Genomic DNA, 70,903 nt, shown 5'->3' with positions numbered 1-70,903 from the left:
TTAGATCCCACCCCAAAATTTTTCACCAGGTCACATCGAACGTTTGAACACTTGCATGAAGTATTAAATATATGCTAAAAATAACTAATTGAACATATTGCGACTAATTTGCGAGACGAATCTTTCAAGCATAATTGCTCGATGATTTGACAATGTGGTGTTACATTAAACATTTACTAATGATGAATTAATTAGGCTTAATAAATTAGTCTTGTGGTTTACTGACAGATTTTGTAATTATTTTTTTATTAGTGCCCGAACACCCCATGTGACACCCTATATAATACCCGATGTGACACGCTAAAACTTTACACCCCTGAATCTAAACACTCCCTTAGTGAGGACTTACATAATGGATTGGTAGAACTAGCTAGCTGATGATCATAATCATTTTGTTAACTGATTTCTCTTATGAAAAAGGATATCTTTTTCACGAACGCGTAAAAGGATTGCACGTCAATATATTAGGAAAAAAAAATCCAAAATAGACTTTTGGATTGGTCCATCATATCGTTTTATCCCCTCTGAAAACGATTGTTTTTTTCCCCAGTTTACTTTGGTTTTGGGAGAGCTTATCTGTTACGAGGATAGAAAAGTTATCAGTTTTCTAGAGAGGATCTTTATCCGCGAAGGTGAGCTGATATAATGGGTTTTGTTTTAGTTTCGCTGAAACATGCCAAACTTTGTTTGGTATTATATGCTTACATGGCATAGTTAGACATAACAATATATGCAATGTCTATGCTACTTTATCAGTGTCAAATTGAAAAAACCACGATACAAATTCACTGTATGGTATAGACACATACTCCTTCCGTTTAGGTGGTGGTTGAATGTACTGAAGATAAAAATTAAGTTTTTCACGCAAAACGAGGTGGTAATAACTTGTGATTAATTGAGTTTTGATTAGAGCAATGCTACACGTACTAAATTTTTCTTACTAAACTTTTACTAACAATCATCTCAACCGTTTGATTTAAGTAGATGGAAGTTACAACAAATCTAGATGCACTCATAGCATGACACATCAATGTTAGTAAGAATTTAGTAAGAAAAAGTTAGTACGTATAGCCTTTTCCTTTTGATTATTATAAACTTGAAAAATGGATTAATCTGATATTTTAGAACAACTTTCATATAGAAAGTTTTAGCACGAAACACACCGTTTTGCAGTTTGAAAAGCGTGCCACGAGTATCCAAAAGTTAATATTATAAGATGTTTTGTTTTTTTCTATGCAAACTTCTTTGAGTTTAACCAATGCAAGTTTATCGGAAAAAATATAGTATTGTTTCCACGCGAACAAACATATTATCAAAATATATTTAATGTATGTCAGATTTAATGAAACTAGTTTAATGTTGTAGATGTTGCAAACTTAAAAATATTTGACCAGAAAAAAATTAAAGCGACTTATAATATGAAACGATAGATTATTTGTTTTACTCGTGAGTTAATGTACATTATTATATTGTTACTTGTTGAGTAGTAACTAACAAAATATATCAATAAATAGTTTGACAAAAACCTTGTTCCAAAATGGAAAAAGGGACCCGGTGGTTTTCTGAATTGATCTCAGATTTCACTTTGGCATTTGTATAGCTAGACATAGTTAATTAAGGGGCTACCCAAATAGGATTTTATAGCTAGACAGTGGTGGCGCTCGCCTCAACGGTGATAGTGCCGTCGCCTTCTTCTCTCCCTCTCCCCTCTCCCTCTCGCCGCCGCCGTTCGCCTCTCCCTCCCCTCTCTCTCTCCCTCTCCCTTTCCCTCTCTCTCCCATCGCCGACGGTGATTAGGGTTTGCGCCATTGGCGCCGGCGGTAGCGGCGCGGCATATGAGGGCGAGGAGCCGGCGGCCGCCGGCTATGGGGGGATTTTGAATCGCTAGGGTGAGAGTTACGAGGGGAAATTTCGGGATAGGGCGCCGTGTATACAAGCTCCCCACGCACTCAACACGATGCCTGGCTCCAACTCTTCACGAAAAAGTAGACGAGGCGCGGAGAGAGCCGCGTCCCCCAGCGATGCGCCGCGCTCCCCTGCTGGACGACGACGCCGGCTCAAAAAGCAACGAAGCCAAACTGCGCGAGCCGGGGGAACGACCACGGACACGGATTATACATGCTCTAAGAATTTTCCAGGTTCCAAAGTAGGTCTGACGCTTTTGGGAGTTTTTTGTTTGAAGACATGCATGGCCCATTTGTGGCTTTGTCCAGTAGAGGCATTTCAGTTTTTTGGCCAACCATTTTGTTGTGTAGATATTTAGACTACTGTGGCAAAGACAAAATGAACTTGATTCGAATGTTTTTTTTGTCCCTACATACTGAAAAATCATTGCTTATCCCAATAATGTCGTTGTCGCTTGACTCAAACTAGATCAATTAGATAGGAACAGAGATCGGATATTTCAACAATAATAATAAAAAAAGAGTTCAAAAAAAAAAGAGGGAAGATTAGCAACTTGACATACAGGAAGCATTAAGCCCCCTCCCCCCCTCTCCTTTTGTGGGGAAGCATTAAGTGTTTTAAATTTCCAGAAAGTATGTTCTGCAAATTAACTAAACACAAAAAATTTACTGGCTGTACATGTATATTGTTCCGCCTAGTTAGCTGGAGTCACCTACGATTCATCTGTGCACATGGAAGTGCCTTTAATTAATTGATTAAGGGTGTGTTTGGTTCCTGCTCAAGGTTGGATGGGATATAGCGGTCCATATTTTGCTGGATATGGCGGTCCAGTTTTTTGTTTGGTGGAGTGAATATGGCGATCCAGTTTTTTGTTTGGTGGAGTGAATATGGCGATCCAGTTTTTTGTTTGGTTGTAGGGATGAAAGTGGATATGGTGATCCATTTTTTTTTGGTTGGGGGAGTGGGATGGATGAGTGGCTGCAATCACCCTTTCATTAGAGGTGGTGAGTATACCCCTCCAAATTCTCACCCAAAAATTATCAATCTACTAAAAAAAATCTAAATAGAAATAAGAAGCAGAAAGAAATAAAAGGGGAAGGAGAAAAACAAAAAAAAAGAAAAAAAAAGCCTTCTCGAAAGCGCCGGCCGCCGCTCGCCTTCTCGAAATCGCCGGTCGCCGCCGCCTCATACCCTCTCTCCCCGGCCGCCGCCACTCGCCCTCTCTCCCCGGACGCCGCCGAGCTCGCCTCCTCTCTCGCCGCCGAGCTCGCCTCCTCTCTCGTCGCCGGCTCGCCCTAGCCGTCGCTACCGAGCTCGCCTCCACGGTCGTCGCCTTGCCTAGTCACCGAGCTTGCCTCGTGGTGAGAGGGGTGACGCGACCCACATGTCGCTCGCCCCTGCTCGCCCGAGCGCTCGGACGGCTGCATCCGGTCGAATCCCCCCATCCGGCATCTGGGGGAAATATTCCTCCCCGGGCCGCCCCATCCCACCCTGCCCAGGAACCAAAAACCTAAAAAAAAATGGGCCACCATGTCCTATCCACCTATATCCCTCCATCCAAACACACCCTAAATGTTTTTCAGGTGAGGATCTGGAAACGTTAAAACATTTCTACATGTAACCGTTTGCAAACAAGTACCAATACAAGTACAGCATGTGGAACAAAATGGCTGGCCTTACTGCAATTCAATTCGCCAAGTGCAGAGTGCATGCAGGCATGCAGCTAGCAAGCTACTCCCTCCTTACCATTTTAAGTGCAACAAATTTTCGTGTCTAATTTTGACCATCCGTCTTATTTAAAAATTTTGTATAATTAGTATTTTTATTGTTATGAGATAATAAAACATGAATATTACTTTATACGTAACTTATGTTTAAAATTTTTGAAATTTTTTTTAAATAAAACGAATGGTTAAAGTTGTGTACGGAAAATCATGGCTGCATTTAAAATGGGACGGGGAGGGATTACTAGCTGCCATATGAAAGGCTGCAAAAAGAAACGCCAGTCCATTTGTAACAAAACAGCTACAAGTACTCATCATAGTAATTTTCAATTAATACCCCTACTACGGTAAATTTGGTGATGCAAACATTTTGTCTTCGAAAATGTTAAAAACATTATGTACCTGTAGCAAACGCATATTCTTTCTAATTAGGAAAAAATATACGAATTACCCCCTAACTATTACGCACGTCATTCAATTTACTCTCCTAAATTACAATACCATGCATTTTTAACATTAAACTTTTCAAACCGGATAAATTGTCCACCTAACTCAATTCAAAACTATTTTTGATCCTACTTAATACACACGTGGCAGTCTAGTCAACCAAAAAATAATAAAAAAAAGAGCCCCACTTGTCATCATCGTTTCCTCTCTTCCCCTCCCATCCATCACTCTTTCTCTCTCTCTCTCTTGGCCGGCTAACACATTTGTCCCTATGGCGATGCTGACGGAGGAAGGAGCAGGGGCAGTGCCAATGGCGGTTTCGGCTTCAGCAGCCATGCTATGGCGGGTCTTCATCATGGGAGGAGAGGACAAGCAGACGGTGCACATGACGAGAGGGGTGAGACGGGACGCCGTCGGAGGTCTGCGGGACGACGCGACAGCAGGGGACACTGGCGTCGCCCCCTCTTGCTAATGCAGTGCTCCTTCTCGGCGATGGAGACGATGACCAGCGGAGGTTTGCGCGGAGGCGACTACAGCGGTGGCTGAGCCTGAGGTCGCGGGAAGGAAGTGACGAGCCCACCACCGTCTCGAGCTCCCTCGCGACATTTTCTCGACCTTGTCCTCCACCCCAACCACCGCTGCCCCTTGCATCCTCCCCTGAGGCCGGCAGCCATCGCATGTCTCGTCCTCAACCTCTGCCACTTCTCCTCGTCCTCCCTGACCTCAGCGGCCATGGCGTCGCCCCACCTTGCCTCGTCGGCCATGGCAGACAAGGGAGGCCACCCGGCTGGCTGCAATGTTGAACGGAGAGGGCTACACGAAGGCCAATCGGTGGCCGGTGGGGGCGATAGATAGATAACAAACCTGGACACACGTGTATCCCTAAACTGGACACACGTGTATCCAGATTCGTAGGTAGGATTGGTCTTTTTTTTATTTTGGGACGGAGGGGTAGAGAGAGAGAGGGGGGGAGGGAAAGGATATGGAAAGAGGTAGAGAGAGGAGACATGTAAAACTAAAACCAATTTTTTTTAAAGGATTGCTGACTGGACTGCCGTGCGTATGCCACATAGATACAAAACCACTCCGGATTGAGTGGGGTGGGGGGGTTATTTGTTCTATTTCAATAGTTAAGGGTGAGAATGTCTAGTATTTGAGTTAAAGGGTGTTATTCGGTCAACCACGATAGTTGAGGGGGTAATTTAGACTTCTTTTCCTTTCAATTAAGAGAAAATTCCCTGTGTACCCTTGAAAGTTTGCTCAATCTTTTCTATGCCCCTGAGATTCGCTCATTCCCTTCCATACCCTAAATCTCAGTTTGGCTCCCTTCTATACCCCTTCCAATAGTTGACCGTTAAATTCCTATCATAAAGTCCATTTACCCTTTGGTATCAAGAAAATATAAATGTGTGAAGTATATTATAGAGTGTATAAATTTATTGTATGTGACTATTATATTTATGAGTTTATTTTTGTGAGATATTATTTAACAAAAATAATTTTTATCTTGAATAACAAAAATAAATTATCGTAAATAATATTTTGCATAGCAAAGTCATAAATAATATTTATAATAATTTATTTTAATATATGAAAAAATACAATTTATTTATTAATTATTAAAACTTAATTTAATTAGCACATAAATAGATTCATCTTATAAAAAGCGTCATACTACTATAGCAAAATACACTATATATGCAGTTTTTAATGGTAAAATATATTATTTTTTTGTTATATCTATTTTTTTATCATAGATAAAAAAATATTTTTGTTTTGCCTTCACGGAGGCGAAAATAAAATATTGTTTTTGTTAAATAATATCTCACAAAATAAACTTATAAATATAATAGCCACATATAATAAATTTATACGCTCCATCAATATACTTCATAAATTTACATTTTCATGATAGCAAAGGGCAAAATGAATTTTATGATAGGAATTTAATGAATGAATTTTATGATAGGAATTTAATAGTCAACTAACGGTCAACTAACAGAATGTGTATAGAAGGGATCCAAACTGAAATTTAAGAGTGTGGAAGGGAATGAGCAATTCTCAAGGGTATAGAAGGAATTGGGTGAACTTTTTGGGGGCACACAAGAAATTTTCTCTTCAATTAATCCCTATACTAGGGTAAAATTGGTAATGCGAACATTTTCTCTATGAAAACGTGGAAAACGCATATTCTCCTTTCAGAAGAATAAAAAGGGAAGAAGGGGCATATTGAGGCATTGACACTTGCTGAAATAATATGAACACCTACTTTGGTCCCGATCGAGGACTGAACTCAAGTGGATGGGCCACCAAGCTATATTGACATGTCCACAATATATTTTTATAAATATAATACATTTTTTCTATTATACAACACCTAAAGGAGTATACATATTTTTGTAGTCAGGAAACATATTACTCTTGCAAGAGAGATTATTATGCCTTACAATGAAGGCTATGATATCCCTCTCAGAGCTTTTCAAGGATCCAAAAATCCTATGATTTTTTTATTTCTCAACAAGAGAAAAAAAAGTATATGTGAAAAAGAAAAGTTTGGGTCACGTGGCTCTATAAGAGCATGCCAATTTGAGCGGGTTAGAGTAGTCTGTAGCAGATAGGGTGCGAAGTAATTAAACGGCAGGAGCGGCATGATCGCGCCGTCATTCTCACCGGCCCATTCCTCCCTGCCCTGTCTCCGTTACGATTTAATGCAAGACATGATGCGCTAAAAAAACTCACTGTTATCCTTCTAATCACTGTATTAGTCTTAGTCACATCATTAGACCAAGTTATATACTCCTTTTGTCTAAGGCCTATATATTTTTCTTGTACGGTTTCCAATAACCTTTGACCAATATTTTATTCCATTCTATGATCCCAACAAATATAAAATTAACATCACATGAAAGTACTTCAAAATATAAATCTAGTGATATAATATGCATAATACTTAGTATAGATATAGTTAGTATGGTTATTAGTCGAAAGCTACCGAGTTTGATTTTTATTAAAAAGAGGATGTCCTATAATTTAGGATGGAGGGAGTATATTTTTTAAAGAGTCTTCCATATCCTTAGTGCTAGTAACTGAACTGTGATGTCCATGCAAATTACAAAGTGGCCATCAGTCATCACACCACTGGCATCCACAGCCAGCAGCCAGCCACATCAGGATATAGTGATGAAAGCAAATATGCTGGTCTTATAGCTTCTACGCACAGGGACACTCTGGCACAATTGTATTGCAGTTTTCTCTGCAAACTTAATGTGGATTTAATTAGCAACTAGTAACGGTTTGCCACTAGTATCTGAGTACATGGAGAGCATTGCTTGGTTCAGAGACAGGCCCCTTTCTTGAGTATGACATGACAGTGATTGATACTGGATAGTGGTGTAATCTCATAAATCCCCGTTTTGTCCCTGTTCATATGATGGAACTCCTACATGAGATGAGATTGACCTGTGATGCAGTGGCGCCATGGATTGCTTCAAGTGCAACTAGCTCTACCTGCTTGTGTACTCGATCTTTAATTATCTGTGGCTGCGTAGATATATACATAAACATAAATAATGGATTAAATAACGACATTATCTTAAAACTTATGGCAAATACATCTCCTCTGGCTACGGTTTTGTTGGTATTTTCCCATTTTATTTTGTCCTAGTACTAAGAACTAGCTAGAGTTGTACATATATATACGTAGATGCTTTCCTTATCTAGTGGTCATGTACGAGAGGCGCTTTGGCTTTGGCAATCATTGCCGTCTCTTTCGCTCACTTCTACACGTAAGCTTTTGTGATCTCTCAAAGGGGAGGGTGCGGTTTCGATTTGGATTTGTGGAGAGGAATGGATAGAAGGGTCACTGGTTGCTAGATAGGAGTAAGATTTCACTTTGTCCAGTATCAATTTTTCATGTCCTCAAGGAAAACAAGGAAAATGCTAGTGTGTGTGTATATATATATTCAGGTGCGTTAATTTCAAGCATCTAAAGAATTGTGCTCAATTCTTCATCAAGTACAGATAATATCCCTATGGAGTTTGGAGTGTAGTGCTAAATTGGTACGTCAGTGAAAGGGGTACGTCGTGCTCGCGCAATAATTTATGTTCTTGCTGATATTATTATTTTTTATACAGTACAATAATTTCTTTACGCAATGGAAATGTTTAGCTTATGAGCCTTGAAAGTACAAAAAAATAATCAAGATTGGAATCATGTTAATTAGACATGTGCACAAATCTCAGAGCTAAATATTCAAAACCAAAAAACATATTAACAGAGAGTTGAACGATAGTTATGCAGTAAATTAACTTATTAATAAGGTAAAAAAATAATGTCGAACATATATTATGCGCAAATAATGGCCTACTAAATTAAACTCCAACTATCAAAATAACTACCTTATATAGTCATGAATTAGCATGACTTTAACCACCCCGTTTACATGTTATTTATGTTAATAAACTATATTGTCTATTGTCACTACTGGAAAACTTATCTTTGCTGGGTGGTGCAAAATCCATAATAGTCCTAATTTGAATAAGAACTGAGACTAAAAATCATTTTTAGCCCCGATTCAAAAGCGGCACGACACTTTATGATATTAGTCCCGGTTGGTAACACCAGCCAGGACTAAAGATCATTTTTAGTCCTGGTTCGAACACGTTGTCAAGCCGTGTTAGGTCCCCCAATATTTTTAGTCCCGGTTGTTTATACCAACCGGGACCAAAGATTAAAAAAAAAAAAACCACTACCGCACGCGCCTCCTCTCCTCTTTCGTCTTTATCCCCTCGCTCTCCTGTCCTTAGTTTTATCTTTTCGTCCTCCTCCTTCCCTCCCCTAGATCCCAGCCTCCTCCCCTTCCCGGCCTTCTCCGAGGCGACATCCCCCTCCCCTCTCCTCGGATCCCTCCTCCCCTTACCAGCCTTCTCCATCAACGGGCGGCGGCGGCGGCTGGCGGTGGTAGGCGGCGAGCGGAGGCGCGTCGGCGGCGTCGTGCGGAGCTAGCACAGCTGGCGGGAGGAGGCAAGCCACGGGCAGCGGCGGGTGGAGGCTGGCCGCCACGTCGGCGGCGGCGGCGGGCGGAGGTGCATCGCCGGCCGCGGGTGGTGGCGGGCGGAGGAGGAGGCAGGCCGCGGGCAGTGGGCCGCGCGAGATTCGGTGGTGGGTGCTGGCGATCTGATCTGTAAATTTGTGTTGTGAGACATTCGATCAATAAATTTGTGATGTCAAATTGATTTGTGATGTCCATTCGATCTGTGAATTTGTGATGTCAATTTGTGTATGTTCGAATTTGTGATTTGATGTTGAATTTGTGTATGTCAATTTGATTTGTGATGTCCATTCGACCTGTGAAATAGCACGAAATCAATATGCAGACCGCAAAAACAATGAAAAAAAAAGGAATTTTAGTCCCAGTTGGTAACACCAACCGGGGTTACCAACCAGGACTATAAATCATCTTTAGTGCCGCATGGGGCGTCTCGGTTCCATGCCCGGGATTAATGGGGGTTGCGAACCGGGAGTGAAGATGGTTTCTCCAGCAGTGTGCTTTGCTCATCCGTGAAGGTGGATTTGTGGTTTATAAATACAATAGGCATTATTATATGATAGTAGCAAATTATTTACTATAATTTATCACAAACTTTACATATGTAAAACAAAATTAACATAATTTTATTATTTGTGTTTCCATCTTCCCACCATTTCCGTCGCTAGCCTTATTTTCCATTGGCATGCATGTTTTATAGCTGTGCATGTACATTTTATATGTTTCTTAAAGTTGGTAACAATATAATATTATAATTAGTAGATATGGATCTAATGATACATTTTGCACATTTACTAAATCGATGTGTAATTAATTAAGTTCCTTTCTAACTATTTATTTTAATATTTTTCCTATTTCTATGCTTATGTCATAGTAGTAAATTTTAATATGCTTAAGTCAATGCAAATGTTAGCACTTAAGCTAATCTTCTTGATTTGTAGATAAGTTTTCAAAAAGAGATTATTAAGTCATACATTCCTACCACCGTGACATAGATTTTCTATGTGTAATATCATAATATGCCATTTATAATAACTGATAGTATAAAATTTTAATTGGGCTAATTATTGATATGATTTGTATAGCTAAACTTTTTAGAAGAAATTAAATTCTTATAATCTCCACAAAGGCCCATCAGTAGATTGATTGGCCGAAGGACTATTCGTATATTTGCTTAGTATATGTAGTATTTACGACTCCCTCTGTACTCATAAAGAAAGTTGTTTAGGAAAATGTTTAAGTCAAACCTTGGAAATATAAATCATGAATAACTCTCAAATTATTGAGTCTGAAAATGTAAAAACTATATGAATAGATTTGTCTTGAAAAATACTTTCATAAAAGTATACATATATCATTTTTCAATAAATATTTTTAAAGAAACAAGAAGTCAAAGTTATGTTTTGGAGACCGTGTCACTATCCTAAACGACTTCCTTTACGAGTACGGAGGGAGTATATGTCCATCTTCCCAGTACCTACAATTTGCTTCACGCACGTTGACATAATCCATCCAACATCTATTCGCATCAATCTTATTCTTATCCAGTCCTCCCAAATATATCCCCATCTCTCAAATATCTATTCGCGCCGATCTTTTTTTTTTTTTGTTGATGTGGGGTTTACAGATCAGATCCAACGGTTTTTATCCCTACTTTAGCTCAATCGGATGGTTCAGTGTTTTTTGATTACGTGCACTACTATAAAAATAATTTATCGCCATGAAAAAATCATAGCATCAATGCTAAAATTGTGGCAATAGATACATGTTGTCACAATCTTAAAATCGTTGCTAGCCGTGGTAATAGGTTATTGCAACGATTTTTGTTTAGTTGTAATAAATTTTGATATTGCCATAAAATAGATGTGGCAAAAAATATATATTGCAACACTTCACATCATTGCAATAAATAACTATTGCCATCACTCCATGTGTGGCATTAGTTCTACGTACCAAATTAAATGTTTCAATATTAATTTATCATCCTATCTATTTTCTTCTGATATCTTGTCATGGCCAGGATTCGAACCCAAGATCTCTCCCTCACGCGCACTCTCCATGACCAACTCACATACGCATCAATTTTGTTTAAAAATGCATACAATTCCATTTGAGACAACCTAACTGAGATTTGAATCATAAATTTGAGTATTTAAAATATTTCAAATGAAAAATTTAAGTTGTAGATCTCATCGAGAGCTATAAATTTCATATAAAATTTGTCCTAATCCGTGTCCATATGAAAAGAATAAGTTAAATTATGAGATGATAGATTTTTTATTGCAACGAATTTATTGATTATGGCAATAAAAATAGTGAAAAGTACCATGTACTATGCAAATTACCACAAAAATTAAATGTGTGGCGATAGAACATGTTTTTTGCGATAGTAATGTTTTTTTGGCGATCGCTCATTTTCTATTGCAACAAAAATATTGAATAAAACAATGATTGTAAATCATTGCAACAAAGTATAATTATTTGCCACAAAAAATATCATTGCAATAGTACAATATACTGCCACAAATTATTTTTCGTTGTAATAAATTGGTGGCGATAGCTCAATTATCTTGTAGTGGTGGATCACTCACTGGTGGAGAAACCATCTTTAGTCGGTCGACCGAAATTCACAATAGTCCCGGTTCCAATAAAAACCGGGACTAAATATAGTCTTTAGTCCCGGTTCAAAAGGTTAGAGCTACTTTTTAATCTTTAGTCCCGGTTGGTAACATCAACCAGGACTAAAGATCATTTTTAGTCCCGGTTCAAAAGACGGCAGGTGGTGCCAGACCCCTCCTTTATCTTTAGTCCCGGTTGGTGATACCAACCGGAACTAAAGATCTATTTTTAGTCCCGGTTGGTGTTACCAACCGGGAAAAAAGATCAACATGTGCCGCGTGAGATCGAGAGGACCGAGGCGCACGGGAGGATCAGTTAAAAAGTTCTGACCTTTATCTCCTCCTCTCCTCACTCACCCCGTTTCTTCCTCTTCCTTCTCCCATCTCTTCCTCTACCTCCTCTGGATCCGCCCCCTCCCCTCTCCTCCCCACTTCTTAGGCACTCTCCTCCCCACTTCTCAGGCGGCGGCGGCCGGGCGGCCGCGGAGGCGGCCTCATGCGCCCTCATGCAGTAGCTGGGCGGCGAGGCACAACGCGCGGTGGGCGGCGGGGCAGCGCGTGGCGTGGTCGGTGGGGCCGCGCACGGGGCGGCAGCGCGCCGGCTCTCCTCTCTTTTTTTTAAATAATTTGTGATTGAGATATGTATAATTTTTTTTTAGAATTTGTGATTCATTGCATGGATCTGAGTTGTATAATTGTGATGCATTTGATTTGTGTGTAATTTTTTTAAGATTTGTGATCTATTTGATTTGTGTGTAAGTAACTTAGGATTTGTATTATGATGTGAATGATTTGTGATGCTACTTTGATTTGGGGATTTTGGGTTTGATTTAGGTATATGCATGACACTTGATTTGGGATTTGTTGTTTGATTGAGGTATATACATCCTACTCGATTTGGGAGAAAATAAAAAGAAAATGGACCAACCGGGACTGCCCCTATCCTCTCTTTAGTCCCGGTTGGTAGCATTAACCGGGACTAAAGATCCCTCTCTTTAGTCCCGGTTGGTGTTAGATCGATTTTTACTCCCGATTATTTCACCCGAGACTAAAGATAACGATTTTTAGTCCCGGATTCGTAGTCCCGGTTGGAAAACCGGGACTACAAAGCAGTGGCGGAGCCAAGAATTGATCACGCCTAGGGCCGAGTAGGGCTGAGTTGATGTGTTCTTAGCAAAACTCTTTATATCTTCAACTTTTTACAGTATTTTGCATAAGACTTTAATGGGATTTTGGTCCTAAGCCTAGGGCCCAAGCCCTAATTGCCCCACCCTTATCTCCGCCCCTGCTACAAAGGGTTATAAACCGGGAGTAAAGATGGTTTCTCCACCAGTGACTCATGCGTTGTTTTGCGTTTTACTACCTTTCAATTATAGAGACTATGGCTATCGATCTCATTTGGCGAGCAAAGAATTGAATAACCTAAAACCCTAGCTAGGGCATATAATGAAATCATTTGGTAAGATCTTTGGCAATTCCAGAAAATTAGATCTAGCTAGTATCAACTGTCTATTCTAATCAACATATAGCGAACTACGACTTCTAGAAGAGAAAGTAGTTGGACAGTGCTGTGGCACATGTACTGGATCAATACTAGATACTGTACGTAGCAGCCATATTAAGGACAAGCTCAGGACAACTGCCTCGGTTGGTTCATCTCTAATCGCTAGATTCTGCTTGTTTCTTTTGTCATACTCTCCACGAAACCGTTAGTGAGTTACCAGACACGAGGGAGGGAACGGACATCGTTGTCGTGCCGGAAATGGAGCTCCTCCCTCAAAGCCTCACACATGGACCATATATGCACACATGGCCTTTCTTCTCCAGCTCCGAGATCAATCCCATTATTAAAGCCTCGAGGATGAAACGCCAGTAGGCAGACAGGGAAGCAGGGTCGCGCTAATCTGGGATTAGTGTCCTGATAATCTCGCGGTGTACGGGATTAGCACAGGCCAAATCCACATTAATTGACCAGTGATGCCATTGTCTCGACCGTGTGCGTTCGATCGAAAGGCGTGATGAAATATTGAAGGTTTGACTCCACAGTACGTAGTGCTAGCTAAGCTAGTGGCATGTATGGAGAGTTGGGCAGAGAGCTAGCTAGGTTTACCTTTTAAGTGGCTCGAGGTGTGCATGGATTTGGTTAATCCACCGATCAATAATCGGGGTGGTACGTATTAATGGGGGGCCCAAGATTGGAGTAGTTAATTAGACTATCGTAGGTACTCGGTGTTTTAAAAGAAAGAACTATCTATATATCAATAAATAATTATTCAAAAGTGTTTTCACGATAAAATCGCTCCTAATATCATTTCCATGTATCAAGTTATGATATATATATATATATATATATATATATATATATATATATATATATATATATATATATATATCTTAGTACTTCCTCAGTTAATTTTTTTTCGTAGCCAAACTTCTTTATGTTTGATTAGATTTATAGAAAAATTTAGTTACATTGATCGCACCAAATTAGTTTAAATTAATGCAACATTAAATATATTTTTTATATTTGATAGTATGTTTGTTTTGTATTAGAAATATTACTATATTTTTTTATAAATTCGATCAAACTAAAAAATTTTTGATTAAAAAAAAACTTAAAAATATTTAATTAGAAGAAAGTTAAAATGACTTATAATACGAAACAGATGGAGTATCTATTATTGATTTAAGATTTTTAGTTTTGCATACGCACATTATAGGACATCATCTATCTATCCGAAAACGGACAGATGTATATATTGGGTCGAAGCAAACTAAAATCGTGGAGTACGTACCGTGGCCCAATAAGTGCATGTACTCCTGGACCATTGCCAACGCTGCAACTGTCTACCCGATCGATCGAATTGATCATCATATCGTGCATGGACGGACGCATGCATCGAGACCATCGAATAGAATTGACATGGCAGCTGATCGCGTCCATCCGATGGATATCGCCACTTGCACATATTGGCCTGCAAGTCCCTTTTCATATTAAGTGTGAGGCCAAGTTAATGACGGCCATATCTCGTGGGCTTGGTCGGTCGGAACCGACACACGATGGTCAGTGCCCTGCAGTTACACGTTTCTTTAGTAGGAGTTGAAGTTATACCACTAGTACTGTACTACTGTCCCTCCTTTGATTAATTGCTTGCAAAACCCTAGGCTAATAATAAGCGGCCGCGGTAGTGTGTGAGTGTGTTAATTACTCGTATAGGCGCATACTACAGCACAGATCAGCATAGCATATTGGCATTGGCACACACCCATCCATGCATGAGTGAATATATGATTCTTCGTTGCGTTTAATTGTACTATTATAAGCCTGGTAAGTTGATATGATCCGATTTGTCCCGGGACAGGAGTGTCACATGGTGCCGGACGATCCTCGGACAGCATCACGGACGGCGCATTTTGGCAGATGGCCTGCAGCCCCGTGCAGGAGCACCGGACGCAAAGCCAGCGTCGTCGTTCGATTCCTGGCCGGTTCGTGTTCATGCGTACTGTTCATGCTGGGATCACAGGAACGACACGGCTAGTTGGCGTGGCACATCGATCGATCGATCGATCTCCATATATTGCTCGGTCGATCGAGCTGGAAATTCGGTTTGTTTCCTGCTCCGGCGACGACGGCCGAATTTAATCATGTTATGCCGGCCGGCAGCTGGCCGGGGCTGGAGCTAGCAAGCGTGCTAATCGATTATTAGTCAAAGCACGTAATGGTTATATTAGCGGGACATGGTACTACCTAGTGGATGCTATTCGATCTCATGGTACTAGCTATCGAGATCTGACAACAGTGCAGTGGTAGAGTACAAGAAAGCACGAATTTTAGTGCTACTCGGATTAGGCTGTCTTTTTTTTTTCTTTTTGAGACGTGGTTAGCTTTGTCTTAATGTGAGATGGACTCTAATCGGCTAGATTAGATGGCCTGTTACGATCAGAGCAATGAACCGTACGTACAACCAAACAGTAGCAGGAGCTAGCTAGCTATAGTTAGCCAGCATCAGGCGCACGTCCTAGTGTCACGCATGCATGGTTAGCACACAGTGGCCCTAGGCGCTCTCTAGTTAGCTACTCCGTGCGACAAGAAGATGTGCATGACGCGTAGTACTCTCTCCCCCGAACGATGGATAGATGGAGATGGCCAGAGATGGGCTGGGCACGTACACACGCGCCGGCCGGGCGACTCTAACCCCGCTCGTACGTGGCCTCCATACCCCATATCGGTCGCGCGCCGGCCGCAGCGTACGGCCGGCATGGCGCGCGGTACAGCTAGCATGGACCCGGCCCCGAGCCCCCCGACCACCTGCTGCTGCCTCTCCTCGCGCGTGCGAATGAATCCGGAATCCCTCGTCGCATGGGCCGGCGCGGGTGCATGCGCGGCTATCCATTCCCCTCCTCCCCAGCTGCCGAGCGCGCGCACGTACTTCCGCGCGGTTTCACACGCCGACGCCGCAACACCGATCGCACCGGTGGGGGATGGCGGGTGTACGTGGTTTTGGGGGGTTTTGGCGTGTGCCGCGCGGGCGACCTGCGGGTGGGGGGCGCGGGCGGCGCGGTGGCCGTGGCCGATCGGGTAAGCCGGGCGTTGACGTTCCGAATTAAGCGAGCGTACGTGCAGTGTGCCGTGTGCTGCTGGCACGTTGCACGTATGATGATTAGTACGGTCGCGAGGTCGGGCCCGGCCGGGGGACGGGACGTACGTGGTCTCGCGGTGGACCGACACTTGGTTTCCGCTGATCGCTCGCTCGGTTCAGTCGGCCGGGTTAGCGGCACATGCATCGTGCACGCGGGCATCGGCGCATGCGGCGTTTTGTCGGGGCTGAGTTAACGCGGGAGAGAGAGAGAGATAGAGAGAGGGGGGAGTACTGTGCATAAGACAATATTGAGTTTATCCCTTCGGCTCTGTTTGATACTTCTCGGATGTGGTAGGCAATTTCCACTGTTAGCGTTCATGTCATTTTCTTTTTTAAATCACATTGGACAAACCAACGCGGATACTTATATATATACATATTTATCTCGGATATTGATAAAATTTGTTCACTACTACAGAAATCATTTTTTATAAGGGGCCCATTAATTAGGTTGCAAGTGGGCCATAAGTGGCCGTGCTTGCAAAAACTGGCCTTACCCCGGATATTGCATGCGACAACATATAAGTTATAAATAACTCCTATTTCAAATTACTTATGACTTTACTTTTATACGAAATAAAAATATCTATCTTTGACTATCACTTTTATTAAATAAAAAATGTTAGTACTTTAAAGTGTAATTTAAAATATATTATCTCCGTTAAAAAAATCATTTTTCGTGCATCCCATACATACCAATAAGAAAAAAAAACTAAAATACCATTCATTTTGGAACAGATAACTGATAAAAAACTAAAAAAACTAAAATACCATTCATTTACAAACATCTTAGGACAAACAAGATGGGATAAAGATGAACTTATTTTGAAACAGATAACATAAATCTCATGATGTTTGCTATACTTTTTTTTAAAAAAATAATGGTCAAAGGTATAAATGTTTGACTTATGAAAAAGCTAAAATGATAAATAATTTAAAACAATCAATGTAGTGTAGGGGTCAACGTGATGTTTGTAACACAAAATTAGAGGAAAATGGTCGTTGAATAAAGAAATGAGGCAAATTAAATGAGCAAATGGATCGGCCGGGAAGAGATCAGGGAATTTAAAATATTATGAGATAATGTCTATTAGTCTATAGTCTATAGTCTATACAAAGGTTAAATTAATACGCTACATGCAATTGCATGCTAGGGCGCCTTTCGGTATTTGTGAATGTTCGTTTCTGTTCTTTAGATCGTCAGTATTGGATATTGTTCCATGTGAAGTTGCTACCCGCACTGCAAATGGCCTTAGGCCAATCCCAACCCAATGACTAGGATAGTATCTACAGTATTAAATAGGCTGCCACCTAGAATGAAAAATGATGTGGCAAGTGAATAAATGAGGAAAGAGAAGGAAACCATGTCTTGCATGAGATATGGTTTCTACACAACATCTAAGATATCATGTGAGATAAGTACCATTAAATTTAAGTATGAAATAGTGGTGTTTGCATTGAAAGAGTAGTGTCTAACACTAGTTTCTTGATGATGTAGAGCTTATGGAAACTATATCTAGTATCTTGGGTTAGGAATGGCCTTATAATCTCACCTAGAGTAATAATTAATGACGGCGTTGAAGGCCACTAACTACATACGTATTTCCATAAGTATAAAGGCAGCAAGAGGGCGGCAAATCAACGGGTGGTGCTAATGGGCAGGGGCGATCACCCCAATATCCCCCCTTATACACTCCTCTCCCCCTTCCTCCTCTCCTTCTTCTCTTCCTATTACACCATAAATTTAAAAAAATAAAAAAACAAAAGTTAGAAAAATTTATGTATAGAAATACTATATATAAAAAATATTTGAATTCAAATTCAAATTTGAATCGGATATATAAACTTTAGACTTATAAACTTTGGGTCTATAAATGTAGAAATACTATATATAAAAAATATTTGAATTCGAATTCAAAATTGAATCGAATATATAAACTTTTAACTTATAAATTTTGGGACTCTACTTTAAGTATATAAACTTTAAATGTGTAAAAACTTTAAATGTATAAATTTACTAAAATATAAAAATAATGCGGTGTTAAAAAGAAAAACAACGTGGAGGAGGGGATGATCGATGTGGGGAGGATGACCGATCGTGCCCGGCGATCGATCGCCAGCTAGGACTTTCGCAAATCAAACATGTACTCTTCGTCGAACAACTGTCCAATTTTTTACCGCACCGTCAAGAAAGAAACAAAGCTGGAGTAGCTTAGATCGCACTCGACGATAGGCCCGTTGCCAGAAGGGAAAAAGAAATTAAAGGCCTAAAGGCAGAGCGTTATCACCTGGCGATTTCCACATGCCCTACGAACAACAAGCAGAGACCGTATCTTTGACGCTGACCAACATACATTATCGATCAGCTTTGCGGCAGAAACAGATCAAAAGCCTAGCTAGCTCAAGCCCCTCAAAGGCTCAAACACAAGAAAGCTAGCGTACGTCGTCTTTCCCATATCCGATCGAGCTACAAACCTATATATAGCCAGCAAAAGTCTACGAGGGGCGCGCGATAAAAGAAAAAAAAGAGAAGAACCTAGCAAGCTATATATATATATAGTGATACTCTCTGCTATGCATGCATCATGCATGTGCTGCCTTGCAAGCCTACCGCTGTAGGAGTACGTGGGATCGCTTCACTGATCTGTTAGCTCCAAGCGTACGATCGAGACAAAGGCCGAGTTTAGTTACAAACTACTTCTTCAAACTTCCAACTTTTTTATCGCATCAAAACTTTTTTACACACACAAACTTTTAATTTTTCGGAGACATCGTTCTAATTTTAACCAAATTTTCAATTTTAATGTGAACTAAACACACCCAAATATGATTTTGCCATGCAGATAATGGAGAAGTGGACGAAGAGAGGAGCTCGTGAGATTGTTGAATTATTGCCGGGTATTGTTAGCAGTAGTATTTGCTAACCACGGTGTGTTAGCGTAGGACTTTTGCCAATGGAGCATTAAGACTGTTTAATTTGAGTGTTTGGCATGCCTCTAAAGTAAAATGGTTTAATCTCAATATATGTCGGTCCAGTCTTTTAGAAGTGCTCGGGGTAAGGCGTACGTGTGTGTTTATAGGGGGTGAGTGCGCATGCGTTATTGTTCTGTGTTTCTTAAAAAAATGGTTTAATCATTTTATTTTAGTCTGAGATATGAATATGTCCTTACCACTACCACCCTGATTATACTTTGCTTGCGCACATTCCAACTCGCAGAAATTTACTTCAGCTAGAGATAGTAAAAATAATTAAACTTGAAACTTCGTTTTTCGTTTAAATAAATTCTTTTTGTAAATAACCCTTTTATCTTATAAAATTTATACTGCTCGGCAAATGCCAGGCTAGTAATTCACTAGAAAAGAATTAAATAAATTCACTTTCAAGCTTATAATAACTAATACTCCCTCTTTATGTGACAATGATCACGTAACAATGATCTACCTCATTTATGTGCCGCTGATAAGCTCAGCAAAGGAGCACAATCAAATACAGCCTAAACTCAATTCTCACGTCAAGAAGTAAAAAAAAAAAAGGATAAATCTAACGTATAAACAGTATCAGTACTATTCAAACCCGTGTTTTGCCTCTCTTTTTTTTCCTCATTGTGTAGTTCAGGTTTGAACTTGATTTTTTATTGATGTGTTAGATGTCACTATAATCTCCATTATCAATTTTTCGATCTTTTTACAATTATTCATATTTAATTTGATTTAAATAGTTATAGGAGGAGATATCTATGAGAAGTATTATATTAGAATACACTTCCCCCGTTCCAAAATATAGGTATTTGAAGTAGGCCGAATATTAAGAAAGTAGATAGAAATAATTAGATGCGTTACTGTGCTAAAAATAGCTATATTTTAGGACGGAGGTAATATTCTCGTATCTATATCCATTAGTTATTTTTACCACGGCTGTACGTGTTTGTAATGTATCAGTAGTCTATAATTAATATTGCGAGATGAATGATATCGTACCTCTCTCAACCCTAACCGCCTAACGATATGATGTGGAGAGTGTATTACTATACCTATCCTATATAGAGTATGCTTTTGGATGTACGGATCAATCTTGAGTTTATCCACCACAAGATAAAGCTGGCTATATATAAGGGCATCGTTACGTGATTGACCTGCATTGAAAATAGTTTTGAGGTGATGGCGATGTTTTGGGTGCATCCTACTACATATCAACGCATGCTTAAATCCTGATAATTATACACACGTGTTTCACACTACATACAAGTTCTACAAGAGTGATACATACTCTATTATAGTCTGTGTTCATTTGAAACGGTTAAGATCTTCTCCCACGCACGTAAAATAGAGCGAGTTGTTAGCACATGACTAATTAATTGAAGTATTTAAAATACTTGAAAATTTGATTAATATGTTTTTTCATTTTCTATGATTTTCTCTGAAAATAAAATATTATTTAATAATTCGGAAAGTGTGCGAAAAAATAAGGCAGTAGAAGTCAAGAAACTAGAGAAAAATAAAACACCCTCAAGCTATGTTTGGAGTAGCTCTTCGGCTGAGCAGCTAATGGCTGGATATCGAAACCAGTGATTAATTTAATATTAATTATTATAAAACTTGGAAAATTGATATATTTGATTTTTGATATATATATATATATAATTTTTTTATCACGAAATATACTCTCTATGTCCCAAAATAACTTAAACTAGAAAGCGATGTGACCTATATCCTTGTCTAGATTTATTGTACTGGGATATTTATCTAGATTAAGTTTTTTTTACTAAGAGAGTATTGTTTGGTAATTTGGAAAAATTTTCTCACCATAAATAAGAAACTAACCGTTCTTATAAGCTAGTAATAATTATGATCTCAGCCTTATAGCTCCAATGCACCTGTTAAGCGTCTGACAAGAGAACAGATGTATTCATGGAATATTAGTAGTACGTACGTGTACGTATGTCCTCCGTATAATAAAAAATGATACATTACGTGGCTGCAGGCAGCCAGGCACTAGAGCACGTATATATGATGGCACTCAAGAATCCCCAGATTTGTGGGGGGGTTCGTTCATTCGTTGTCACGCACGATTCCTACAGGGATGCCCTTTTGCTGTTAGAATATCAATCATCGTGCATTCGTGCTAATCCAAACGAGAGAAACACGAATCATCGTCCGGTTCACCACCACATATTAGCGCAAAATTTAATCCGCCTAGACCAACCAGCAGAAACAATAATGCATATATGTACTACGATCCAACGACTTTGGTCGGGAACATCAACATGGCCATACAGATTACAGAGTGTGTAGTAGAATGCAGCATGTTCAGGTTCTCGGCCTACCCTACCAACAATGCAATTTTCAAACGGCCCCAAACATATGGGAGGCGTGGCAGATCGGACAACCACAAGTGTATTCGCGTTTTTTTCTTTCGGAGTCCACTCTCATGAAGGGAAAACGACAAAGAGAAAAGGATTAGTTTCGGGGTGCAGGTAGTACACTACACGTACCTTTGGGCCTTGGCGATAGACACGCAATGTGTGAGGCAGAGGTCCACAGCTACGTTGTACGAGTGTACGACGCCAACATTGCATGCATGCATGCATGATGCATCGATCCTATACTAGCTTGGGGGCACTTGGGCAGTACTCCCTCTCTGTTCGAAAATATAACAACTTTTAGTTAAATAGGATGTAAGCTAGTACTATGAATCTGGACAGTCCTCCTGTCCAGATTCGTAGCACAAGGTTATGTCCCATGCTCCCATCCACAAAAAAATTGGTGACGGAGGGAGTAGTACCGTAGTAGACGACTTTACGAGCGGTAGATGCTTTGAACCGCCGGGCGATGGTTTTATTTGCAGGTGAAGACCATGCATGGTGTGTGTGTATGTGGTGTGGGGAGGGGGACCGCATGCGTGTCGGGGAGGTGCTGGGGCTTTACCGTGCCAGGGGGAGAAACACCGGGGAGTGTTGCGTGCAGTGATCCGCAGGGCAAAGTACGTAGTGCTAGCTGCGCCGATTGATCGATCGATCCAAATGCCGCTGATGTTTTGTCCCCATCGTCGCGCGCCGCGCCACGGCCGGTGCGGCTGCGTTCGCGCGAGCACGCATGTGCGCCGCGCCGCGCCGCGCGCGCGCGCGTACCACTCGGCGGATTTCACCCGTTTCACCCTCCTAGGCTTGGCTTGTACGTGTAGCGTGAATAATGCGCGATCGCTTTGTGGCGATGGGGACACGGTGGGAGTGCGTTGCTGAGCACGTAGGAGGGGGAGGGACCACGGGCGAGGGGGCGGAGGGCACGGGACGCGTGGATCGCCATGCGTGGTGGTCGGCGCCGGCCGTGCCATGCATGCGCGCGATCTCGAGGACCAACGGTTTTCAGGGGGTGCATTTGGCATGCTCCGGTGAGTATGAAGCTTTTTTTTTTTTGTTTTGTCTTGCGAAAGTATGAACTGCTTAATTGGACGAAAAATGAAAAACTAGTGATATTAGTGCTCCCTCAAGTTTGTAATAAATTAATGAGTAAAATACACCTCTTTAAACTTGTCAGCAGGTTTCATTTAGGTCCACAAACTTGCAAAGCATACATCGAGATCTCTAAACTTGGTTTATTGTATCATCCCAGTCCAAAGCCACGTTTGACCGTGATCTTGCCTACGCACACGACGTGGACGATGATATGGAATTTTTTTCTCCCTTTTTCCTTTTTTCCTCCCTTATTCTCTTTTTTTTTGGAAGTAAGAAGGGAGGAAAAAAAATCCCATGTCATCGTCCACGTGGCGTGCCACGTAGGCAAGACCACGGTCAAACGCGGCTTTGGACCGGGATAATACAATAAACCAGGGATCTCGATGTACGCTTTGCAAGTTCGTAGACCTAAGTGAAATTTACTGACAAGTTTAAGAACCGCTGGTGCATTTTTTGATTTTTTTTTCTAAAATTATGATTTGATTTATCATTAAAAAACTTTAGGTATGACTTATATTTTTATATAAATTTTTTAAATGAGACGAATGATACCAAGCAAACAGCATGATCTATTTAAAACCTTCTTGAGTTTTTTCTTAAGAAAAATAATAACGAAATGGTTAGGGGAAGGCATCTCTGATTGAGTGGGGCTTGGGGCAATTGGTTGTTCCGTTGTGGCCTTGTGGGTTCAAAAGGCTGCTTATGTTTCATGATTTTTTTTTTCCACCTGAAAGTCCTGAACGGGTGGTGGTGGCAGGGCTTGCACTTGGAGATAAGCCCGGCCGTTTCGACTCGACAAGCGTGTGTTGGAGGTGTACGAGAGAGACAGAGAATTTTGTGGTAGGGGACAGGCTCGAGAGCCCAAGTGCCCAACTTTTCAGCCTTCTTTTTTGTTTTGGTTTGCAACTTTTCTCAGATTTCACTGTGGTAGCATCTGGAGAAAGAAAGATGAGTCCTCACTACATCTGTAAAGTCGAGAACACAGAGCCCTTATCCCGTTCGAACAACGTAGGAGCAGAGCACTTCAAAAAAGGGTGTTTTTACCTTTGGCAAGGCGTGGATCAAAGATGATGGAATGGATCAATGGAACCGTACGTGACAAAGTGTTCATCTGATTCGCAAGAACATGGTGGCAGAGCAGTTTCTTTTGACAAGTCGTGATACTGATGATACTAGTAGAGGTACATGAACAGCGGGGGACCCAAGTACCCGAATCGACTGCACCGTGGCATCTTCTGAATTCTCTGACGGGAATATGCAATTGTCGATTTACAAATATATAAAAAAAATTATTTTGCCAGGTTCAGAGTGTGTCAGAGTCCCATGATAACTGAAAAATTGACTAGAGCGAAGGCATATCAGATTATCAGATGCTTACAAGTCCCAGCAGAACAGGGCGTGGATAATCGGGAACCATAGCATACCAAAATATCAGTGGCCGAGAAGCCCAGAAGCATACAGGCACCATCAGACAAAAAACGACGTACATCGGCACCAGAGCTACCACCACATACAATGAGATACGCCGGATTCCAATAATGAAGTAACATCTGAGCAAATAATTGGGAATACGAATGGGGGCTGAACATTTATAGGTGATGAAAGTGCAGAGATGAATTATTATTGATAAAAACTGATCATAAAACAGAGTTAGCAGAGAGGAATGAATTAATTCACCCAAATGATGTGACGGTTACATGTTGGTCAAGGATTTATTCTGGATAAACCATACAGCCTTGAAAATTAAATTCCCTCTATATATTTGACACCGTAGCAAAAATTGTCAAATATGCCGCATACCACTATTGGGCACTCTTCCTGCCGTTTTAAGTGCTTCTCACTGGATTGAAATATGGATGAGCCTGCACACAGCAAATATATGCATTTAGAGCACATATATTTAGGATTTCTATGGCATATGCTTCTATAAAGTAGGAGAGGGATTGTCACCATGGCTTCCTTTGCTGTAGGCCTTTCCTGGTGATCGTAGCGAAGCAACCTGTCTACAAAATCAATAGCCTATATAGGTAGAAACATGTCAAAATACATCAAATAAGAGATGACTAAGCCAGTAGGTTGATTGAAAGGCAACGCAAATCACCTCAGGGCTTGCTAGGTGTCTGTTCCCCGAGTTAACAAACATTGACCATGACTTCCTATTATGTCTGCAGCAAATAATATTCAGTTAGATCATGCTAAGTTATGAGAATGATGTATATTTAAGATTATCCAAAGTAATGCATGACCTTCCAACAAGTCTTTCAAGCTGCGGGTCAAGCTCAAGACCATACTTTTCAAGGTAATTGTAGAAATCTTCTGTTCCAAGAACCTACGATAATGACATATTGCATATATCATTCACAATAAACATTTTTTTGTAATCAGTAGCTGCTTCAGTTCTGAGAAATGCACTGCGAAGCCTTGCTTCTTTGCACAAGGCAGGTAAACATCTGTATACGTAGTGGTTTGGTCACAGTTACCAAATAGAAAATGTTCCTACTTCAATTCAGTAGGTAGCTAAAGTATTTCTGTTAGAGCTATAACAGAAAATCTTACTAAATTTAAAGATAACCCTAGCTAAACATGTCCCAAAGCATAAGTCAAGCATAAATCAACACAAGAAAGCTGCCAGAAATACTTAGAAGTTTAAGAAGCTACGGACAGACATACCTCGGTAATTTTGACTAATTGGTCGTAGTTATCCTGACCATTAAAGAAAGGGTCGACTCGGAATATCTGTTAAGATTACCATAATGTATATCAATAAGGTTCTGTTATCAAAGATAAATGGCTGACCCTAAACTTGCACTTACCATTGCGGCAAACATGCAACCAAGGCTCCACAAATCCAACGAGTAATCATAATCTAGCAAATCCACAAGAAGTTCAGGGCCCTTATAAGATCTGTCAATAACACAGCACGAGAGCACACACATGCAGTAAGTCAAGGATGGGAAATTTACAGAAGATACTATAGAATAGCAACCAACTGGATCAGCTTGAGTGGGGAATAATGAAATTATTAAGAAAGCTTGCTGTAAATGAAATTATCCTATAACTATATGTGAATGGTACCATACAATGAAGTGAATCTCACTCCCTGCATGACCCTTTCCATTGAGTTATGGAAAAGAGATCTTGAAATTTCCTCAAATACAGATCCAACATAAAAGGATCTCAGAGGGTTAGGCATGCAAGTGAAGTTCCTTCTTAATAAGCTGAACAAGTCTGAAACATTGAACTTCCAATGCAAGGGAGACTAACCTTGAAGCAACTCTAGCATTATATTCCATCTTGGGATGATAGAACTCTGCTAGACCCCAATCAATAAGACAAAGCTGGCGTTTCTCATGATCAATCATGATATTGTGAGGTTTGACATCTCGATGCATGATGCCTCGTGAATGACAATAATCTAGTGCCTACAGACACACCTGGATAAGTTAAAGACCATCAAAATGAAGGTAGTCTGATCTCTGATGTAAATAGGATGAGGGCTTGATTGTAAACCGCGTTAGCACATTAATCGAGAACATGGGAATCTGGTTTGCAGAATTTAATCTGGCAGAAGTAGTCCCACAGAACAAAAAAGATGTGAAAAATACCAAAACTTGACAACATCAACTGTTGCCTTTTATGGTTCTTCCAAAATAAATCAAGTGAACTAATTTCATTCTCACTGCTTATGAATATGTGAAATATGGTCTCTTCTGATATCTATCACAGTTATAAAATACATATAAACGGTAGTATGTTCACTCTCTTTGAAAGTTTCAAAACAGGAGAACCAAGAAGCATTACAGATAATTTGCAATAGACTCAAATGTCTGCATAGTGCACTGTGATTGTCCTTATCGTTGGCAAGTTAAGTTTACACGATGCAAACTTTGGCCAAAAGACATCACGGTAAAAGCCTGCCAAATGTCATGCTTACATTACTAAAGAGACTGGTTGGACAGATAACCTACAGGTCAGAAAATGCTACAGAATAGATTTCGAAGAAAAATTAAGAAGTAATGTAGTTGATGTTGTGTAGTAGATACCCCGTGCTAATCTTATTTACTACTATTTATTCTCTAGTATTGATTTAATTAATTTGAACTCGCTAGAATTTACAAGGCTGGCTCCAATAGACATGTTATTCAAAATGTCATGATTAATTCAACCAGAGGTTTATTAATGATGATTGCTCGCACGGCCATTGAAGATTGTTCCCCTTTTACATTTTTTTTAAGCAAAACTTCTTTCTGGGTGCTTGCACACGCACCTCAATCGATAGGAACATAACCCCAACTTCCCGAACAGATGTGTTACATCATTGTCATGTAGGCAAACTATCGTTTTATCTTCCAAACCTTGTCCAAGTCATATTGACGCAATCGACCCATCCATCATACCACTTTCTATGCATATGAGCTTTAAACAGGAAAGGTATCTAGGAATAAAAACTACCATGACAATTTAAATTAATTATTTATCAGCATACAGTATACATGAGCATAGATTTCAGTCCCATTATTTTACTCCGTAACCTCCTACGATCCATTGTGATGTTTGAAGAAAAATACATAAGCAGTGGATTATATCTGACAAGTTGGTACCAAACTCCTAATGATATGATACATTCTTAGAAATTAGAACCAAGCATGTAAAATTCTCAAAATACTATCAGTACAAAGAAATGTTCCATAGACAAGATAGCATAAATAAAAACATTGATTATTACAGACATAGGATTCTGCAATTCAGATTATTACCTTTAATAATTCGTAAATGTAGTATCTGATATCGTAATCCAATAGTGTTGGGTAGAGTACTTTGAAATCAGTATTGTTGACATATTCAAAGATCAAACTAGGTGTCTTCGATTCATCATCCCTGACAACATCAAGTAGCTTTACAATATTCGGTCCGCCATATAAGTTTTGAAGTATCTTTATTTCCCTCTTTATCTGCATCATCATAAAAGAATTCAGTAAGGATTGCTAAGAATACACATGAACTATAGTAAAAGATGCAACGAGAACACTATGCAACCAAGCAAAAAACATAACACCTACCTCATTGAACTACACTTTCCTCTAATAAGACTTAACATCGATAAGATTTGAAAGTGACAAGTTTTTCTACTGATTTTGTTTATCACACAAGGCAAAATAACACTCATGGAGCCACATCATCCCAAACTCCTACGACCAGCTGAGGAATCAGCCTAAACTGCATTTCCTAATGCTCATGTGTACCCTAGATTCCTCAAGCAGGCAATGTAAGTCTAACAGAAATGACAAATATTACTGAGACATCTGTGGGGAAGCTAAATTTGAACCATACAATTGAAAGTTCCACCGCAGAGGCATACTACATTTTGATGAGGGCAAAGCCTACCTTTTTCTTCTTGACGGGCTTGAGGATCTTAATAACGCACCTCTCGTCACCCCCGGGCCGGAATCCCTCGAACACCTCGCTGTACTTCCCCCTCCCAAGCTTGCGCAGCACCTCGTACCCATCCTGCTCCCTACACACACGCACAACAAAGTGCATCCCCATTAGAGCACAAACCCTAGCCCCCAAATCTGGAGGTTCGAGATCAGCTCCCCCGCCACCACCATGGCTCATACATACCCCCACTCGATGTCGAGCGACTCGTAGTCCCAGTACTCCTTGGGCCGCTGGGAGTTGGCGTCCGCGTAGACGCGCGCCACGGAGGCGGCGCCCCCGGGGTGCCGCGTGGCGCGGCCGATGCGCGGCGGCATGGGGAGCGGCGCCTCGGCTGCGGCTGCCGCGGCAGCGGCGTAGACGGTGGGGGCGAGGGGGCGGCGGCGGCGGCGGCGGCTGTTGCTGTGGTGGTGGTGGGGGTGCGCGTAGCGCGGGGCCGCGGCGGAGGAGAGGAGGAGGCGGCGGAGCAGCTGCGGCGCGGTGGCGAGGGGGAGGAGGCGGCTGCGCGCGGCGCACCAGGCCATGTACCTCTCTTCCGGCGCGAGGGATGGGTGGGTTGGTCTCCGCGACCTACGCCGCTCAGCTCGGCTAGGAGGAGGAGAGGGGAGAGAGAGAGAGAGAGCGTGAAAAATCTTCGGCCCAGGTTGCACTCATGGCCCAGCCAGCGATGGAGAAGTGGGCTGTTCGGCCCAACGCGAGGCGTCCTTGTGGCTGAGCGTTTGGTTGGCAAATGTGCATGGCGTTGGGAAACCAGGAGGCCTCTTTGGGACTTTGGCAGGGAGGCACTTGTTTGGTTGGTTGGGTGGCTGTGCGATCCGCTGAGGTGTACAAATGTTTTGCGCTTTAGTTCAGTCGTCACCGTTTCCTAATTCCGATCCAGATTGCAGCGTCAAGATAGGATTCAGTCATTCAGGTGCACTGTGACACGTGTTCTCCTGATTAGCATGCAGTAATCAACCCACAAATGTATGCATTTTTACATCTCTTTTGGTTTTCTAGCTAAAACTTCTTTAACTAGGTGGAATTCATTCTCACTTGTATGAACATCTGCATCTTCTCATAACTAGGTGAAATGTACCCTTCAAGAACCGTGAAAATGTTCGGTCCATGGACCATGAGTTTTACATGCATGGATTAGATATTTAGATACTATATCACATCACCAGGTATGTTTGGCTACACAGAAGTACAATGCTATCGTTGTGTTTTTTGTTTGTTGTCTACTAGATCACATGGGAACCGTACACGCCAAGTCTGATTGTTGGGCTGTCTGCCCTATGCAAATTTGGATCTGCAGTTTGGCGATCAAGAACTCCATTGATCTGCTTCCAAATTGTGGAAATACATGTACCTGATCATGTCTTGCTACAATTTGGGATGATACAGCACATCCCAGGCCCAGTTGAGGCAGTTGAGCGAGTTACAATGTAGAGAAAAGCGGATGAGGATTGGTGGCAACATATCCTATGCACACAGGCCCTCACGTGTACACACGTGCACACCAACTAAAAAATGTCACCAAAAAATCTAGAAAAAATCATACAAATACTTTCAATTGTATTACACCTAGGGTTAAAATCTTAACATCAAATTCATTATATTTTAGCTGTAACAAAAAAAACAAAAAATCTGACAGTTTTAAGGTTGCAATTTTGTCAGAATTTTATCTTTTTTTTATTCTCTATGTAGAATGAATTTGAAGATGCGACTTTGCACGTAGATGTAATACTATTGAAAGTATATGTATGAATTTTCCTAGAATTTTTTGTGATAATTTTTAGTTGGTGTACACGGTGTGTACACGCGAGGGCCTGTGTGCATAGGATACGCTCCCGAGGATTGGTCTACTTACCATGATAAGTACATTAAGCAATGGGATAATTGACTCTCCATTGTTGTTGAGCAGCAGGATACAGGTAATTCAGATATGGCACTAACGACCGGACTGAGGATTCTCACCGCCAAGAAGATCCGCTTGATGTGTCCATGACAGAAGTCAATCTGCAGGACATTATCAGCACACCTGTAGAAGATGCTATGACTGATATCATGTAGCAGATTCAGAGATGAAGAATGGCATGTTGAACCCTAAAGTTGTGCAAAAAATTGTCATTCCTGCTGAAGTTTTGCATATCGCTAGTGGTGCCGAGAAGCTTGTTAATTCTTTCACTGGACAAGAAACCGATACACCATTAAGGGAGGAATCTTGGTGACGGGGGGTTTCAAAAAAGAATCTTGGTGATGGGAGGCTCCATGGTAGTCCAGAACAGAACGAAATTTCTAAAAAGAGGAAACTGGTAATGCCTTCGCATGAAAATGGCAAGGCCTCAACAACTATGGATTACGCTAAAATGGATAGACAGGCAAGAACTTTTTTTTTTTGAACGAAGTTCATATTGATAGAGCAGGAAAAAATTACAAGATTACAATCCTTAGAGGTCATAACCAAGAAAAGGGGAAAAAATGACCACCACCCACGCATCGATAGCACCAACACACCGACCCGGGAGAAGGCTAGCATCGGACTGGCCAGCGCTAAGCATGCCCGGCCGCCGCTAGGCCCACAAAGAAGCTACAGCTGAGATCGCCCAAAAACTCACCCTAACAACCGACGCAAAACTACACTCTATCCACATCATTAGGATTCAGGGAGAGAGGGTGGAGAGAAGAATGGAACCGCTCTCCCACCTAGGCTCTCTGACGTGGCCAACTTGCATAAGCTAGGGCGCTGATACAAGAGGACCGGAATCTAGAGCGAGTTTGCACCGGAAGTCTGGGAGGAATTTAGCAAGGGGGTTGCCAAGACGACATCTCCAGGGAGAGGAGCGATGAAACCATTGCCGCCGCCGTCCGTCGAGGTCCCAAAGAGAACCGAGACTGGGTTTTCACCCGGTAGCCCCACGGGAGGAGATGGGATGGAACAACAACACCCTCAAGAGGGAGAGCGACGCTCGAAAGCGTCGTTGTTGCCGGCCCGGCCAAGACCGGGCTAGGTTTTCACCCGCCGCCTGCCTACCGCAGCTGACGCACCATTGCTCCACTACCATCAATCCTCTATCAGCGCGTACCGGCCAGCCTTCGCACCGTACCGGCCTCTGCTGTTGGCTACACCTCATTGCGATGTCCACCGCCTTCGGCCTCCTCGTCGTGCCCGCCGTTCAACCGATGGCGTTCCCAGCCGGCACCCCGCTTCTTCCATCCCTGTCGTCGTCTCCTCCTTCCGCCAAAGTTACCGCATGGGTGTGGCCGCCGTCGCTGTCGTGTCGTCACACCCCTCCTGCCAATCTCTCGCCTCAGATGTCCACACCGTCACCTCCACAGCCACGTCCCGCTGTCTCACCGGCCTCCACCATCGTCCTGCCGTCTCGCCGCCGCCGTCGACTAGGGGGGCCGCCCTCCCGCGCGGGTTAGGCTGGATCTGAACAAGGGGGGCCGGATCTGATGAGGGGCGCCAGACCTGGCGTCGCGACGCCGTCGCCGCCAGCACGTTTTGTGATTAATAAAAAAAAAGTTTTGTATTAATGAAATTTATTTTGCCATTAATACAAGCAAAATATTGATATTTTATTGTGCGAAAATATCAATATAAACCAAATATCAATATTCCTTATTGGCATAGCATTTCCATGTAGGGGTATTAAAAATCTATCTGCTTGCGCATTATTGTCCTTAATGCCGTACTGTCTCTGTAATAATACTAACCGTACTGGGACAGTGAGCCTAATGGGATCTTGTACCACAGATACAGTGGGCCGAAAGTATAAAGGCCGGCCCATGAGTGGTGGCCCATTTGGTGCGATCCAATGTAAAGTCCCTGCGTTGCCTTTGTTTGAGTCCGAAGTGAAGTTACGGAGCAGCCTAAACCTAGAGCATGTTTGTTAGAGCTCCAACTCCTAAATTTAGCTCTAGGAGTTGAGTCTAGAGTGGAGTTGTGGAGCTGTCTAAACCCAGCTCCAGCTCTCTAGTTTATTTTGTGAGAGCGCTCGACTTAGCTCCGCTCCTATTTTAGATGTAGTTGAAACTGTTTTTCTAGGCTATAGTTGAAATTGTGCCAAACAGACCCCAGTTACAACTATCTAATTCATTTTGTGAGAGATCTCCACCCAGGTTCGCTCCATTTTAGATGGAGCTGAAATTGTTTGGCTGAGCTATATAACTCCAGGAGAGATGGGAGCTAAAGTTGAAGCTGTGCCAAATATCCGCGACAGCTTGGAGTGGAACAACCAGGCCGATCTGAAGGCGACCCGGCCGGTGGCGTTGTATCATCTCCGATTCTCCGACGGCGCCGGCCGCCTTGCTAGGCTTAACATCTCAACATGGCTCACCAAAATTCATCTCGAACATGGTTTGCACGCGAAGCACACGCAGTCTGTCTAGAATCTTCGAGAACCCCTTTCGAGTGGAGGAGACAGGCACACGGCAAAGAAGACGACGCAGCAATGTAGCAAGATCGAGAGGAAGCAACTAACTAATCCATCCCTGGTCGGGCTGTGTGTGTCCGGGTGCCACAGCCCAGTGTGTCGGCTGCGGCTTTGGCCGTGCTTTCTCCATCAAATTGACGCCGTCTCTGGCCGGCACAGGCTTCACGTCGGCGTCCACTGCCGTGCCGAGGGCTCCCCGGCGTAACCGTTCGTACGCACTCAACGGCTTGGGAGATGAGATGTCAGCAGCTGGGCAAGGAGGCAAGGCAGGGAACAGCTCACTGCTGTAATGGCTGTGGCATGCATCCCGTTCCCCGTGAGTAGAGTGTTACTGCTCCATTTATGCTGCTGCTCTCAAACGGTGTTCACCATGTCATATTCCACGGGAACAAGAAATGAATGATGGCTGCCAAGAGTGAAACCAGCTAGGTTTAGATCCTAACATTTGGCATAGAAGAATAGAGGATATACTGCATTGCATTGACATGGTTGATGGCGCCGAAGGCGGAAGGTCATCCAACGAACAAAAAAAGAACCCTTAAATTAGTTAGACCTAATGCTCACCTAAAATTACAGCTATATACAAGTTGCATTTAATCTGTTCTACATAGGCTTGGCATAGCTCAACTCAGCAATAAGAACCTACCGAACCAAAAAAAGGGCCAAAAGAGCGCTAGAACTTGTATCGGCAGACTACGATAGCTTCTTCAGAAGAGTCTGATCGCTCGGTGTCCAGCAAGCCAACCAGATTTTGCAACTGCACCTACACTCTTCGGTTAGTGAGTTAAGAGTTGTCTGCTCTACGAACGCACACGCCTCCTGTGAGTTGTCGTCTGTACTCTTTGCCCTTGTAGGCTACAGTATTTGACCTGTTTGATCATAGTCGTGATGGGCAAATTAGAATAATCGTTCTAACAGTTGTGTACATAATGGGAATAAAACCGAGAAGGTTGTATCACTTACGTGCATTGATGCAAGTGTGGACAGCAATTCTCTGGATTGGTCCATTAAAGTGCGCTCTTGTGTAGCGATTTTGGCGAGGTCAGAAACCAAAATACTTGTCCCAGATAGCTGCACAGTGACAGATTACTCAGCTAAACGGAAGAAAGCTGCAGCCTTCAGAATATATATATTTCCACAAGCCTAAAAGTTGCTATATGTAATTTTGTTCTTATTAAATCCTCTTAAGAATCCATGCATGGCACAATCGTTTGGACAGTTTGTGGCAATGCATGAAGCTCTGAAATGAATTGAATTTGTAACATTCCAATTTGACCCAACTACATAAGTAAGACAAAACGACCTGCGTTTATCCTAGCCTTCTATTCATAAATCAGAAGCTCAACAAGGTTGTTGAAGCCATCTGATCTAGTATGGTTGACTAGGATCAGCCTAATCGACATAAATTCTTGATGATATTGCTCAATCCAACCATCCAACAGATCAGATGACTTCGAAATTTTCTTATATATCCATGGAAAGAACTACATGTACATCTTTTGTCATGACAAAAAATCAAAGGTAGAAATCTATAGGGTGCTAAATATGTTATCGAGATAATGTTATCATTAACATAAGGAAATGTAATCGGTAGATAAGTAACTCACTATGCATAAAAATGAATAAAAGAAATATAAAACAAATAGTACCTTAGCGAGCAAAGTACATATTGAACTTCCTATTGTCTGCATGATGTCAACTGCAGAGCCAACAGCGTTTTTGACATCTTGGATATCAGCCTGCGAGTGAGAAAGTACAAAGAAGGATCAGAGATTTTATCGGCAAGTAGAAATACATGAAAGTAAATTAGCTATTAGTTGACAAGTTATTGCCAACCTTTGCTCCATCAGTAACAGGAAGGCAAAGAATGGTGGCCGTTAGAGCTTCCACAATCCCAGATAAAGAATTTGCATGATCCCTCTCTAAAAAAGACCACTCCTCCAGAAAGTCCATCTGTATAAATCAAATTCTATCAGAATTTCTGTCACAAGATAGTGTTGAGAACTGAAATTCAAAGCTATTACAGAAAGCTAATAGTTCTACCAGGTCAAGCTATGACCTAGAATGATACTGTAGATTGTCTCTGTCCCACTGCAGAGGCCACATGCTGATCCTTTTCCTTTTCAACTTTACAGTTATGCACATGAAAGGGCCATGTGCAATGTATTGAACAAAGGCCATTATGTGAAAAGAAAAGGCCCGCGTGGAGCAGTTATGCAAACAAAGGAAATCTGTATTCAGATAATCCTGCATAGAACTAGCTCGTCCTAGAGTAATTTCAGAGTCTTCTATTTCCTGTTGGTAAAAAATTCTCTTGCTAACAATGTCTGCCAACCAAATGAGCAGGATATTTCAAGGTAATGGGAGGAATTAACAGGAATCATAATAAGTATTAAAGTTAACTAAGAAAATATTGGCTATGTGAAGCTGTAACAAAAACAGTAAACCCAAGCTTGCAGAAGAAACAAGATACAGTTCTTACTTGTCCCTTTAGAACTGTCATGAGTTTCCAATTGTTCCGGAATAGTTGTAGCTGAAACCTTTTAAGAGCAACAGATTTACGCATTCCTAAGGTAGTAATCCATGCATCACTTAAGTATTTCTGAAAAAAGAAAGAACGAAATGTTAGCAGAAAACGAATAAATAAGGCAGAAAACATAACATTGCCTTAAATAATCTGGCCGGTATGGACCTTTCTTTTTTTATCTAGGTGTAGTGATGATTAAAGATGGCCACTTGGCTCCTTCGATTAACCACTTATAGATGATAGACAGACTTTGTCTGACTCAAATGCAAAATTCAAGCTCCAATTTTTAAATATTCAAATACATCTTGAACTAAAGCCTTAAAAGAACTTAAAAGCCTTGTGTCCGTTCTTTATTTTCCATGCTATGGCAACAATTGTTCACTTGAAAACAAAACTGATAAAATACCAGACATATGATTGACAGTTATACGTTTCTTGGTGTATCTATGTTCAAGAAGTTATTAAATTTACTCAAATATGATGATGTACACACTATAAGCATGAGCAAACAACCTTGTGTACTAGTACAAGCCATGGTATGAAACCCATCTCCTTGGATTCAATGAATTGTATTTTACACAAGTTATCAGTGAAACTACTAGATTGGCAGGAATGAGGTAAAGTCTAAAATCCACAAGCATATGTGCTAATTTTCAGATGTGCATCAACATGCATAGAGATAAATCTCTAGATACATATATTACGGATTTTGCTTGCACAGGAACAGACCGCCTCACAAATTGCAATGGAAAAGCTGATAGCATGTTGAGTATTCACATCAATTTGTCAAATAGCAGAGTGAACATGTGATAAACTCACCTCTGCAGTCATCTTCTGCGCGGCAAGTGCAGCATCAGCCTGTGCATTTACACACCGCCACTGCAAATGTCGATTGCATAAAATCCTCAATAGGTGCTCACAGTCAACCTTACTACACCCAAGCCACCTCCTTTTCACTTGACTATCCAACCCATAACCAGATGAACTTCTTCCATGCTGATCTCCATATGATGCACTCACCCCCACAGAGCCCCTTGGTCGGGATGGGCTTGACATCCTCCGTGATCCTACAAGCTTACTTGGTGAAGGCTGCCTAATTGGCCTATTCAGTGGAGACAAAACAAAGCCATTCAGCAACGATTTCTTGACTGGTGCTGTCCTGGGAGATGATGCAAACCCAGAGCTATGTGTCATGAATGGTGTGCTTGGATCTGCAAGGCGATTCGGCCTGCTGGCCGCAGCATCCTGCAAGAACCGCGCAGGCACACTCATCCCCTTTGGGGACGAGCGTGCTCTGCCCATGCCTGCATCCTGAGACCCAGAATTGCTCCCTGATGACACACTCTCTGTGTCCGATGACATCAAGTAGTCACCGCTATCAAACGAGGCGCGCCGCACCCCCTCCTCGAACACCATTGACTGCCGCAGTGAGCGCACAGCAGCCAGCACAGCAGCACCCCTCTTGTCCAGAGAACAGTCCAAGCTCTTGGTAAGCGGATTCCCCTCGAACCCATGGGCAGCCCTCGCCGACATTGGCCACCTCTGCTGGCTATGACCACCTTCAAACACCTTCCCCCTCTCCGGCACTGTGCCCATACTGGGCCGCCTCCTCTCGGGCGTGGTGGACGCCGCCGCCACCGGCCGCCGCACCGGCGAAGGGGAGGTGGCCGGCTTCGCCTTGCTGGTCTCCAGGAAGTAGGCGCGGCCCTGAAAAGCAACAGAGAGGCTCCTCGTGGTGGTGGTGGTAGCGCCATTGGGCCCCAAGGCGTCACCACCAGCAGCAGCCGCATTGCTCGTGGGGCGCGGGCGGTCGACGGAGGAGGACCGCCTCGGGAGCGGCGACGCGAAGCGGCGGGAGGGCGTGGAGGCCGAGGTGGAGGTGGAGTTGGAGGTCGCCGACGAGTTGGTGGTGGTGGTGGTGGAGGAGGAGGAGGTGGAGGTGGATTTGGAGGAGGGGGCGAGGAGGTAGCGGGAGGGGACGGCCTTACCCTTGGGCTTCCCGCCGCCGCCGCCGCCCCTGGCGGCGTCGGCATTGGCGTTGGCGTTGGAGTTGGCGGATTTGGACGGGGAGAGCGCGGAGGAGGCGCGGCGGCGGTGCGGGGACGGCGACGGGTTCACCCTGGGCGCGGCCGCCGCGGCCGCCGCTGCGCCGGCGGCGACCATGGCGGCAGATCTCGAGGAAATCTCCGCGCGCGTTGGCGTGGGGGTTTGGGGTTTCGAGATGGGAAGCGAGCGGCCGAGGCGGACAAAGTGGAGGAGGAGGAGCGGAGCGGCCGACTCGGTTCGGAGTGCGAGTGAAGTGGAGTGAAACGGGGAGAAGGCGAGGGGGAGGGGGGAGGTGGTGAGTGGTGGTGGGGGAAGGGTAAAAACGGAAAAGGCCGGGACGGAATAAAGCGTGTGGGTTGTGGGGCATGGCCCCGCATGGAGGAGGAAGTAACGGCGGCAAGCGCGCGCGGTGATGGGGAGCCATGGCCACCGGCGACGCCGTCAACTCGTTCCGTTCCGTTTCCAGCTAGCTGGTCTCCAACGGAAAATTTTCCATGCTTAACTGGAAATGAAGAAAACGGGGTTGTACTCCGTATCTTTTCTTTATATAAAGCTAATACCCACTAAATATCTATAAAACTCAATATACAAATATATTATTTATTAACACTTCTAAAATTAATATGCAAACATATAGTAATTATATCTATAATTTATTTTATTCTAAAATTAAAAATACACATGCTAAATCATCCTTCTCAAATCATATTCACAATATTTCAATTCAAATCATTTAATCATTTCTACAATATCTAACATATATCCCGCAGCAAAGCGTGGAGCATCATCTAGTATTCCCAATAAGGCAACAAGCCTATTTCATTTTCAGTTATGACAGTTCTTTTTCCTACAGTACAAACAAAAATGCTCGCATAAACACAACGCACTTATCACTTCAAACACATACGAGTACATCCTACTCTTATAAGCAACTCCAGTTTTAGTCATGTTTGGAGAGAAAATAATAATATTTGTTTATGATATCAAAAGAGCATCATTAGATTGCTGTAAAATTTATTCTCGTTATTTATTTATTTGATATGGTAAATATCAATACTCTAATCCACAGATTTGGTCACATATATAATAGTTTGATTTAGGGCAAAACTAGCCTCATTCTTACAAATAAAAAACACTTTTTTTATTAAATTATGGTATTTATAGACTCTTATTGTGTGATCATCTCGTTGTTTGCTTATCGGGCTTAGCCAAATTCTAAATTATAGATATTGGTTAGTTTTTTATTAACTTTTAAACCATGAATTAATGGAGATATAAAAGTTTTACCATTCATGCATATACTTCTTATTCAATTTTTTAAAAAATAAAAAAAAGTTATGCTTAAAAAATATTCAACAATAAATTAAGTCACGATAAAATTAATGATAGTTACATATTTTTTTTAAAATAAAACGAATGGTCAAACGTATAACAAAAAATTTAACGACTCCGTATATTAAAAAGCGAAGATACTACTATATTTTTTTTATTTTTGGAAAAAGAAGGTACAGAGGATGGCTTTCAGTTTGCCTACTTGACGATAATACATAGTATAACCTGCGGAGAACGACGTAGGGAAACGGCCTGACACCATCATTTCCATTTCCCCAACGCGATGAAGAGAAAACGCACGGCCGGCCTCCGTTCGAGGCTGAAAAAACAAGTGCTTGCAGAGGGAAATGTGCTCCTGCTGCTTAGTTTATGCTCTACGTGATTGGCCTCACTATCCTCGTCCCATGCACTAACCTAGCTAGAAAATTCAGATTTAAAATTTTTAAATATTTGGATAGATACTCTACTAGAGTTTTTTTTGTTTCCAAAGGCATGAATAGGTACATGTATATAAAATAATTAAACAACGATTTGGACTGTTTTCACGCACAAAGATATCGCCAATGATATATTCCACATGGATGAATTGATATGGGCGCATATATATATAATCAGAACAAACCAAAATACCAGCAAAATTCAAAGCATGGTGGATGTCTGAAATTGAAAACCAGGCGTATGTGGAGTATCTCTCTCATGGCATGTGACAATGCGAGAATGTGACCACTCTGCTGTGAATGGCGATAAGAGAAGGAAAGCGTGCAGGAACAGTGGTTTCACCTGTGAATCAGCTGAAACAGATGTTAACGTGACAACTGACGTACGGCCGGATGCAGGTGTCCGGCATGCATGCACGCAGACGCAGCCACTGTTCCGGGTAATAGTCTAACAAGAGTAAACTGAAGATATGCCTGCTACTATGTACTCCGTAGGAGTAGGATTTGTACAGTTGTACTGTAGAGTGTAGACACATAAAGTAGAAGCTGTACTAATCCGTAAAAAAAAAACAAACCCTGGTTTCCGTGTCCAACATTTGACCGTCCGTTTTATTTAAAAAAATTATAAAAAAATAAAAAGACAAGTCACGCATAAAGTATTAATCATATTTTATCATTTAACAATAATAAAAATACGAATTATAAAAAAATTTCATATAAGACGGACAGTTAAAGTTGGACACAAAATCTTAGGGTTTGTCTTTTTTTTTTAGACGGAGGGAGTATGTGTGTGCAGTTCTTAATCCTTAGTTAACTGGTCTCGAGGTGAGGCTGATTAACTAGTGTGTTAACGATGTGTGGTTAGTCTGTTTTATTGTGTTTAAGAATGTCACGCCGAGTCAACTCGGTCAGACTTTGTCCCGTCCATGTGCGTGTACAATACTACAGCTGCACTGCTCGCGATGTTGGCTTCTTTTATTATGTGCTTTGCTTGTCCTTTCTTTGTATGGTTACAGCTTAGTATTCCTTCCATCTCTGCAGCCTTACTGTACATTGTTACTCATAGCAGCAGTACAGTATACTATTGTAGTATTGGTGTAGTACATGATACTGATACTATTAAAAAAGTGTGTGAAAATATGCAATTTGTAGATCTTGTTCAGGCATCATCATCAGGTGAGGCAGAGGCAGAGCACTATAATTATCAGTAGTACTACTAATTAACCTGTGCGAACGACATGCGTATGCCGTATAAGCAAATTGCACATAGTAAATTTGGACCGAATCTAATCTAATCACCCAAGTTCTAAAAGTGCTCTGGATAAGACTAGCGTAGTACTTCCTCCGTCCCAAAATAAGTGCAGATATGGTTTTCCGCGTCCAATTTTAACCGTTCGTCTTATTTAAAAAATTTTTGAAAAAAATTCAAAACATAAGTCACGAGTAAAGTATTATTCATGTTTTATTATCTTATAGAACAAAAATACTAATTATAAAAATATTTTAAATAAAACGGACGATTAAAGTTGAGCGCGGAAACTTATAGCTGCACTTATTTTGAGACGGAGGTAGTAGTAAAGTGAAAACAGGGCAAAGCATAACTGAACATGTGTTGGAAACAAACTGATTTCACATCAAGCAGGTTTCACTTTCACCATCACCAATCGTATTTGACTGCGACAAAGTACGCACTAGATCCTAAACAGAACCAGGTACTCCCTCCATCCAGAAAGAAGCGATTCCTGTATCTCCCATGCAAATTTAGCACTCACGTGAAAAGACGAAAATGCCCTCCGTGACAACATCCATTTGCTACTGTCATTTCTCTGCATAAGCATCTGACGCACGCATGAACATGGCAAGAACCCAAAGAAAAAGAAATGCAGTGCATGAACACAATGAACACAAGAACAACGCAGCTCGTGCATCAGGCAACCGCATCAGATCTTCTTCCGGGGATGATAAGCAGTTAGGCATACAAGCCCCCGCCGCCGACGAAGCAGCATCCATTTGTTGCCTCCGCCTCCGACGACGCCACGTCTCCTCGTGGCCTCCGCGTCTCCGCCGCCGCCGACGAAGCCGCGTCTCCCCGTCGCCTCCGCCGCCGCCGCATCGATGCAATCGATTTGGGAACGGGAGAGAAACGCGAGAGAAAGAGAGAGAAACGCGAGACTGCGAGAGACGGACAGGCGATAAGATTCTTGTGGTGTGAATGTGAACGAGAGAAGGAGAATTCGCTATCCACTTGGGCCCACATTGATACGATAGACTTGAAGTTTTCTTGATTTCTGTGGAGGAATCGCTTCTTTATAGGACAAATCCTTCCCTCCAGAAATCGTCTTTTTCTAGGACCAAGAGAGTAGGAGTAAGTAATTAATTATCTCCCAGGAAAATGATCAATCCAATGAGACATCAACCATAAAGGACATGTAAGTCACGAATTAAACATGATACCCTGTGCACGTGGATGCATGGCTCGACAATTAATACCTGGACGATCGAACAACAACCACCACCAAACGTGAGCATGAGATATTGAGATCGCAGCAGACGACGTACGTCTCTGTTGCGTATACTAGTAACTAGTACTTGTAATCAACTAACCGAGCACGCAGAAATCTGAAATCTCCATTCAGTCACGCAACAATTTTTCTTTTCGACAAAAGAAGGGCCGACACCCATGAGCCGTGAACTCGTGATCTGTGTGTACATGTGTACGACGTTTCGCTCGCGTTGGCCGATCCATCGATCGATCGATCTTTCTTTCTGTCCTCCTTTCGCGCACGCGACGTTCGTACGCTCTTCTCTAGTGCTTTTCCGTTAATCGGGCTGCTCTTTCGTAGTAACTATTACCGTCTTAAAATATGATAATGTACTTCCTCAGTTTCAAACTTCGTTTTAAGTTGTTTTGATTTTTTTTTAAGAACGATTAAATTTATAGAAAAATTTATAGAAAAATTTGACAATATTTTTGACATAAAACATAAATATTATCAAACATATTAAATGTTAGTTTAAATGAAATTAATTTCTTGTTGTAAATGTTACTAAAATTTTACATAAACTTGATCAAATTTAGAAAAAAAATGACTTAAAAAAAATAGTCAAATAGAATTATAATATAAAACAGAGGGAAAAATATCAAATGAAATATATGATATTATGAATATGAACGTATACCGTCAAAGAGACGTGGACCGGGCACCCCCAGCCGTTTGATCAACCCCGAACCCGCTGGCCGCTACGTTCTGCCAGTGTCCGCGCCGTCGGCCACTGCGCTGATCCCGATATTGACCGCACGCCGCCACGGCAAATCTGCTCGGATCATGCAACTACACATCCGCCGCGAGCTAGGCAGGACAAAGATTGGAGGCCAATTGCGCTGCATTCTCCGCGGTAGGGGTGGGAAAAAAGACCGAACCGAAATGACCGAGACCGAAACCGAACTAACCGAGACTAAAAAATTCGGTCACAAATTCGGTCAGCAGTTTCAACTAACCGAATTTAGCTCGGTCAATTCAGTTTTTGGGCTCGGTTAACCGAATTGACCAAAAAACCGAAATATTGCATTGGCCCATTAGAAAAATTCGGTCACAAATTCGGTCAGCAGTTTCAACTAACCGAATTTAGCTCGGTCAATTCGGTTTTTAGGCTCGGTTAACCGAATTGACAAAAAACCGAAATATTGCATTGGCCCATTAGGCCCAATACCTCCACAGACCACAGCAAAAGAAAAACCTTATCCACCCACCACCACAAGCATCCTCTCCATCCATACCCTATCCCCATCCCCATCCCCCGTGCAGGTGCTGCAGAGACGACGCCGGTGGAGCTCCCGCAGCACGACGGCGACGGTGGAGCTCCCGCAGGCCGCCCTGTGCGCCGCCGCCGCCGCCCTATGCGCCGCCTCCGCCGCCTCGTCCAGCGCCGCCGCCGCCGCCGCCATGTGCGCCGCCTCCGCCGCCTCCTCCAGCGCCTCCGCCTAGCACCGGCGCCCTCCGCCTCTGCCTCCAGCACCGGCGTCGGCACCTCCTTGGCGTCGCCTCCGTCTGCACTCTCCAGTGGCTATGAAAAAAATTCGGTCAGACCGAGACCGAAACCGAGACCGAATTTATCGGTTATGAGATTTTTGTGATGAAATTCGGTTCTGAGTTTTTAAAAACCGAACTAACCGAAAACTGGAAACCGAGACCGAATTTTTCGGCCTGACCGAATGCCCACCCTTAAGCCGAAGCACTTAAGCGACGCGTACACGGATTTCTAAGTTTCAGTTTTGGCTACCTGCAGCAGACATGCGTGCCTGGGCATGGTGGCATGGAGGATGGATGGAATTTTGACGTGCTCTGCGGAATCAATGGCTTGATGTGTCAGCGCCCGTGACACAGCACTGGAGTACGCGGCAGAGCTTGCTGAGCTTATTTGTGCTTGATTGATCGGCCAATGGCTTGGGCATTAACCTTTTTTTTCAGAGATCAGAAGGAAGGGAGTAACCATCAGTCTGTTCCAAGCTTCCAACTCACTGCACAACGCAGATATTCCATCCAGTACTTCTCCCTTAGCTTTCGCCGCTGAGCATGATCACTGGCTACACCAGATCGCTGCACGCATTGTGTTTGGTGCTAGTAAAGTTGTTAACAGCTTGCAAAGTTGCGAACTTCAAATTTTGCCGACAAGTGGTTGGAGGAACGCTTTTCAACTACCTAGAACTGACTAAACCTCGTGAAAATGACAGGCATTTAGACCCATTTTCAGTGGTTGAGCAATCTCGGAATCTCCTGTCCTGTGCTAGTAGATAGTAGCTGCATGCAGATCGACTGATCGAACGTCAAACGGAGCTGTCAAAGCGTCAAGTGATGTCCTGAGCCACGCACCCTGAATCTTCAGTTCTTAACTTTTCTTTTGTTAATCTTGCTTAAGGAGGAAGCCCCCGAACAGCCGACACACTAGTACTACAACACTTTGGAAGATCAGATCAGATCAGATCAGATCACTGTTTTGTGCGTGCAATAATTGCTCTGATCAACCTTATTCCCGTTTAGTTTTGTGGCCGAAGAAATGCATCAATCTAACGGCTTTAGATGCTATATATATCGCGGTTAGGCTGGCCATGTACTTTAGTTTGCGAACGAAAATGCTCGTCACTGTTGCATGCGCAGTGCACTTTCAGAGTGGAAACCAGAAGGGATCCACAAATGTTTTTGTTACTACGTTGATGAGACGTCAGTTTCAGTCCATGGCTTATTTACTAGGCTATTAACCACTAGATAAGGGTATATCATTCCATGATCTTTCGAAGAAAAAAGTGTGCAATATCATTATATGGGTGTAGTTAGAGTGAAGAAACATTTTTGAACCATGTACATTTCAAATGAAAAAGGAATCTAAACGAGGAGTAGTATATATATCCTACATTGCTATCACTAAATTGGGAGTGAATATGTGTCAAGTTGGCATTTTGGGAGAGAACTTATAAGATTTTGCTATTTAGTTAAGGGGCATGTAGCCTAGTGGTTTTGTAGTGGTCTTAATAGAGCGAATTTTAGATTAGGTAAAAAATTAAGGTCACTTGTTGGTTCCTCTAATTGGCATGTGTGAACCGACATATGATGGGCAGGACCTCGTGTATGGGGCATTGGGGCTAGGCCTCAAAGCATGGGTTAAGACTCGAACCATAGGGGCTAGCTTTTGTCTTTCGTGGCCTTTCTTAGCCGAGCTCTGGTTGAGCTCTTCTTAGTGAAATACCATGAGTGTGGTCATTCCCCTACTGGTCATTTTTTTTTTAAGATTTTGCTATTTGGACGCAATCATGAAGTTGGGCTGCACGCCTGTACCTCCGAACTTGACAAAGGGTGAACTACATTAGTGTCCCAATCAACACTTAACTGATATGGCCCAGCTTATTTAGTGACAGACAACCACGGAGCAATCTAGCTAGTTTTAGGCCTGGGCTCATGGGGAGATCAATCATCCACACCAAACCGGCCCAGATCAATCATCACGGAGATGTATTATCCTTGCCTGCTAAGACAGTGGAACAAAAGACAACAATTACTTCACAAATTATATTGCTCTATAAGATCTTCCCTGCTAATTACTAACAGAGAATATCATCTTTCTATCTTCTTTTTCTCCTCCATGTCATTCAGGATCCTATATGTTAAAGTCTCTACCATATACTCCATCCGTTTCACAATGTAAGACTTTTTAGCATTGCACATATACATATATATGCTAATGAATCTAAACACATATATATGTCTAGATTCATTAACATTTAAATGAATGTGGGCAATGCTATAAAGTCTTATATTGTGAAACGGAGGAAGTAGATGACAACAACTCATTATACGCATATTAATTATCTTGTTACCCACGGACAAACTTTAATTTTTGAGACTTAATTAATTTAAAGTTGATTTTAGATTTTTTTTAAAAAAAAAACATTGTAGTATATTTTATACTTGTTGCTCTGAGTATAAAAGTTTTAGCTATAAATTTTTTTGGCTGTTTTGTTTTTTTTTATAGCTTAATAGCATCACTCAGATTATCCACAGGAAATGTTGGATGCGATGTTATGCCGTATGCTACATTCATCCCGCATGAAGTGATTTTTTTTTTCCATTTACATGTGCTAGAAATATGTAGCATTTATAAGGGTAGAGATAAAAAAAATAATCTAAAAGCACTCGCATGACGTTGTATCTGTAAGTGTCTAGAGGTTGTGATATTTACCAAAAAGATTTCTACAAGACAATTTACACCGCACATAACATATTTGACCTACACATGAGGTAAATCTAATTATTTGAGTAGAGAAATATATAGGATTATAGAAATATAATCTCAACTACTCTTACTAAAGTAAGATAACCAGTTCAAGGCTACGAGAGATACTTGGTTTCTACTAGTAGCAAATTAGACCTAGAACCATATAAGAGTTATCCCTTTCATCTAATAGTATCATTCCTAATTATTTAATTTCACTCATAAGTTTCTCCAATTATCACTCCTTCCATGTGGCGTATATGTCAAAGTGTTGGAAGCGTTTCTTTCTCGATGAAAACATGATAGTAAAACTTTGATAAAGTTTGAAAAATACAACTATAAAGGTACACAAGTAATAAAATACTATCATATATGAGAACGTGTAAGTGTTGACGAAAAACTCGAGGCTTGGGAGACACCTCCAATGTTGATATTACTAAATTTGGTCGTTAACAGTAAGTTATTCTTTGAACTCCACATATTTGTTCTGATTGTACCAAGTAATCTGCCTACAAAAATATTAGTACTATACCATTTCCTCATTTTCGATAACCGTGTGCATATTCTCCCGATTAAATGCCAAAAGCCCTGGGCGATCTCTCTCTTCCTAATCATAGATCTCAACATATAAAACTGCCAAGATGGCTAGTACAAGAACAACTGAACTTTAGACCTGTGTTTTTATTACTTTTTTTTTGTTTGAATTGGTGTAATAATTGGCTGTAGCTCTTTAGCTGTGTTTAGATCCAAAGTTTTGGATCCAAACTTCAGTCATTTTCCATCACATCAACCTGTCATACACACATAACTTTTCAGTCACATCATCTTCAATTTCAATCAAAATCCAAACTTTACGCTGAACTAAACACAGCCGTTGTGCAAAGGTTGAGATTTTATTCCATTATAAAAAAAAACTGAACTGAAGTGACCCCTCGGATCATTATCTGAAACTGGCTGTCGTCAACTGTCACACCCCAAACCTGCACGTGCAGTTGACCGCCGCCGCCGTTCCCATCCTGACCCCAACCAACCCAACGACGCAACGCGCCCCGCACCGGTGCACCACCCCTCCTCCTGCACCCGACACCATACGCCCGCTCTCTCTGACACTCCCCCCCTTCCCTCCCTCCCTCCCTCCCTCCGCCCACGACTCGTCGTACACCCGGTCTTCCTCCTCCCCCCTCTCCGTTCCCCACTTCCCCTCCCCCTTCCCCGATCGCACAGCGCCCGCGAAACGCGGCGAAATCCCCCCCCCCCCCCCCCCCAAAATTCCCCCCGCCCCGAAGTAAGTACCGCTCAATCGCTCATTCCCCGTGTTCTTTCTGCTGGATTTTGGGTGCTAATTTGGATCCGGGACATCCGCGCGCTTGCTTTGCTTGGCCTAGGGTTTCCGATCGCGAGGGCCGCATTCCGGCGGGAGGAGGAGGAGGAGATGGCGACGTCCCGCAAGCTGGCCCGCGTCGACATCGCCGAGCTGAAGCAGCGGCTGGTGAAGCGGCTGGGGCGGCAGCGCGCCGGGCAGTACTTCGCGCACCTCACCAGGCTGCTGAATCTGAAGCTCACCAAGGTGGAGTTCGACAAGCTCTGCTACGCCACCATCGGGAGGGAAAACATCGCGCTGCACAACGCCCTGATTAGGGGGATCATCAGCAATGCGCTGTCCGGGGTGCCCCCGCCCAGCCGCCAGGCGGTGACGGGGCAGTCCGGGACGACCACGGCTCCCAGCGGGCAGTGCGTCGGCATCGCGCTACCGAGCGCCCGGAATGTAGGGGCCGTGGTGGATTCGGGCGATGGGGACTTTGCGAGGGAACGGGCGGTTGCCGGCAAGGTGTTGTCGGTGGAGGATGGGGAGGAGGTGGAGCAGGTTAGGTCTGCTCCATGTGTGCAGAGCCGAAGCCCGATAACTGCCCCATTGGGGATTTCGACTACGCCAAGCTATGGTGCAAGGACACGGAGGTTGGATGATCCGATGGTGTCGTGTTACGATTCCCACCATCTGCTGGACACTGGTTCTCTGTTCAAGGGTTTGCAGCGTCGGTTGGAGAGTGATGGCATTGGAGTGTCGGTGCAGGGTGTTGAAGTTTTAAATCGTGGATTAGATGAGTTTTTGCGGAGGTTGATTAAACCATGCATGGAATTGTCCAGGTCAAGGTCCAGCGGTAGAAGAGTTACCAAAGGCAATGCTATGTTTGCAGCTAGGATGAATGGCTTGCAACAAGCCAATCATGATCATTGTACAACACTACAAGATTTTGCTGTCGCTATGGAATCTGATCCACATTTGCTTGGGACCAATTGGCCTACACAGCTTGAAAAGATACAGGCAACGTCGTTTGGTGAATGAGCCCGATTGCCCTGTTTTTGATAAACCTTCAAAAAGAGGCGTGGTCTGTTGAAAAATACTGTCACTGAAGTAAATGGAGCTATGGAGCACCAGATGCAAATCTCAGGGCTGCTTCACTCATGAGCAAGCAAAGCTGAAACAAGTGACCAATTGGAGCTGTGATGGACAGATGTCATGAGTTCTTCCTTGAGAATTGATGGCAGTTGGTATAAACGAGAGAATCGATAGTGCTGGTTGATGTCGTGGGACAAATTGAGCAACTTGTCGATAAACACTTATAGGCTTGGCATGTAACACATGGTATTCTGACAGTGCTTCTAGGGTTTCTCCGTGATGTTGTAATAGAGCATAGTTTTCCTTGTTTCAGATTGAGTTGCTATATTTTTTTGCAGTGACCATAAGAGTGATATATTTTCATTGCTCCTGTACATTGTATTCAGATTATGGCAACTATTGCTTGTAATCAGGGTGCAAGTTTTTAGCCTATTGAATAAATATATAAACTTCTTTTGGTCTTCAATGTCCAAATCTCTCCTGTGTCTTGAGGTAACTTTTCTGAACCACATGAGTGTAACTGATTTTCATGCGTCACCGTTCAGAATATTTATACTAATTCACTAATTTATGATACTTGCAGTTTCATTTTGATCAGTTTTGTAGATCTCCTAGTTTGTGCTGATGCCTGCCCACTTGTCAATAGATTCATTTTCCATATCCTGTGCTAGTAGACTAGAATGTCAATTTGGCTCGGTGAGGCAATTGGGCTGGCATTGATCAAACCTTTTGCTTCTTGCTTATAGATGTATACAATTGCTTGTCCTGACTAATGTTTCCCCTTGCATTTTGGTGGACTAACAAAATGACTGTAAGATACTGAGATAGTAAGATCCCTATTCCTGTTCATCTCTTGCCGGTATTTCTGTTTATAGGGCATGTAGCTGGACTGGCTATGTTCTGAACCAACTGTGTGGTATGATTCACATCAGCAGAACTGAGCTCTATCTGTAAGTTCAACGAATTAATGGAAGCGTAACTTAACTACTGATTTTTTTGTTATATTCTCTTGGTATGAGAAATGCAGTTTATACCCTACAATTTGACGATTTCGTGTGCACCTAGCATTTATTCGTACTCTCAGCTGTTTTGAGTTTGTCATACAATACACTGCCTTCTCAAAGCAGGAAAGCTACTTGGAATAACTATCTAGAATTGTGAGTATTGGTTGACTGAAGTTGTTTATTTTTCAGGTCTTGGTTATGGCTTGAATACTGAACCTCTTTTTTTTTTTTTTAATGTAAGAAGATAGAGCCAGCTCTACCTTATAGCCATTTCATTATAGAAATGAAAAGTTACAAAGTTGTCTGAAGAAAAGGGGGGTGAAGCGGGGGGAGGAAAAAAGAAAAGGAAAGGAAGAAATGCTGAAGCTCATGGATTATGGTATTCAGTAAGATGCAATTTTGCCAGTGTCTTATGTCTTAATGTCATCAACTGTTCCATTACCCAAACCTGTGAATCTGTGATGCCATTTGCTCCTTTCTGTACACAATCGAAATTCAGTAAAATGAACAGCGTTGGACTCTTTTTATATAGAGTAAATTTTACAATGGGCCACATATTTTAACCAAGGTTTCATAATGGACTAGGGTTAAATCAATGTTTTCACTTAACACCATACATCTTTACATAAGTTTTCAGTTTGAACTAGGGGTGAGCAAAACAAGGGAATATGTGAGAGAGCTTCATATGATTTACACATGGATAATTATAAAAGGCAAAACACTTTATGTTTTCTTCCTTCTTTTCATGTGTGGTAGTTAACTAGTTTTATTTTCTATTTTATTTTTATTCATTTACCACAATGTATAGATCATTTTGTGCCACTTTTAAACATGTTCACGTCATTATTTTAGTGTGATTTGCTGAAAAAAGTTGTTTTCAGATTTGCTATTTTTTTCTAAAGATATTTATCTTAATACCGTGGCACTAAAATTGATGATTTTAATTATCTTTTCTCTGGCAACTTCCTTCTATGTGCTCAACCCTAGTCCAAAGTGCCAACTAGTGCAAACATATATGGTGTTTAGTGAAAAGGTTGGTGTGGACCTTGCCTATTGTGAAACTTTGGTCAAAATACATGGTGCAATGTGAAATTTACTCTTTTATATTTAACGTGATATGCAGCTGTACGTTGTTCTGCCATATTTACAGGGCTCTCTGCAGCTGTCCGTTTGTCCGTATGATGCTGCTTCCAGTTCCAGTCGCAGCTGAGCAAAGACAAGTTCTCTTCATCTGACAATATAAGCATTCAGGGTCCGAGCTTCTCTAGGGCTAACTTCGGCCATGGCGCCCCATTGTTTGGTAAAATTGCAAGATAAGTACCTAGTTTTACCAATCAAATCCTATACAGAGTTTAGACTAAATTAACCTTTCTTATGATAGTACTAATCCAGTTCCCAAGTGAAAGCTAAACAGTTACTACAATGCTATGAGTCTAGTCCCATTGAGAAGGTAGTCTTGCTCCATATCGTTGTCTCATTTCCCTTTTGGTGTTCCTGTTTATCCTCTCAAATTAATTTACCCATCAGAATTGGAACAATATTATAACTAAACAATATTATAGTTAACTGTGGCTGCAAAAGGTACCAAGAGCATGCTGCACGAAGAACATGTTGGTTTTATTTTCTTCTAAACTATGGAATTAGCTGTACTCTCAAAGCAGGAAAGCTGTTTGGAATCGCTGTCTGGAAATGTGAGGATTGGTTGACTGAAGTTCCCTAGATGTGAAAGGTCTCCTGGACCCTAAGTTGCCAGTGGCTCAGAAGTCTTGTGATTGATTATAGATAGTAGTATTCTGTAATTAGCATATCCTCTGATATTTTTCAGGTCTTTGTTATCCCCCGAAAGTTGAAGCTCATGGACTATGGTATTCAGCAAGGTGCAATTTAGCCCATGTTTTATGTGTTAATGTCATCAACTTCTCCATTGTTCAAATGATGAAATCTGTGATGTACTTGGAACTGTTTTGGAACTGCGCAGGCCTTGCAGCGTTTGTGATTACTGCTGCTTCCAGTCGCAGCTGAACACAGACAAGTCTTTTTCATCTGACAATGTAAGTATTCAGAGTTGGATCTTCTCTAGGGCTAACTTTGGCCATGCCCCCCCCCCCCCCCCCCCCCGCGGCCGATATTTTGTAAAATTGCAAGATAAGTACCTAATTTTACCATTTAAATCCTATATCTAGTTTGAGACTAAATTAGCCCTCTCCTATCATAGTACTATAATCCAGTTTCCAAGTAAGTAAAGCTAAACAGTTACTACAATACTACGAGTCTAGCTATTCTGCAGTTGAATTGAGAAGGTAGTCTTCTCCCATATCATTGTTTCATTTCCCTTTCGGTGTTCCTGTTTATCTTCTCAAATTAATTTACCCATCAGAATTTGAACAATTAACTAATTCTAAAAAAAGGTACCAAGAACATGCTGCAGAAAGAACATGTTGGTTTCATTTTCTGCTAAACTATGTGTTATTTTTGTGCTCTACATTTCATTGCAGGTTTATCAAAATACTAATATTATGGGTTTCTACGAAACCGGAACCAGACAGATCTTCTTTATCTGGTACGAGGGACAAGAGCCAATTATGAACTTGATTTGGACAGGGGGACAAGCATATATCTTGTCCTTTTTGTACACTGCATTTTTATATTCGGATCTCTGGATATATAGTTTAAAATGCTCGGAACGAAAATGGAGATGTCTTCGTCCAATCAATATAGCGAGAGATTCCTTCTTTTTCTTCCTCATCATTTTCTAATGCATAACATGTGCACGAGCATTACTCATCATTGTTCCATATCCATAAGCCGATGCTTCCATGCATGTGGTTTTAATAATTTTTTGATATCAATTCAACATTATTCATCACAAACCATTTTGGAAAATGCTTTGAAACTTGTCCTTTTGTTTTCTACAGGAATTTGACCACAAATCTGACATATCTTTGATATAGTATTTTGCAATGAAAACGACTATATATAAAAAGTACATTGCCGGCTGCCTAATCCAAAAATAGAAAATATTTGGTCCTAAACCAGTTCCGATTTATAAAAAGCTTCAGAAAACCATATGCTCTATTCGCACCACTAATTAATCTTGCACGAAATTTCTCCATATGAGTAGCCCATCTATTAGGTGAATCGTATAGACATTCGTCCGAAACTTGAGGCCACCTGATGTTACTGTTCGTAATAGTTTTGAACAATTTGTTCTTTCAGTAGAGGCCACTTGATGTTGCTGTTCGTAATAGTTTTGAACAATTTTTTTTTCACTTGACTACAGCTCGCTTTCCGTTGGATCCAAACAATCTTCAGCTCCGGGGATTCTCCATAAACAATCTCAAGTTTAAAGCTGAAGTTGCTGTCCTTCAAATTAAGAAAGCGTTTTTCAGTTCTACACTGGTTCACACCTGACTGCATGAGTACGTCAAGTGCAAAGGTTAGCAATCGCCCAGCTATCTCTTTCTCTCCTTTTTTTTCTTCCCTTTCTCGCGGAGAAGAAGAACAGCTATGCTTTCATCTTCCTCGGTTTCTCGTACGCGCCATTCCGATGTTTCCAGTTGTACTCGAGCTATAGTATCTCTAGGTACACCTGTACAGCGATAGTCAACGAGGTTTTCAATAGGAGAAGCAAACCTAATGCAAAAGTTGGGAGAACGTGGAAGATCTCTTCTGTACTGACAAAGATCTTCTGGTTGTGATGAGCAGAAATTTCACTGACATAGATAAAAAGAAAACCAAAATCTTTTTATTTGACTTCTTACATCTCGATTTGATGATCGATCGACTCGAGATCGTGATCATCGTTTCTGTCTCTATACTTATTATTTCAAGTTTGCAAAACCTCTGCAATATGTGCCATTTCGTTCTGGTTCGCAGCCCCTCTTTTGCCGGGACGATTGGTCTCAGCAAAACTTCGCCGGGACAGCCTCGAATCAAGAACACGACGAGCTTCATTCGAAGCTCGCCGGGAGCCGATCGAGTCCGAGCTGGGAAGAACCGAGGCGGCGGCGAGGCCAGAAAGCAACCGATCGAGCAGTGCTCGATTGATCTTTGGTGTTGTTGATTCATCCCTGAGGCTAATTAGAACGCGCAGCAGTAGTAGAGGAACCGTCTCCACGCCGCCTTCCTCCTCCGGGCGCCGGCGGCCGCCGCGACGGCCGCGGCGGCGGCGGCCTCCTTCTCCGCCATGGGCACCGGCGCGTCCGTCTTCCTCAGCATCTCCCACATGATGTGCACGTCGTGGTACTCGCACGTCCTCACCTCCTTCTTCAGCTTCCCCAGCCCTGCACAACCAAATCCATCAGAAAATATCCCCCCGAAATACTAACCGATCGCCGGCGAAGAGCTGGCTTACGTACCGCTGGTTCGCCGGAGGCCGAGGCGCGCGGCGAGGCCGAGCCACACCCTCTTCACCGGCACGGCAGCTCGGTCCATGCACATATTGGGCTCTCTCTCTTCTCTCCGAAACCCGGGAGTGTGTCGTCCAAGCTACTAGCTCTGAAGAAGAAGAAGCTCCTGACTAGCTTGTGCTTGGTTGCGCTGCCCTGTCGATGCAACAGAGCCGTGACCAGCTTCACCCGTGGCCGCGAGCTTTTATAGCGGGAGAGCGAGAGATTGGGGAGACAGACGAGCCGGGCTAGCTAGGTAGCCGAGTGCGCGTGCGATCATCAGAAACAAACTTTTTTGTGGGGAATCCGTCGGCGCGGCGTCGCCATCCGCTGATTTGGACGGGCGATCGCGCGGCTGCACGCAGTCAGTCGCGACGCGATGCGTGCAGGCTGTGCTACAGGTGCGTGCGCGCGGCTTCCGCGCGGGTTCGGTCTCGGTGCCGCGTGATGGATCATCCAACGGCTCTGTGCGCGGCGTGAGCTGGTGGTAAACTGGGCTGTAGTTGTACTGCGACTAACTGCTCCTCCGTGTATCCGCGCGAGAAAAAGGAAAAAGAAAGAAATGGGGAAAGGAAAAAAATTGTTGGAAGTAAAGTTTGGTTTCGAGTTGGCCTTTTCAGACCGAAAAAAAAAGGAGAGGAGGTGTTACTGTATCGTTTCGTGATCCTCGACCTGTCTGATTCATCCATGTTACATCGAAAAAAAAACACTCACATGCGTACGTGCTTTTGAGTTTTGACTTACTGCTCTGCCGTGGCGTGAATGCGATGGCGCCCGGTATACACGTAGCGTGGCAGTTAATAACTATGTATCAATCCGAGAAAACCGTTTCACGCCTCGACCGACCGACTAGCTAGTAAGGCTTTCTCCAACAAAGAAACCCAAAATACAAGACCCATTTCACGTTTGCATAGCGCTAGTTCAATACTTATTTTTGGTTTTCTCCAACAATAAGACCTAAAAGAGAACCCTTACTGCAAATAGATCTTCAGGAGAGAGGATACTCAGATTTAGGTTATGTCTCTTATAGCACGTAAAATAAGTCTTCTGTATAGGTATTCTGTTGGAGACTAAAATAGTACTATCAGATACCCATTTTGGGTTTGGGTGTCCTTATGGGTCACTTATTGGAGACCGTCTAAACTAGGAGTCATTTTTCTTCCTCTCTTTTTTTAAGAGAGACACATATACTCGCACTTAATCTTCGCCGTTATATAGAAACATCCAGTTTGGCAAATAACAATGGTTTATTTGTTCCTTTAACCTTTCATATCACTCATTGTACAGCCGGCGCCATTACTCATGTTCAACTAGCTAGTACTACTGCTAATCGAAAAGGCACGCACTTGTTCGTTCCACCGAGAAGAAGTTCCGGGGGACATCACCACCGCCCGCTTGAAGAAATTAAACATCCGATGTGGTGTGCCGCAATGTGGGAGTGCCTTTTTAGCTAGTGCTCATGGGCCATGGCGGCCTACTCATGTTTGCAACATTAGATGTCTCGTCAGTGTCTCCCTTTTTTTTCATTGCAATTCATTCACCTTTCAGTACGGCCATACGGCTGCACGATATGAAAAGGCACGAGGCAAATTCCACAATCGAACGAAAAGGAAATGGAAAGGGGTTTGCAGATGCATTTCCCGTCGTAACAGGTTAGCCGACCTGCTGAGATAGTGCAATGAGCTACCACTTTTTAATCGGCCTATATATGTCCATTTTGGAAATTAATCATGACCAGACACAGTGTCATCATATAAGCTACGAGTAATAAACTGTGGGCATGATTTCGTCTCACCGAATTGAAATACCACCTCTTCTAGTAGACTGTAAACGTATCATCTATAGATTGCGGCGCTGGAGGACTTGCTCGGAAAAGTATTTTCTATAATTAGGTGTCATGACACTTAGACGTATATTGTTTAAATAAATAGTCATATAAAAATTTTATAAAATTTAATAAGATAGAATACGATAATATAATACACTATACAAACATGTAGATCTAAATTCGATCTATACATGAAGAAACATAAATAACAAATTGTTTATGTTGTACATGTACTATTTACTGTCTGATTTTAGTATTATTTTTGTTTCTCGAGTTATAGATCAAATATAGTCTTGCACGTTTATGAACTTATATCATCACAATTGATGTTACTGATTTTTTCTTAATTTTTTTATAATTATTTGAGTCGCATGTAAATAATTGGTGCTATGGCACCTAGGTGTAGAAAGACTTACCTTGTTGCATGCGTGTGAGAAGGGAAGGAAAATGATAAGATTACCATGCACACGAATCTTAAAACAGATTCAACCGTCTAGAATTTACATGATGTAAAATGTGTTCTTTTATTATAAGTTTTGTACGTAGTCCTAGTCTTATCGTATCACTTGTACTTTTCACTTATGTCTATACTTATAAGTCAAAATTTAAATTTTAATACTTAATTTTAAAGATGATTTTGTGTTCTTCCATATTTGTTTTTATATATCGTTAAGAACATGTAGATAAAAGTTACCATCAGAAACTATTTTTAAATTATTAATAAACGGTTCGTATAAATATAAGTATAAGGGAAACAATAAGGTTCTTAGTTTAATTAGCGGCGGAAAAATGAAAAAAATGATACTATTGGATTACATTACAAGTTCGGTAGATAGATACGTTGACTGCTTTGCCTTCTGTGAGTGCGTCGGATGCGCGCGGTCATCTCAGTCAGTTATCCCACTTGCGCCGCCGCCGAGTGGGTCGCTCTCATGCGTCGCCGTCGCCGATGTGAACATGCATCCGCGCTGTTGCATGCCGGCCGTCGCGCGCCGCGCCGCCGCGGCTGGCTGTCGCTCACGTCAAGCTATGAAACAGTTGGGAGATCGTGTCGACTGGCGCATCTCTCCCAGGGTAAACTGCCACACAGCTGCATCATGCCCTGCACTGCCTCGGTGCGTCCATCTTGGACGCATCATGTCCGTGTCGGCGTCACGCCATCTCCGTCGTCGTCCTGCGCGTGCGTGCGGTAGCCGGTAGTGTCCGTGCTCCGGAAAGGTGCCCGCTTTATGCGTCTCCAAACAGTCATGACCCACTAGCGAAGATCAAGATGGATATAGCTAGCTAGACTCCAGCAATCTCTTCAGTTCATCCTGGCAGCTGGGTAACGATGATGCGTTCACCAGCGTGGAGTCCAACTGATACAGTGATACTTGATCTGATTGATTTCCATTTTGCAACCTGCGAATGTGCGCCATGAGATGATGCTTGCTTGTGTGTCCAATCATGAACTGCACGAATGCTGTGCTGTAATCTCTTGGGATTCAGTTATATCTATCCTAGTTTACTCTGACGCTGTGGTGGAAGATTCTCGGATATCTGAACTTTGGAACATACGTAATGTACAAGTGGATCGATTTGTGGCCTTCTGCTTGGACTCTTATATGTCACCACTCACCAAATTAAAGCAGGCATCGAATGATCATAATCGTATCAAGGATTGCAGTATTAGTAGGCTACTGCTACTAGCGGCGCACCACTTGATACTTTAATCGCCTGAAACTGCGGTGCTTATCCACTAGTAAACCACTTTGAGTGTCAGGGCTGAAGAGGATTGAAAGAAGGCAGACAATTCAGACACATGGGTTTAATGCATAGATTGGTTTCTGACGATCAACTTAATTTACAATTTAGCATGATGAATTAAATCAAGTTTGCAACTTTGTGGGCGACGCTGAAGTGACGAAATGTCCTTTTTTTACCTGTTCTTTTTGTGGTTATCTGAGTATCTGACTCCACGGAGTTACATGTTTGTAACCTTTTGTTGTTCTTCTTGTTGCCCTTGGTCACCGTGAAAAAGTTATCCGGCTGGCCTCATCCATGTTTAGTTCTGGGTGTATGACAACGTGGATGTCATGTCAAAGTTGGCAACTCGGCATAGATTAATGCCTTAAGGCTGAAAGTTAATGGTTTTATTCTGCTGGAGTGCTGGACTGAATGTTACTGTTAGAATACATGTACTCTCTTTGTTCTAAATAAATGAAAACAAATCTAGACATGTTTTTATCTAAATTTATCTTTGAGAAGTTGTCTTCTTCTAAAGACAGGAGAGTACTATAGTAGTTGTCTCGAACTCATTGATGCATGCTAGACGACGCCATAATCTTATAGCCCCTGTTAACTTGTCAAGCAGGAGAAATAAATAAGTAATGGACAAGTGGCTTCAGAAAATGCATTACTCTCCCGTCCTGTGCCAGTTTAGGATTTGCTGCACTTGAGTGTGGAAACTGTGGATTGATTTACGCCATATCCTTGTATAGTTGTATTCAAGGCATTTTCTGATGAGTATGCAACTGTGCACGCTTTGGTGTAAATACCGTAGCTGACTAGTAATACTGCATTTCTGCTCTACTTCACGCTGCTTGTCTGGATCAAGCCTGTGATTTTGCCTGATCTTATTTTCAATCGTCGCTGAAAGTGATGCCCATGCACCCAAAAATCCGTACGCATGCAGCCATGCAGATGAAAATGACAACATGTTCAGATAATTTATCTTGCTCCCATAGTTAAAAAACACAATACATTTGGCCTAGCTAGGTAATTTAATTGATTCACCACTATCAGATGCACAAAATAATCTTAATTCCTGGTTTCCAATATAATTAACTGATTAAAACTTTTGCTCTAAAAAGCTAGTTGTATATTTTTCAGAACTTCAGCGCTGCAGGCTGCAGCTAAAACTATTTATGAACAATTGAGAGAACCGCAGTGGCCGCCGCTGACCGCCGTCGTCGTGCCGACGACCATGCCGCCCGCGGCGGCGTCAGATGAGCATCGCGCAGTCGCGGCGGATGTTGCCCTGCGACGGGTCGGTCTTGACGCCGACGCGGCCGAGGTTGGTCATGGCGGCGACGAAGGCGAGCTCGAAGTCGGAGCTGTTGGCCGCCCAGGCGTCGACGGTGGGGCGCGAGCGGTCGTCGGAGTAGAGCACCTGGTCGGAGGTGAAGAGGCCCATCCCCTTCTGGAGGTTGACGAAGTACTGGTTGTCGAAGGCGCGCGGCGTCACCGGGTCCAGCTCCAGCGCGATGTTCGGGTCCACGCCGGCGGGGCACGCCGCCTGCAGCTGCGACGCGTACCCGGCGTCCATCGTCGGGTCCACCGCCGACGGCTGGATCCGGCTCGCGAACGTGCCGCAGTGCGCGAACCCCACCGTGTGCGCCGCTGCCAAAAGAAAAAAACGAAGCTTTTTTTAGTGTTTCCGTCAGAATTCTGCACAGATCTTCAGAAAGCGTGGACAAAATTACGAGTTTACAGATGCACAGATAAATCATGTTAACTTTTTTTTAGTTTATCTGAACATGTTAAACTTATCACAGAGTCATCATAGTTATGAATCTCGTGAAGTTATGATCCATCATTCGAAGGTAGAAATGGGACATTGTGACAGACAAACACATGCAGTTCTGCCCACACCTGTTGATTCCTATTTTGGATGATATAGTACTGCTATGGAAACAGCTGCAGAATTGCAATGCTACTAGTAGAACAGAACACTGAACTAAACTGAAACGTTTTCCACTCATGCTATGAACTACTCCTACCTAGAACAACTGAGTAAAATGGATTGGCTAGTTGGCAGCATGACAGTTCATGCGTTTTTCAGGAGAACCCTGAATTTGCTTCTCTTCTATCCTGCCGTTTGTAGGAGTACTACGTGGCACTGATATCAGAGGATTAGTTTTCTTCTGTTTTGACAGCTCATTTGGCAGGCCCATAGTCATAAACGGGTCGACATTAAGGAGTTGGACGTTCCCTCAGCAGCAACCTGCCTTCAGGATTTCTGATAGCACTAGTACAATAATACAAGGCTGACCTCTTTTTCACGTGCAAGCAACGGCATCCAGGCGTCCTCCAGCCAGTCTCCACATTGACTCCTCTTATATCTATTATTAAGTACTATCACCGAATAATCAGCTAGCTACGGTGTCACTCACCCAATGTTTTCGCTCACTATGATGATGCTGTCTGCTCCTCTAATCTGTGGGGATTAAACGTTTTTGTACTGACCAACAATTCTCCTGAGCCCACTCAAAATTCTGGCTTTAATTGCACAGTTGAGCGTTGGATTTGGGCCCCTTTGCTTCACTTGTAAGATATGAAATGAAACAAAGCACATGGAGAAACTAGTCTATACAAGTTGCGTTCCACAATTCCACTAGTACAGAAGCTAAAGTGGAGTGAAATTATTTCTGGATAGCGGTTACTGTTAAATAACTGCATGATTAGTTGCTTACCAGATAAAGCGATCATGTCGGTCTGGGACAGGTTGTTCGCGGCGAACAGCGATGTCAGCTGGTCCAGGTTGAACGACGGCGGCGGCAGCTTCCCGTCGACGCTGCTCGCCGTCGAGCTCAGCCCGTCCAGCCTCCCGAGCTCCACGGCGTACGACGGCCCGCCGGCCTGCACGATCCAAAAAGAAAAAAGAAAACAGAGCCTTTTCAGTGTTACTTTACAGGGGATCTTCCGAAAGCTCGGAAACTTTTCTATGGATCTCGGAAGAAAGGAGCCTAATTTGTCGAGGATTTGTGTCATGTGTGTGTGCACGTACCAGCGCAATGACGTCTCGGGTGGCCATGACCAGGATGTCCGCGCAGGAGACCTGGTTGGTGCACTGCGGCACGGCGTCGACGGCCGCCCTGGCCTTGATGACCGTGTCGAAGCCGTCGCCGGCGAGGGAGAGGTTGTTCGGGTGGTCCTTCTCCGCCGTGTTGTTCCCCGACGACACCACGATCACCGACGCGTCGCATCCCTGCACCCACATTCACACCCAGGCCACTTCATTCTCCTGACCTGACTCGAGCGAGAAATCCATGGAGGAATCGATTATCGATGGATGTGTGTGAGCTAGCTAACCTCGACGAAGCAGTCGTGGAAGAAGAGGCGGACGGTGGCGCCGACGGCGACGGACGTCTCCTGCACCTTCTTGGTCACCGCGTCGCGCACGATGGTCTCGACGTCGGGGCACACGCTGGCGTAGTAGTCCCGCCTGAGCTGCGCCACGACGCCGCTCCCGGCGGCGGCGACCGCCAACATCACCACCAGAATCCGAATCCCAGCTCCCATGCTGTGCCGGCCGCGCTAGCTCTCCCAAACCAACACGCAGTACTGACACAGCGCGCGGCCGCGGTAGAAGAAGGGACGAGGAGCGTGTGCGAGTCGTGCGTGCGCAGTGGCTGGTAGCGTAGTTATGGTCGAGTGATGTAGACTCCAAGTCTCCTCGGAGTGGGGGAAGGTGAGGGGATGGACTGACTCGCGTCGCCCGGGGTAGTTAGCGTGGCGGCGCGCGCCGAGATGCGTGCGTGCGCGGCGCGGCGCGGTGCGGTGGATGCATGCCATGTCCACGGACCACGGCCGCGGCGAGCGGAGAGGGGGATCTAGAAGCGACGTGCTGGCCCCCACGTCTCGCCCACATGCGCGTGTTCTATCCGGGGGCGGCTTGGGCTCTCGCGGTCGCGGCCACGGGCGTGTGGTAGACGGGGAGGGATACGGCTGTCCGGGGAGGGGCGCTCGCGTCGCGTCGCGTGCGTTGCCAACATGTGTAAGCACGGCCGCCCCGCCCCGCACATGGCGCGGTTGGTGCGTAGCTGCATATGCTCCGCGCATTAAAAACTTCCGGTTCCTGCAGGCAGCAGCAGCAGCAAGAACGGCACGAGCAGCGGCAGCTCTTAATTGCAGCGAGTTTAGTTAGATTTCGTGTGTGATTAGAGCTATTTTTGTGTAGATTTACGGTTAAATTTAAGCGTACTGTTTTGTACATTGGGACTGATCTGGTAACCTGTTTAAAATGAACTTTGAAATACTAGTAACATGGAAATTAACGAGGCTGAAGATACGCATGTGATGAGCTGATGATGAAGGCACATGTACCACGCAATGTAGCCGGCCAGCACCGGTCAAAGCGCACATTGCAGTTTCGTGCACAACTGTACACTCCGATTAGCCGACGCGACACTCGATGCAGCGGATGGTAGCTTCTGTGTGCTGCTGCCCCTCTGGAAAGGCAAATGCGGCCAAGAATGGTGAGTTGTTCGTAGGTTCGTCGTGCGTCCCGGAGCAGGTTTGTATTATTGCAGACGGCGAGGCCCAGCTACTCTTCTCTAACACGTACTCCTACCGGCGTCACAATTCTGGATTGACAATTACAAGTAGTAGTAGGCATCCGAAAAGGAGGAACGTATAATTGGTGTCGTTGTGTGTACTGTACCCATCAGCGTTTCGCCTCATCAAAGAGTTGTTCTGTTTCTTCAGAAAATGTTACCACTAGGCAGCTATGATCTGATAATTATCAGCTTGATTTGCACACTTCCTCCAGGAACATGATGATGTTCCATTAGCTGAGTAACCCACGCAATGTGGATTAAAAAGGACCTTTGATGTACAGAAATGACATCGTCTTGATCTGTGAGAACGACGTCACACATTCTATTCCGACCCCCCCCCCCCCCCCCCCCCCCCCCGCGCCCCCACTAACGGCTCAATGCTTTTTAGGCCATTTCCTTTCTCCATCATATCATCAACGTTTTGCAAATCTCCCACTGTAGATGGGCCGCCGGCCCACGGTTTTCCACACGGGTTTTTTTCAGCGTGACATCCTGAGTCCTTACAAAGAAAAGTCCAAAGAAAACATATCATATCAAACGAAAACGACATGCAAAACAAATCAAACACTCATACTCATGTAACAGCAACAGTTTGGGCTGCCGATCAATCGGAAGTGCATATGAAACTCGAATACAGTTTTGGACAGTAGTAGACGTCACGGATTCTGATCGTTACATCGATGTGGCCGTGGAAGTTATCCGGCACGGGACAAAGATAACGAAAACAATGAAACGGAGCGAGGCGACTTTGCTGGGTTTGGTTGGGACGTCAATTCCTCGGCGGTTGCAGGGGGACGCGCGCGTACGTACCTAGGCGTAGCAAATCACCGTAATATTTGGCCATTCGCACGGGGCGGCTTCAGAGATTTTGCCCTGGCGGTGGTGGACTTGGAGTTGGGGGGAAGCGCCATGTATGACACGGCACCGAAGGATTTGTGTTAGTACACTTTTTCTGCGAGACGCGCGTGCGTCGTTTACTTGAAAAAAAAAAGAAGATCACATCGTTTTAAAGTTATTTTCACGTTAAAACGTCGCCTAGCTGTACTGGTCTGTTGGTCATGTCGTTCGTTGTCTGAAATACTGAAACCGTCAAGGTTGGCTCTGTTTTTTTAAAATATATATATATATATATATATATATATAAATGACAATTGCATAATTGAAGGGACAAGTTTTGGGGGATGTCATTGGGTATTTGTTCTGAAATTAATCAGGCTTGCTGTGGTAAGAAACTAAGAATGGAAGGATGGAAGTTTTGAGTACTACTAGTATTCAGTGGACTTGATAGAAGACTAGATGGCAGGGGAATTATATTGGGAGTTTTCACTTTCTTCAGACTGTTTTTTTTTTTTCAGACTGTTACCCACCATCACCATGACAGAGTAGTGCCGTGCCTTAGCCCTTAAGTCGACTTCTGGCCCAATAATTGATCCGTAGATTGACGAATTCAGTCTCACCAATAATTTATCGGAAATATCAAGAATATGATGATTGATTGTACACGAATTCGTCAGAGGAATGTTGCGGCTTGAGATTGAGAACATAAGCAATTCATCACTAACTGCTCTGCAGTTCCATCCAAGCAACTGTTCTAGATTAATTCTGTCATCACACATCAAAATCTGTCTTTTGTTGATAGTGTAGTATTTATTCACTTATTACTTCATTGAATCCAAATTATGTGCAGAAACACACATATTTTAACACAACGAATTGAACAAGACCGATCGATCGATGTACAAACAGAAAACTGGCAAACCCAACGAATCACTCCTTTGCAATTTATATACGTGTCAACACACACATTTTCAATCGATCGTGTATACACAATCTACAAGTGGTCCGTAGTCGTCGCCGTCGTAGTGCCATTTTTCTCAGTTGAAGACGTCACACTGCTTCCGGATGTTGCCCTTGCCGCCGGACTTGACCCCGACGCGGCCGAGCTTGACGATGGCGTCGGCGAAGGCCTTGTAGAAGTCCGGCGTGCTGGCCGCCAGCGAGTCCACCGTCGGCCGCGTGCGGTTGTCGGTGTAGAGCAGCTCGTCGGAGGCGAGCAAGCCGCCGCCGTCCTGCAGGTTCCGGTAGTACTGGTTGTCGAAGAGCGCCGGCGTGGCCTGGTCCATGAGCACCATCATGTCCGGCCCGCCGTCGGGGCACTTGCCCTTGAGGAACGCCGCGTACTTCTCGTTCAGCGTCGGGTCCGTCGGCTGCGACGGCGGGTTGTAGCGGTACAGCCGGTCCGAGAACTTGCTGCAGTGCGCCAGCCCGACGCTGTGCGCCGCTGCATGCGTACACCGAGTCCGGTCAGTCATTGCGTCGAACACATGGCGGGGGATGCATTGGTTTGTATAGTATAGTGTGTGTCTATGTCGCACCTGAGAGCGCGACCATGTCAGACATGTTGAGGCCGTTGGATTTGAAGATGGCGACGAGCTCGCTGAGGGTGTTGTTCGGCTGCGGCAGCTTGCCGGCGACGTTGCTGGCGCTGGACCTCATGCCGTCCAGCCTGCCCAGCTCCACCGGGAAGAATGGCCCACCGCTCTGCACGAATCTTGCAGTGTTTGGCATCACCGGTTACTTCTAGAGCGTGTGCGAGTTGGTGTAGCGCGTAGCGTACCAGGGCGATGGCGTCGCGCGTGGCGATGGCGAGCACGTCGGTGCAGGAGACCTGGTCGGGGCACGCGGCCTCGACGGCGGCCTTGGCGCTCCTCACCGTCTCGAATCCCTCGAACGCCAGCGAGAGGTTGTCGGGCGCGTCCCTCTCCGCCGTGTTGCCCGCCGTCGACGTGATCAGCACCGAGCCGTCACACCCCTGCACGCCACGCCACGCCACGCCGCACACACGACGTCAGTCAATCGAGATCGCCATGCTTGACACATCGCCGATTAATCAATCAAGCAAAGTGTTTGTACATCGACGAAGCAGTCGTGGAAGAAGAGGCGGACGGTGGAGCCGATGGTGCGGATGGTGGCCTGCATCTTGTCCTTCACCACGCCGAGCACGATGCTCTCGACGTTGGGGCACGTGCTGTTGTAGTAGTCCGTCCTCAGGTCGGACGCGCCGAGCTGCGCCACGGCGGCGACGACGAGCAGCGCCATCCACCACGACGACGACGGCCGAGCCATCTTGCTAAACCTCTTGGCATGCATAAGTGGTGAAAGACTTCACTTTTGGGGAGATTTATATGGTGGTTAACAGGAGAAGTGCGACGAACAAGTTTTCGTTGAAAAAAAAAAGTGATGATCAAGTGTGGTGTGCAAGATTTTGTCACACTGTGGAAAGAAAAATAAAATGAGAAAGTTGACATTGATGATTCACTGAGAGGTGTGTTATTGTTGTATTCGTGCGTGTATTTTTGTCCACTCTTAAGACTGATTCTTGATCCATATGCATGCATACAGATGCTTCTTGATTCTTTTCTTTTTCTTTTTCTTTTTTAACCTTGATGGAAGGAACGTTGAATGATTTGTTGGTTCTTGCGTCATGGAATGAATTTTGTGCATTAACTGATTAGCTAAGTTTACTTGTTGATCATACAAGGAATTAAGTGTGAGCCTCTGGGACTAAGTTGCTTCATGCTCACACACATACGAATAGACCGACAAATAGCGATGTTCACTGTTTTATGTCCAAAGGAAAGTAACTGAAAATTATGTGTTTTACTGATTTATGGCGGTAATTTATGTCAATAAACTAACTGAAAGTCTAGATTTATCAAATAGAACATATGATGAATAAAATGCTCTTTTCCTTTTTCAAGAAAATGGATAGACAGTTAGACACACTAGTATTCACCCGAGGAAGTTGATATCCATGCATACCATTCCTAGGACATAAACCTCGAGAGTCTCACTGCAGTGTTCTCTACTAGTAGTAAAAGGTAATCTGAACCATTGATCTCGTTTGATCAAAGTGTTCAGATCTATTTATACTATCATCCCAATTAACGGTAGTACAAATATGGAGGGACATTATTGTCCAAAAAAAATAGGTGTGGAGGGATATAATCTTCATTTAGCAGTGACTAAACTTTATTCCCTCTTTTTGAGCTTTCTCGATGAAATATGAGTGATGCCAACGCAATGGATGATCATATATTGATTTAGTCAGAAAAAGAACATGAATGATAAAGTAACTTCTAATCATTGTATTAATAATTTACTATTTTACCTCTAATAATACCGGTAATATAATAATACAAGTATAGAGCATCGGAACATCGCTTAAACCCTGACAGGTGTGAAGGCAACTTTGTAGAAACATGTTGAAGCATACAAAATCTTACTAACAATTACTGGTTGCAATTGTGTAGAATCCATCCAGGCCGCATGCATCAAGCTGTAGAAGTTTAGCATTTGTAAACATCTTTGTCCAAAGCATGACACTTGTGACTAAAAAATTAATACGGTGGTAATTCAATGAGCAGTTTTAAAATCCAGGTCCTTTTCACTTATCCAGCTAGCTCGATGATAGTGTTTTTATGAGATAGCACATCAATCCACTGTCACATGACTATTATCATCAAGAAGCTTGCCTGCAAATCTATTGCACTACATCATATCTTTCACTACTATTGCAGGGGATAAACTATAGATGCTTTCTTGTGAGATTGAGATTATATTGCTCCATGATGCTTCTGCTGTCTTGGCTCATGGCCATTTTGGCTTAAATTGACTTAATCATGTGTAATAGCATTTTTTTTATACATGAATGAAGCAATTATCTGACTGAGAGCCTTGCTACGTGGCTTGGATATGTATCTAACCAACTGAGACATACCAACTACCAGTGCTACGTAAAGGTCTGACCTTGTTCTTATGGGATAACTAACTGAACACTCAAATTAATTAAGTCACTTTTAAGCCGCATTTTGATGTACATATACTAAACATCCTAAACACAACGGTGTTTAGATAATAATAAAATGATTTCTCTTTACCAGTTGTCCAACGTACATCGATGACACGCCACGCGTGAACTGCGAGAAAACTGATCATAAGATTCAAAAATAAGTACATACTTCCGAGAAATAAATAAGCGAACGTCAAGTAGCCAAGTCAGCTTCTTGGAGAGATTTTTTTATGTAAAAAAACATGGCGACTTGAGGAGATATTCCAACATTTTCTGTGCAACATACGTGTATTGTCATCCAAGATAAAGTTTTTAAGTAATTAGTTCCCTTTCTTTGCGAGGTGTAAAGCACTTTGTGTTTCTTGAGAAACCGAGTAAGATCAGTCGGCATTCATGAACCACTCGAACACACGATTTGAAAATGCTAACATTTTTCAAATCCATGGGTCCATGGACCATGGCCTAAAAACTTAGGAAAAACTTATAGTGGTCAAGTTAATCAAGACATAGTCCCAAAGTCCAGCCTTGACGCTGGCCCGGTCCAACCATTTAGGCCCAACTACCTTTTTATAACTCGATAAAAAGGCAGTGCAAATTTTCCATTCCACAGTGGATAATTGCCGGGAAATCCATACAAAACCTGCTCCACTTTAGTGTAACAAATCATGCAGTTTGAGTGTTTGACAAACAGTAACACGTACGGTTCACCTAATTACAGTAGAGTAAATTCAGTCTAACACTTGCACATTCAGAATCGAATGTCATTTTCAGAATGATGGTATCCGAGACACGGAAGAGGTGAATTTCTGCATTCTGAAGTCTGACATGAAAGATCAGTCACTAAGTCACTCCTTGAATAGTCTTCAAACTGTAAAACATAGTACTAGAGCCATTTTCAGCCAAGCAGAAAATCTCAGGCTTAGCATTTGTTGCATCTGCGCATGGATCACAGATCTCCAAGCTGAGTGGTGTCAAGATCATATTGGCTTTGGGACCCATGTTTTTGTGTGTGTGTGTGCGCTATGCTGCTGTTCAAAGCGAACTGCTGCTGCTGCCTGTGGGGTACTACTACTCCTAGCTCTTTTCTTGCCCTGATCAAAGCGAACGCCTCATCGACAGCAAGTCATCCTCTCTGCATCCGGTGCTGTGCTTTGCGAGGGCTACAAGACGCATGTTTCGTGGTGCTTTTGCTGGCCTGGCTAGCTTTAAGGTTGCAGTATATTCCCTTTTGAACACTGCATATGTACTGTGTCACTGTACATATGGATCACTTTCTTTCTTACTTTTTTGACATGGATATATATAGATTACTAATCCGGATATACATTTTTATTGCTCAAGGAACATCCCCTGTTTCTTATATGTCACCTAAATAGTTATATTAGTTCATAAACATGCAATGTCAAACTCGACCTTTGCGAGATTTAACAAAAGAACAAATTAAACTGAAACTAGTTAACATACACTCACATTTAAATTTATTATGTTACAACTTGTAAAAATCGAATTTAAACTTGTGTATTCGTGGGGTAATATTTGTCATGTTAATCAATCTTGTCTTTTTTTTTTCTTCAAAAGTTTTATAATCATATGGATGACATGCAAGAAGTGTGATGGTATTCTCTCGAGGGATGAAAACACTTTTCCCTACTAATACAGAATGTGTTTTCAGTTTGACTGGTACAAAATAATGATGATGCTGTTGAATAGAGGATTAGATTCTATGTAATTCAAGATTAATTTGTGAAATTAAACAATAAAATATGGAGAAGAAAAATAACTGTGTTTCTTACTCCAATGGATGTGGTTGCTTTAAGGAACATTCTGATGTCAAGAAAGGGGCTCTTGCTGTGCTTTACTGGAAAGACAAGGAACAACACAATTGTGGAAGGGGGGAAAAGAGAGAAAGATAAGAGAATAACATGAAAGTAACCATTTCATTGCACTGATTTGATTGGGAATATATACAAGAGAGAACACCAGGGAGACTGTCAGTTTAGCATCATGCCATGATGCTATCAGGCTTATCGCTAAAGAATAATCTGTCAGTAATTAAGTTATTATATATATTCTTATCCTGGCGCCTGGCCATCTCCATGATGATCCCTAACGGCTGAACATGATAGCCTCGGCACAAGGCACAAGTGGAATGTTAGGGTTTCTCATGGCATGGTGAGGTCACTGAGCTGCAGATGGAACTCATGGAACGCAGGCTTGGTTCTTGTTTAGTAGTACTCCGTAGTACAACCAAGGAATTTAGGTCACTGGATTCAATGTGCTTTTGGGGAAAAGTTCAGCACTGAATTTAAGTAGCTATAGGTTTAGCTTGTGGATTGCTGCCAAGCATGCATCGCTCTCATCATTCTTCCCCATTTCACTGCCGTATCAAACGGAAACTACTGTCAGAATTATCCAAACAAATAAACAATCCTAATCTGCTCTGAATTTGATCGAACTGTTCCCAAACTGATCAACTCAATACACTGCATTTCTTAGTAGTATTAGTTGTATTGTGTTGGACACTTGGACTGTGCATCTTGCACGGCGCCATGATGCAAACCGAGTTCAGCAGAGGAAGCATTGGTGCCTCTGGCTGTTACTTGCCAAAGTGGTTACTTGTTTTTACAGAGAGTGTGGTGGTGGCTGTAGGGATAGGAGGACAAGGGGGACAGTGGCTTTCTCCCCTTTCCACAAACTTTCTGCTGTTTTGTTCCTTTTGATTCCTTCTTTAAGCTTGTCAACCTTCCATTTTCTTTCCACAGTGTTTCAGTCAAAGCTGTGTCTGCGTACTTGAAGCCATGGATTTTATATGGCTGTGACAAGGGAGAATGTTTTGTGTTTAACTTCTATTTTGTGTTTTTTTTTCTTCCCTCGCCTCCCCAGGTTCTTTCACCTTTCTGGGTGATATTGTAAATACTCTCTCCTCCTTAATATACTTCCAGCTTAGGTTGTCTTCGGTTTCAAAAAAAAAAAAAACAAGGGAGAATGTTCTAACCCTCACATGCATCATGTGTTTTGAGCATAGTCAAATGTTAGACCTATCTAGTAATATGATGTATCTTTTTATCAAACTTCTTCAAATTTTATGGTTTTCAATCATACGAGGAAATGCATATGTCTAACTCGTAATAGTAGTTATCTCGTTGCCGTACCTATGAAAATATTAATATTTCTTTTATAAAGTGTGCTAATCAATTTGTTAAGCATGAAAATGGAGAAGCCACTACACCGGGGAGACGGGTAGCACTCATCCGACTTGGCATAAGGAGAAGGGACCCTCACTTGTTCATGTAAAAGCATATCGGCTAGTAGACCGTAGTCTAAAACAAGAGAGAACGAGAGATGGCAAGATATACATTGTATTGCTCCTAACGAGCATACGTGAGATGCCTTGGCGCCTCATTGCTTGTCTTGCAACAGTCATCCCTTCAATAACCGATGTGTTAGTCAATCGCTGCATCTCCATTGGGGCCAAGAATACCAATAAATTGGTGCGTGGGTTGCTCTTCAAGCTAATCATCGTGATGACATGACGCTGATAGTGTGTCTACACCGTCAGTAAGTTCTATCCACCCTATTAGGGCTTATTCAGATTAATGTCATTTTAAACCATAACATGTTTTTTTAAGTTCTCAAATATATGCTTCCATTTAGTTTCTTGCCAAACTTTAATATATACATAAAAAATCCTACTAAAATTTTGACATTGTCAAAATTTACTCTACAATCTAAATAGTCTCCTGGTCAGCTGGCCCCAACCCCTTAGATAAAAATGTGAGCCAAACTGCCAAAGCCGAGGCATACGAAGACACAAGGGGTGGCCTAGAGTGAGACGGCGCCGAGAATCCGATCTGGCCCAGTAAACCGGGCCCATGGGCTGGTGATGTACTCTAGGCCCATTGAGAATGCGGGCCCCGCCACCTGGCCGGAGTGCACCTCTCGCTTGCGGCAGCGCGTGCGCCGTTGTCGGCCGCCTCACCCTCGGTTCCATCACACGCGCCTCAGCGCCGTTGGAAAGCCGACGCCGACGGGGGGTGCTGATCGGCGACTAGTCGCGCGGCCGCGCACGCGCGCGATCAGCGCCCCCCTCTCTAGTCTCTACTCCTATACAGAGTACTATATATGTATATATGTATTATATATATGTATATATGTATTATATATATACATGTGTATAAACTTTATATTTATATATACAAAGTTTATACATATGTTTATATAGTATATATACACGTGTATATATATACACTTTATTGTATAAAAAATATACACATGTACATAAAGTTTGTGTGCTTATATATAAAAAACAAAAAAA

At 43.0% G+C, this 70,903-nt stretch overlaps 6 protein-coding genes across 6 annotated transcripts; 1 reads left to right on the top strand and 5 right to left on the bottom strand.

The window, feature by feature from the left end:
- Positions 1-24,422: 24,422 nt before the first annotated feature.
- LOC127766543 (casein kinase II subunit alpha-2-like) lies at positions 24,423-28,850 on the bottom strand. The gene is made up of 10 exons (XM_052291616.1): positions 28,457-28,850; positions 28,220-28,349; positions 27,592-27,786; positions 26,099-26,256; positions 25,648-25,738; positions 25,505-25,570; positions 25,081-25,163; positions 24,936-24,999; positions 24,785-24,853; positions 24,423-24,696 (listed from the first exon to the last, which is right to left on the bottom strand). Exons 1-10 carry the CDS (start codon positions 28,792-28,794, stop codon positions 24,661-24,663), a joined length of 1,230 nt encoding a protein of 409 aa, XP_052147576.1. The 5' UTR covers positions 28,795-28,850; the 3' UTR covers positions 24,423-24,660.
- A 4,285-nt stretch (positions 28,851-33,135) lies between these two features.
- Positions 33,136-37,533, bottom strand: LOC127766542 (QWRF motif-containing protein 2-like). The gene is made up of 6 exons (XM_052291615.1): positions 36,038-37,533; positions 35,174-35,293; positions 34,528-34,644; positions 34,341-34,430; positions 33,655-33,762; positions 33,136-33,560 (listed from the first exon to the last, which is right to left on the bottom strand). The coding sequence occupies exons 1-6, from the start codon at positions 37,379-37,381 to the stop codon at positions 33,492-33,494; spliced, it is 1,848 nt and encodes a 615-aa protein (XP_052147575.1). The 5' UTR covers positions 37,382-37,533; the 3' UTR covers positions 33,136-33,491.
- A 9,491-nt stretch (positions 37,534-47,024) lies between these two features.
- On the top strand, positions 47,025-48,662 carry LOC127765508 (uncharacterized). The gene is made up of 2 exons (XM_052290420.1): positions 47,025-47,083; positions 47,184-48,662. The coding sequence occupies exon 2, from the start codon at positions 47,231-47,233 to the stop codon at positions 48,140-48,142; it is 912 nt and encodes a 303-aa protein (XP_052146380.1). The 5' UTR covers positions 47,025-47,083; positions 47,184-47,230; the 3' UTR covers positions 48,143-48,662.
- Positions 48,663-52,900: 4,238 nt separating this feature from the next.
- On the bottom strand, positions 52,901-53,754 carry LOC127768478 (uncharacterized). The gene is made up of 2 exons (XM_052294066.1): positions 53,559-53,754; positions 52,901-53,483 (listed from the first exon to the last, which is right to left on the bottom strand). The coding sequence occupies exons 1-2, from the start codon at positions 53,638-53,640 to the stop codon at positions 53,281-53,283; spliced, it is 285 nt and encodes a 94-aa protein (XP_052150026.1). The 5' UTR covers positions 53,641-53,754; the 3' UTR covers positions 52,901-53,280.
- A 4,412-nt stretch (positions 53,755-58,166) lies between these two features.
- LOC127768477 (peroxidase 35-like) lies at positions 58,167-60,960 on the bottom strand. Its single transcript, XM_052294065.1, has 4 exons — positions 60,490-60,960; positions 60,185-60,385; positions 59,871-60,036; positions 58,167-58,797 (listed from the first exon to the last, which is right to left on the bottom strand). Exons 1-4 carry the CDS (start codon positions 60,697-60,699, stop codon positions 58,400-58,402), a joined length of 975 nt encoding a protein of 324 aa, XP_052150025.1. The 5' UTR covers positions 60,700-60,960; the 3' UTR covers positions 58,167-58,399.
- Positions 60,961-63,359: 2,399 nt separating this feature from the next.
- Positions 63,360-64,972, bottom strand: LOC127765927 (peroxidase 51-like). Its single transcript, XM_052290904.1, has 4 exons — positions 64,650-64,972; positions 64,354-64,548; positions 64,112-64,277; positions 63,360-64,017 (listed from the first exon to the last, which is right to left on the bottom strand). The coding sequence occupies exons 1-4, from the start codon at positions 64,884-64,886 to the stop codon at positions 63,611-63,613; spliced, it is 1,005 nt and encodes a 334-aa protein (XP_052146864.1). The 5' UTR covers positions 64,887-64,972; the 3' UTR covers positions 63,360-63,610.
- Positions 64,973-70,903: the final 5,931 nt, after the last annotated feature.

The sequence above is a fragment of the Oryza glaberrima genome, chromosome 3, assembly GCF_000147395.1.
Source record: "Oryza glaberrima chromosome 3, OglaRS2, whole genome shotgun sequence".
Taxonomy (NCBI): domain Eukaryota; kingdom Viridiplantae; phylum Streptophyta; class Magnoliopsida; order Poales; family Poaceae; genus Oryza; species Oryza glaberrima.
This window is presented reverse-complemented; position numbering and strand designations above follow the sequence as displayed.

Coding starts and splice junctions, on each gene's coding strand:
- LOC127766543 (XM_052291616.1), bottom strand. CDS start 28,794: ATGGCCTGGTGCGCCGCGCGCAGCCGCCTCCTCCCCCTCGCCACCGCG. Junction 26,257..27,591: donor ACATTTACGAATTATTAAAG/GTAATAATCTGA, acceptor GTGTGTCTGTAG/GCACTAGATTATTGTCATTC. Junction 24,854..24,935: donor GACACCTAGCAAGCCCTGAG/GTGATTTGCGTT, acceptor CTACCTATATAG/GCTATTGATTTTGTAGACAG.
- LOC127766542 (XM_052291615.1), bottom strand. CDS start 37,381: ATGGTCGCCGCCGGCGCAGCGGCGGCCGCGGCGGCCGCGCCCAGGGTG. Junction 35,294..36,037: donor CGCAGAAGATGACTGCAGAG/GTGAGTTTATCA, acceptor TTCTTTTTTCAG/AAATACTTAAGTGATGCATG. Junction 33,561..33,654: donor CCACACTTGCATCAATGCAC/GTAAGTGATACA, acceptor ATGATCAAACAG/GTCAAATACTGTAGCCTACA.
- LOC127765508 (XM_052290420.1), top strand. CDS start 47,231: ATGGCGACGTCCCGCAAGCTGGCCCGCGTCGACATCGCCGAGCTGAAG.
- LOC127768478 (XM_052294066.1), bottom strand. CDS start 53,640: ATGTGCATGGACCGAGCTGCCGTGCCGGTGAAGAGGGTGTGGCTCGGC. Junction 53,484..53,558: donor CGGCCTCCGGCGAACCAGCG/GTACGTAAGCCA, acceptor TTGGTTGTGCAG/GGCTGGGGAAGCTGAAGAAG.
- LOC127768477 (XM_052294065.1), bottom strand. CDS start 60,699: ATGGGAGCTGGGATTCGGATTCTGGTGGTGATGTTGGCGGTCGCCGCC. Junction 60,037..60,184: donor CCCGAGACGTCATTGCGCTG/GTACGTGCACAC, acceptor TGGATCGTGCAG/GCCGGCGGGCCGTCGTACGC. Junction 58,798..59,870: donor CGACATGATCGCTTTATCTG/GTAAGCAACTAA, acceptor TTCTTTTGGCAG/CGGCGCACACGGTGGGGTTC.
- LOC127765927 (XM_052290904.1), bottom strand. CDS start 64,886: ATGCATGCCAAGAGGTTTAGCAAGATGGCTCGGCCGTCGTCGTCGTGG. Junction 64,549..64,649: donor TCCACGACTGCTTCGTCGAT/GTACAAACACTT, acceptor CGTGGCGTGCAG/GGGTGTGACGGCTCGGTGCT. Junction 64,278..64,353: donor CGCGCGACGCCATCGCCCTG/GTACGCTACGCG, acceptor AGATTCGTGCAG/AGCGGTGGGCCATTCTTCCC.